Below are 60,948 nucleotides of genomic sequence, written 5' to 3'. Positions count from 1 at the left end.
ACATATTTTTTATGTTTTGCAAATCCTGGGTTATAATTACTTTTTTTTTTTAAAGGAACATTATAATTACTTTTGCAAATAGTTTTAGAATTATTTTAACAGCAAAAAAAAAAAAAAAAAAAAAAGGATTTTAGGATTTTTTTTTTTTTTGGGGGCATGGATTATATTTATATAGATACAGACACATTTGACCAAGTCCCACCACCATGCCATAATATTTGGAGATTGAAATTTCAATAAAGGTATTCTTTCGTTTTGACATTGTCCTAATACAAGGGATAAATGCCTTCATAGATACTACTCACTAAATTGAATGAATATTGTAATAGGTCATTGAAGTGTTTGTTTCTTAATAAAAAAAATTAGAAATTCAAAATTGGTTATTTTTTTATTTTAAATACATACCAAAATAAAAATTATATAAATCATAAATTTCATCGGATGACTTATAGTAAATGAGATTATATTAAAATTAGTAATTTTATTATTTATTCTACTATTAGCAAAAACGGTAAGATTATCATTCTAAGTATTGGATTTTCATAATGAAAAAAGTTTAGGAAATAAATTATAGATTTTAAAATTTTAAAGAATCAAAGTGTGATTTAAAATATTTAAGAAATTAAAAAATTGAACACATTATAATAATAATACACCAGATGTATTGAATAATTACTTGAAAATAATGTACTAGAGACACACGTGTGAGGAAACAAAAAAACATGGAAATCATGGTTGCATTATCTAGAAGCACCTTTAAGTGATCTACCATTCTGATTTCTGACCACTAAAATATTTCACATAAAGCTAACCATTGAAGGTGTGATCTTTTCTACTTTCTGTTTCATCATCAACTTGCCATGACCAACATTTTCTTCTACAGCTTTTTGACCATTTATCACATTTTTAATACTTGTGCTTTTGCAAGCCAATATATATTTTAATTATTAAAGTAGATATGAAACTAATAATTAATTTTTTTTTAATTTACACGCGTATTTTCAGGCTGAAAGTGAAAACATTTAATTAATTTTCTGTTATTATCTGGTTGATTATTTTGTTCTGCAATTCTCTTTTTTTATTATTTTATTTTTGCAATGTACATTGGTAATTTTTTTGGAAGTGATATCAGTTTTGTTTGACCCAAAATAAAAGTCAATTTAACCCTCCCTAACTGCCCAGTTGGTTTTTATGAATGAGGTAGTTGGAAAATTTTAATACAGTGATAACTAATGAAGAAGTCAATGCTTCCATAATTGGACTGACATGATAAAGAAATTATATAAATTAAGAAATAAAATTCATTTTGGTACATTTTTTTTTCTACAAATCTTAATCACATTTAGATATAAAATCTTGTACTAAAAATTTTAAATCTTTACAGCCAAAAATGAAATAAAAATAAAAAGAAAACAAAAGCTATCCTAATTTAATTTGATGGTCCAAGCTGGCACAATTATGGCTAATTGCATCCCTCTCTATATCCTAGCCCTAGTAAGAATATATGCTTCTTTGTGATTAATCTGTGAGGCCAACTACCAATTATGCCAAGGAATGAATTGCCAGACAACTTAAATGTAGCTTATAGCATCCAACTACCAATTCAATGTCAAAATGGCTACAATGCCCCTATCTGCCATTGCACCAAACCCTAGCACCTGAAACAAACTCTTCTAACTTCTTGGACAGGAACATGTAAGCTCTATAGGAAAAGAGGCTTGTCAGGAATTCATCAAATTTGGCATATTTCAAATCCAGGCTCAACCCATAAACAACTTCTGTATTACAAAACAAACACTGTAGTACTGGTTCAGAAAAATTTGGGTGAACTTGGCAAATTCATTGCCTGTATGATCAGTGTATATATATTGATAAAATAATGTACATGGTCACAAGGCTATTAACAAAGGAATGTATCTACCAAAAGAATTGAGAAATCAAGCATTAAATGCTTGACCCACCATGCTATAAGCTGGAAATATGATCAGAACCAACATCTGACCTAATGGTGGAAGTCTCCAGATTAAATGCGAATGACTCTGCTAACTTAATAGCATCCTGAACTCTAAGTCGGGTACCCTGTTGCCCAACAACCGTGGCTGCAATCCTTGCTGCTAGTGTCCCCATTCCTTTCAAATCTGATACCCCGCGTAAAATGCCGTACAAGATACCAGATGCATATGCATCGCCAGCACCACATGTATCCACCGGTACACATGGGGAAGGAGGGATATATACAGCTTCTCCTTTTACACCAATGTAGGAGCCTCTTGGCCCATCAGTAACAGAAACTAGCGGTACAAAGTGACTCAGATACCTTGCAGCTGAAATCGTGCTTTCCTTTGGAGCAAAATCGCATAAAGCTCTTGCTTCATCACTGTTTGCAAATATGACATCTGCATAGTTCTCTACGATTTCCCTGCACCACAAGTGAATAAAAAAGAAGTCACTTTTGTTTGATACTGAATCTAGAAAGAGTGAAAATGGTTCATCATGCTTGTGAAGAAAAGGGAAATAAATAGAAGACATGCTCTCTCCATCCTCAGATCCTCTCCTTTTTTAGGGTTTGAGGCAGTGAACACCACAGACAAGTTACTATTGCTAATAATATCCACAGATTGTGGATTTGAACAAGCTTAGGCAGTGGAAATAGATTGTAATAACAATTTTTTATTGTTGGTTGAGCAACAATTAACATTTACTTCTATGAAAGAAGAGGAAAACAAAAATGGGATCCTAAAGAATTTTTGAAGCTCAACAATATCCAGTAAAGTTGTTCTCCAAAACATTTACAGAGATTTCCAGATATTCCCAAAGGTAGAACAACTTTAAGACTCAGGTCTTCTTCCACCAAAAATACAAACCTAACAAGGCACATGATTAAATTGAAACGTCCAATATGTTCAATAGCCACAAAACAAAGCACATAATTTTTTTTTTAAGTAATTGAACATATAAACTCGAGGATTGCAGCAAATGGCATTACTTTTGAATTTTTGCTAGGTCCTTATGTAGCCCAGAGAGTTAATAAAGTCAAACAGGACATCATCATCCCCATATAATTCAAAACTCAACAAAATGGACAGATTTTTCCCAACAAGTTCACAACAGAAATAAGTACAAATATTACTGTCCAAATCTCACAAAGCAATGGAGGCTATGCACCCTTTAGCAATTGAATCTTGGGGCGAGTCCTAGGCTTCAGCCCTAGGGCCAATGATAAAGGGAGGGCACTAATTCTATGGCAGACTAAACGAACAATTTGCAGGGGAAAGACTAGACCACTACTATTGGTCAGCCTCGTGAGAACTAGGAATAATTTACAGGCAGAAGAAAGGAACAGTTCATAGTGCATTACTTTTGGTCGAGATAACGGGGAAACCTTGAAATAAAAACCTTTCAAAGGATTTCTCCACTATAAAAATTCAATAAAATATCAAACCAAACTTCTATCAAATGTGGTAAAAAGATAATAAGGTGATTCTTTTATAGTCACTTTTCAAGAGTACTTGCATCACACTTTTTCATTCAGCAACTTTTTTCGTGCAAGTTATAGTTCCTCCATAAAACAAGCATAAAATTAAAAACCAAATAAGCTAGGCCATAGTCAAAATAATCTTGTAGCAGCCTTACCAGAAATCATCATAGTGTCTCTCAATGCAGGACACATCTGAAGCTGTGATTGCAATCAGTACACCATTTCTGCGTGCTTCTTGACATGCTCTTGAAATTGTTTTAATCGTATCAGGAAGTTCAAACAAATAACCTTCAATTACCAATATGTTTGTCTTGGAAATTACGCTAGCCAAGCATGGGTCATAATTAACAGTTGAAGATGTACCCTAAAATAGGATTATATTAGCCATTTCATGTACCAAAAGCAAATGCTAAGGCAAATAAGTATAAATTCACCTTCACATAGAAAAGGATATACAATCCATTACAAATTTGACTGGGCAAATTAATACATTGTAAGGGTAAAGTGTTAATGTGGCAATTTGAACATCAGAAAGATAATACTCAAACTTTATGTTTGATAAATTAATGTTATTTAATATTCCCAATTTGAAATCTACATGTCCTTACACTTCAATAGTCCATGAATCATCTGATTTTAAACCACATAGTCATTCATTTTTCAAGGACATATTCAATATACCAATATATAGCCAGTAATTAATTGTCATATTTGACCTTAAAGATGATGCTGCCACAAAGCAACGACATGCAATACAAGCTTGTAAATGTTGTAAACTGAAGTGAAGATAAAAACTAGTAAAATGAAGAGAATCTTGAAATCCAACAAAAACTTATCCTGGTCTTGAATGGTTACCAATTAATTAAGGATTTGCAAACCATCAGTTTGGTCAAAACCAAACCGAAATTTTTATTAAAACTGAAGAAACCAAAGGTTTTTAAGATAAAAACTAAGCCGAACCATGTGTGCAGAACTGAACCAAATTAATCCAGTTCAGGTTTCTGTTTTGACTCGCTGTTGGCTTAATTCCATTCTGTTCTCAATACATAATGGAAACTGAACCAAACAAAAAAAAATGGCCTTTCTATTAAAACCAAAATTGAACTGAACTTCAAAAAAGAAACAAAATCAACAAGTTCAGTTTGGTTTGGTTAGTTTGACTGATTTCTGCTCTGCCCTACAGTTAATTGTGTAAATTTTCCATAGTTTAGCAAACAGAGACAAGTTCACTACAAAAAGGAAGTCAACCTTCAAAAAAACATAGTTTTGAATGATGTAAAAGTACATTTAGCAAACATGAAAGGATGGAACTTGCAAGCAGCCAACACAATTTCTGGAAGCATATTATATAGATTGCACTAAAAGAAAGAAAGTCAAACAGATAACATCAACTAGGTTCTTTTTGGCAAACTAAAGAACCTGTAAATCTCCAAAAAATCAAATGGTAAAAAGATTGATAAAAATTATTTTTCATCCAAAACAGATGTTACCTGATATGCAAGCATGGTTCTCTGAGCATCTGGAGTGGTGAGAACTATCACAGTTCCTGTCGTTCCATCTTTGAGAGGTGCAGAGAGAAAATTCACATTTGCCCGCCGTAATTTTGCCCTATAAAATGTGCCAAAGAGAAGATGTTTAAGTTCCTCTGATCATAACAGCAAATAGTTCAAATTTACATCATATATTGGTATTTATCAATTAAGATCTAACTTTAGAACTTGAGTTACAAAGATAGATAAGATAATGAGCGGACGCCAAAAATTTTAATATGCAGAAACATTCCTAGACCAATCAATAACAGGTAAATTCTGATCCAAATGGACTTGCAGGTAGATGCCATGTTGAAAGGGACAGTAGGTGGAAACTGGCCAGTGGCGTAATGGTTCCTTGCCTCAACTCAAAGTGCTTGGGAGCAGCGAAGTTGTAGGGTCAAAAAATCAGGCAAGCTCTCTTACAGAAAATAAGACTTCTTGTTGAGTGCGACAAGATTTAGCAAGAAGGCAGGCAACCTCTGTTGTGCAGCTCTGGCCAGATTGTACTTCCAATAGACCCCAAAAATGTTAAGAGAAAGAGGGGGGGGGGGGGGTGGGGGGAGAACAAGTAAGTAGAAGATAAAGCACTTAAAAATTGATGCATGCCAAGACTTTAAAAAACTAATCCATGGGGAAATTTTTTGAAGCCCAATGTCAATTTATTCAGTGGTCATCATGTTTTGCCGGAATTCTTTTTTTTTTTTTTTTTTTAAGTAAATGACCAACTTTTGAACTAAACATCCTGAGCCAATACCAAAATGGTTATCGAACCATTTAAAAGGCTACATGAGAATAACTATCATCTTCAAGGCAACTCAACCATCATTGCATATAAAAGAAAATGAATGATAAACTAACCACCAATATCTCGGATTTTTCCTTTGAATGACTTAATTCTGAAAACCCAAGGTCCCAAGAACCAACAACTATAGGCTGAAAGTCATGAAGAATACTGCATGCAATATTATTTCTGTTGTAAATTAATAAGAAGCATACACAATTGATATTAATATGCAACTCAATAATATAACTACTCCTTAATTAAAATGGGATAACATCATTGGTAGGTAATCCAAGATAATTGACCTTTCTCCTTGAAGAACCTAATGAAGAAAATCTCAAAAGCTAAAATCTCGATCGCTTGGGCTTTTATGCAACCAACGTGACAGAAAAAGTAACTGATAAAATTGCACCTAACCTGTAGAAGTCACCTAATGGATCACTCCCCACACTGCCTGCCAGAGCTACATTTAAGGCAGGTCCTGAAATGGACTTGCAACCGAGCCTTGCCAAGGCCACTAGGCTGTTTGAAAGAGATCCACCAGCGGCTGCCTTATAGCTGCAACCATCCATCGCTCGCAAAACTTTACCCCTCTCCTCATGGTTCACAATCTTCCTTGTTCCCTTCTCTAATCCCAATCTCTCCAAAAATTCATCATCAACCATGCCAGAAAAATCTACCTAAAAATGCCAGCAGAGAGATGAAATACCAGCATTAATTGATCTTTCCGTAACATAATAAACTTAAAGCGACTAAAAAAATCAGATAGGCAGTATACTAAAGGAAACTTAAAGCAACCATCAAACCTCAACATTGTAAGATGTCAAAAACTTTTTGGGATAGAATAACAGACACAATTTACAGCATATATCAAGGGCTCAAAGGGTAATAGCTGCTACAAACCCTAGAATGCCACAAAAAGAATACAAAAGAGAGGATTTCCAAACATAAAAGCATGTTCCTCAGTCGTGGGTGAAAACTCAAGCGAATAAAAACTAAAAAAAATTTCATCATAAGAGTGAAATTTGGAAAGTGAACCAGCAAATTCTCCACTTATATTGTAATAAAGCAAGCTCTATTCTAATAAACATAACATCAAACCCAAAATCCACCACCAAATTATTAGTATTTGTTTCCCCTCTTATCTTCTTACGTTTTCGCATTCAGCAAGAAATCTCAAATAATTCATTGAATAGTTTAAGCACTTTCCACCCTAATAAGTAAATGGAGCAAAGACATAATTGAGCAAACCAATTAGCCCAGGACATAGTATATTTAAAATCTCTCTCCCCGTTCTCAACCATAAATTATTTTTTCAGCAAATAAACAGAAATTAGATATTTAAAACAATATAACAGGAAAATTTCCAAAAACAAAAGAAAGAAGAAGATTACCATAGCTTGACCAAGACCAAGAACATCCCATCTCTCAGGCAAAACAGCAGTTGGACTTAAAGCCTCTATCTCTACTTCCTCTTCCTCCTCTTCTTCTGCTTCTTCTTCGTCTTCGCTACCACACTCATCATCATCTACTTGTCCTCTTCTCACATTTTCTTCTCTCGTTCTTTCAAATTCTCCTCCCTCTCCACCACCAACAGCAGCAAAACCACAAACAGAACTAGAGCAAGAACAAACCCTGAAATTCCCATCTAGGCTTCTTTCCATGGAATTAACTCCAGAACTTGCTCTTGGTCTGTAATGACAAGATAGAGAGGTCCTTGTGATGTTGTAGCCATATAGAGAAGAATGAGGATAAAGAGAAAAAACAGGAGCAAAGAGAGGTGAAGATACAAAAAACTTGGTGGTTCGAGAAGGAAGAGAGGAAATAGGAAGTGAGAGAAGAGAGAATGACATCGTTTATAAGTATACGTTGATGGGTTCTTCGTGTTTTATTTTGGGATTCTGGAGGATGGAGATGGGCTAATCTCCATCCACACAAAAATTGAAGGATTCTCTCTCAAGAACTGTCTCTGTGTTTCGCCACGGAGCTACTATTTGCGTATAAACAATGGAGGATATAAACACAATGCCCTATCCATTCCTCATGCAACTTGCTAAACGGTAAATTACAGTTTTTTTTTTTTTTTTTTTTTTTAATCTAACGGTAAATTACAGTAAGTAGGAGACAAATATTTAATTTAAGAGAAAACAATAAATCGGTTCTTAGATTATCGTAAATTAATTCATTTTTTTTCACAGCATCATAATTTAAATACCTCTTAGTTTTTGAAATTATTAGTATTTATTTATTCATTTAACTATAATTTTAATATATTTCTTAATTTAATTTTTAGGGTTCTGATTAAAAATTGAAAACTGACAAAAATAATATGTTTTTTAAATTATACTAATTAGAAGTAAAAATAGAAATCAAATAATATACAAAATGGAAAAACTAGAAAATACTAATTTGATGGGTACTTTTCTAACATTTTTTTTTTTTAAGTCTTTGCTATAAAGAAAATATTAAATTCATTTTGCTTTTGAATAAAAAAAAAAAAACTCAAGAGTCGTCGCAAATAAAATGTAAATAAATAAATAAACATTTATGATATAAATATGTTCATACGTAAAATAAAATTCACTGTCATTGATCCAAGAGTTTTATGATATACAAATATTTTAATTAGTTTGCATTAGTACCCTCTATAAATAAATATATATATAAATTATATTTGATTTAACTTGGATCTATCATAATTTTACTATAGTTAATTAAAATATTTTGTGTATATTCTAAAATTTTCACTATAGTGAATTAAAATGTCTCAAATATCTCGTGCAGAAAATTTACCGTAATAAATTTTATGAGCATTGTGAACAATTTAAACCAATACAATGAAAATTGTATTAATTCCAAATTGAAACATTTAGCACAACTCACATATACATAGCTTGGTGATTGATACGTTTACACCATGAATGCAAAACGAAAGTTTTATGCTTTTACCTTACCGGGATTTTATGGTTTAAATTCAAATTTTCATATAATTCTTACTAATAAAAAAATATTAAAAAATTATAAATATTAAACATTTTATATTTATAAAACTATTTTATTAGGTATTTTAATTTATAAAATTAGATTAATTAGATAATTAAAAATTATAAAGATTAGTCTAAAAATTGACTTATCACTCATCAATATTGCATATATTATTGCAATATGACGTTAGTAAAATCATAATTTTAAAGGCAATATAGCCAAAAAAACAATAATAACTATTTTATAGGGCTTTTTTTTTTCTTTATATTATAAAAATACTATATAAAATTATCATTCAGCTATTTCATACGGTTTTTTTCTTTTGCTCTAAAAAGAAAAATCTTTTCAAAGCATTACAATTTCATCGAGACACTTCAACATAAATTATTTTATTCGAACCTTTAAAGACTCATTACAAAGTACCAGTTGGTCACTATCATTTTTTTTTTTACAATTGGGAAAAAGATTAATGAAAAGTTATACCAAAAGTAAATTTGGGGATGAGTAGTTGGAATTTGGAAAATAATGATGAGTATAACCATTTAGTTATAATAAACGGATATAATTGCAATAAATTTTTAAAAGTTTTCTGATAAAATGATATATTTTAAAGTCGTTGGTAATATTATAACTTTTCAAAAAATTTAGATTTTTTAGCTTTTACTAGTTCGTATTCAAATTTCATTACTAGGTTAGAAATTCGCCCGACACTTTCCTCTCTTTGAGAAATTCTTTAAAAGAATTAATATTAAATATAATTTATGTTTATAATATAAATAAAATTAAATAAAAATAAAATGCTAAAAAAATGATTTTTAAATTTCTAAAAATATTAAAAATAATATATTTAAATTTAGCAAATTATGCTTTTAAAAGATCCAGTGAAGTAATTCATACCTATCTATTTATCTATATATATAAAAAATTAAAACAAAGAGAGATTTAAATTTTTGATTGTTGTTTTTATTTAGTATTTTCTTTGAATAAATCTTTATTTATTTGAAATATTTTATCTTGATTTGACCGTCAAATTATTAATATTCATTAATGATTATGATATTTTACTAAATTTTTCATTGCATGTTACTATTTACTTTTTTTTTTTAGTATATGTTACTATTTACTATTTTGTAGCTTTTAAAATTTAGAAAATGAATTATTACCTTATTGTGAGATATTTATTCAAGTTTGAAAATTTAATATTTATTTAAATTTTATATTTTTATATCTTTGTATTAAAAATCTAGCTTCTCCTATTTTAACATTCTATTTCTATTTTTATTTTTTAAGAGCTTTTGAATTTCCTTTCCTTACTTTTATATGTCATGAATATTAAAAATTCAAAGTTTATTTCGGATTTTTTAAAAGTAATAAATTTCATATAAAAATAATAAATTAAAAAATGAGTTGTAGTTTGGAATAATAGTATTATAGTATAATTTTTCAAATATATCTTAAAATTTTTAGTGTAAGGAATGAATTACAATGTAACACGTGTGAAATAATAATAAGTGTATAAATATTTCTATAATTTCTATAATTGTATAAATATTTTAAATATTTCTATAATTTCATTTTTATAGAAATAAGTGTATTACTAAGACTAGAAAAATAATAATATAAGTATATAAATTAATGAGAAAAACAAAAATTAGGAGCATATATTCTTTAAACAATTTAAAGTAAAAATAATAAAAAAACATTCTTTTTATTTAGTAAAGTGTCTACATACTTTATATCTAATTGTACCTTATATTTAATTTTAAGAATACAATTTCATATATCCAATAATTTTTTTATGAATTTTTATCTTCCTTATATATTAAAAAAGAAAAAGAAAAGATGTGACTCTTCTTGTTTGTTTCAAGTAATAAATAAACTTGGACAACGTATCTGTCTGATCAACCGAGTGATGGTCTACCTTTAGTCCACGTGTACGCTTAAGATTAGGAGTTATCAGTAGAGCATAACAACGATACATGTAGCCAATTATGCTCTCCAATCACAAATCTCTTTCAGAGAAGCTCCTCGCAAGCACTGCTCTTTCCTTCCACAACGTAATAACCAGACTTGTACACAGAAAAATTCAGGTACGACAGATATCGCCATTTCTCTCGGTCTAAATTATATCCTTCAATCTCTACTAGTTTCACTGTAATTTCAATGATTATTCTCCATTTTTTCTCTTCAATTCCCCGTTCATGGCTTATTCATTGTAATCAGGAAGTATCAATTCGAACGTACATTTTAATTGCATCTGTTTTCAGTAATATGCAATTGAAATTGGTTTAGATTTGTGGTCTTGATCTGAGTTTTTCTGAATTTGGTTAGTCGAAAGTTCTATATTTCAATTTTCTGCCTCCAGATTTTTTATGTTGGTGAGAATTTTGTCGTCTGGTGAAAAATTGAAGATAAACCTGAGTTAGATTCATGAATTTGAATATTTAAGGTGTTTGAATTTACCCTGATTTTGTGTTGCTTTGAGTTGTTTCAGTATCAATGGACCAAGCCGAACTGACTACAGAGCAGGTTGGTGATCTGATCACTTTTTCTACCATAAAATATGCAAATGAAAAATATATGTATATATATTTTTTGTACATTTCTTTTGGGAATTTCTCTGGATGTATGATTTTGTAACTGTCTGCTTACCTATATTCATAGAACTAATGTTGGTAGAGGTTTTTTGTGTGAAATGATTATTTTTTGATTTAGTAGTGTTTGTTTCATTTTATAGGTTCTTAAGAGGGACATTCCATGGGAGACTTATATGGTGACAAAACTAATTTCAGGCACTGACCTTCAATTGTTGAGGCGCTACGACAATCGATCTGAAAGTTACAGGGCACAGTTGTTAGATGATGTAATGTTTTAACAATCTTTGTTGATTGTAGAGTTTTATGCAAATTTCCAATGAGAAAAAAGTAGTTTAATTTGCGTGCCAGCCCATATTCTGAACTTTTGTTTGCATATGTATTTGTGTGTGTATGGTCTTGTGTGAGTTGATGCATAGATCACATTTTGGTCATGGAGAAGTCTTGGCTGTAGCTAGGAGAGTGCAAGTTCGTATACTGAGAGTTAGCTATTTCATGCAATGTATATGAGGGTATGATTGTCTTCAAATTTCATTGCTTCGAACCTTTTTCAATAGGAAGATAATAGACTTGTGGCCTTTTCGCAACAAATTTGTTTTATTATATTTTATTTCAAAACTGTGAGATTTGTTGCTGAGTGCTGAAATTGTTAAAGAATGGTAGGATGGGTAAGTAATATAAAATTGTTATCTCCAGAATGGCAATATTACTCTTACCATACTTGATTGAAAAAAGGGGGAATTAACCTAGAATTGGACAGCCAATGCTCTTCCTATCTTGTTTAAATTTTTTTGTTGTGTTGGTTTTCTTCCATTGCTATTTAATTCTTGGAAGTACTTATTTTTTTCTCTCGGTTGCAAACTGTATAATTCAAGTCTCAGTGCCCTAGTGCACTTCTAAGGACACTTACCTGGATTTGCTTCCCAATGTGACAGGATGGTCCAGCTTATGTTCGGGTATTTGTTAGCATCTTACGAGATATATTTAAGGAAGAAACAGTTGAATATGTTCTGGCTTTAATTGATGAAATGCTGACAGGTAATTGAAAGAATTTTTTTTTGACCTTGTGATTGTCTTTTTGATATTACGAATTAACTTCTTGTTGATTTTCATTTGCAGCTAACCCAAAAAGAGCCAGATTATTCCATGATAAGTCTCTTGCAAATGAAGACACTTATGAACCTTTCTTAAGTTGAGTATTTGTTCAAAGCTGTTTTGCTTTTAAGATAAACTTGGTGTTTTACTCATAAAAGCTCCTGAACAGTTAAACATTAGTTTCAATTTTTTTCTTAAAGTAAATATGCTTTTTAAGAACCTTGATTTGGAAAAAGCTATCAGTCGTGCTGCAAAATTGTGAAAACTAAAACAACCTATAATTTGGTCCTCCCTCAGATTGCTCTGGAAAGGTAATTGGTACGTACAAGAAAAGAGCTGCAAGATACTTGCTCTGATAGTGAGGTACTTGATTGCTCTATCTAGTGTTGAGGAGTGAAGTTTAGAGAATAACAAGATTGAATCTTCTATAATAAATCTGCTGCTATTACAGTGCTAGGCCAAAAACCCAAGATGGCTTCATTGCAAATGGAGAAGCCTCAAATTCAAAGAGAAAAATCACTACCATCAATGATGTGTTGAAAGGATTGGTTGAATGGCTTTGTGCCCAGGTTTGTATACAGTTTTGCAAATGATAGTAATTAGCTTTAATTTAAGTTGTACTTCTTGTCATGCTTTGCTCTTGCTGCCCTATGTCATGTAGCTGAAGAAGCCTTCACATCCTAGTCGGGGTGTTCCAACTGCTGTTAGTTGCCTAGCAACATTACTAAAGGAACCTGTAGTTAGGTCTTCATTTGTTCAAGTAGATGGACTGAAGCTGCTGATTCCTTTAATTTCTCCTGCATCTACCCAGCAATCTATCCAGGTAATATATATACTGAAATGCTGGCTTTGATAATATATTCTCTATCAGAATACGTTACTCTAAATATCAGCTGCTGATGAGTTCAGGTAACTTGGGTTGCCATGAGTTACTCATGTTACTTGGCAGACATGACAAATGTATACAAGCTTTGAACATTAAGAACATCTTATATTTACCTTACGATCTAATACTGAATATTAGACAGCTTATTTTTATTGCTGAATATTTGAACATTAAGAACATCTTATATTAACGCACTATCTAATACTGAGTATTTGATAGCTTATTTTTATTACAGCTTCTTTATGAAACATGTCTTTGTGTCTGGCTACTCTCTTACTATGAACCAGCAATTGAATACTTGGCTACTTCTAGAACCTTGCCAAGACTAGTAGAGGTTGTAAAGAGTTCGACAAAAGAGAAGGTGGGTCTTCATTTATTTCATTTAACTTTTCTTTCTAGGTATTCACTCTACCGATTAAAATGTATCAGGTTGCAGCTAATTAGGTCATCAACTTCTCTCAGATTTCTCATTCCTGTAATTATGGTTACTTCTTTTATGGTTCTAAATTGAACAGTCACATGGGCAATCTGCACATGGTGTGCTACAAGCCAGAGTTTGGCCAATATATATGAAGTTGTCTTGTTTATCCCTGTCAATTACTAAATTTTATCATGTTTGTTGTGCTGTTGTTTGCTAGGTTGTCAGGGTAATTGTCTTGACATTTAGGAACTTGCTGTCCAAAGGTACTTTTGGTGCACAGATGGTAGACCTTGGCCTGCCACATATTGTTCAAAGTTTAAAAGCGCAAGCGTGGAGTGATGAGGTAAGAGAAGTAGATGGTCCAACTCTTATTTCTGCAGGCTATATTTTATAATGAAATATAAAAGGAAATAAGGAAGTGCTGGTATTCTAGTACTTTGTGAATATGGTCATACTTATGCCTGTCAATAAAATGCTAGACATGCAATGGTCAACTTTTCAGTTTTTACCTGGTTCACTCACCCTGGCATATATTTATACTTAAGTATAAATTTGGTATGGTGTTGTCATTGTTTTTTTACTTCTTGAAGTTGAAGACTATAAATAGGTATCACATGCTAGACTGCACAACCACTAACTCAGTGGTTTGGATGGGCTAGGTTGTCAAATAACTTTGTTTTTTGGGCTATTTGTATGTGGCTGAATGTGGCCTCTGCATGTTTTTCTTCCCCCCCAAAAAAAAAAAAAATCAAATTTTCTTTTGTTCATCATTTTTGCTGAGCAACTTGAGTTGTATCTCTTAATTAATGATACTATATGTAGTACAGTTGCCTTTTGACATAGACCAAAAGGTTAAAGTTTGGTAGGGGAGGATATTCTTGCAGCGCCGTAGTTGTTTAACTCCTAATTTTTTAGTTGTTTTGTTTCTAATTCATTTTTTTAAGATCACAATTCTCTGACAGAAAGTCTTTCAGCACTCATTTACATTCATGATTTTTAATCATTTCTAAAATTCTGCTATTGCATTTTCAAGTCCAATAGCAAAGATTGGGTTCTGAATCTTTTAGTACCTCTGAGGAGACGTTTGCTTTTGTCACCCTCCTTGAAACCTGGGCTTTGATATCAAATGGCTATTAGTGACTTAAACTGTAACAATGAACTCCTGGACTGCTCTTAAATAGGGTTGCTACAATAACAGTAAACTTAATACTTCCATTGCTTTCACTAGGCTGCCTTTCAATTTCTTTCTTTTTACTATGATTTTTACATGGCTTTTTTTGCCCTGCCTGCTGGGCACTCTTTATCTTAATGTTGCATTTATCCCATTCTTTTACCTTATTGATCTCTCTCCCTTCCCCCCACCCCCTTCCCTTTCTTCATCATCCTCCTCTAAGTATTTAATGTCTTATATGGGCATTTTTGTGATTTTGATCTAAACAGGTGGTTGTCTGCACTATGCTTGGTGCATTTTAGTTTTAGCAAAAGAAATATTGGATCAACATGCTGCACAAAGTTCTGATAACACAGTTTGCTTACATGGGTCCTTCTAAGGAATAAGCGTCTCAATTTCTACATTTTTCCTTTCCTAATTGATTTCATGTAATGTCTTTGAATGTTTGTAGGACTTACTGGAGGCTCTGAACCAACTGGAAGAAGGCCTGAGGGACAACATTAAGAAACTGAGTTCTTTTGATAAGTATAAGCAAGAAGTCCTCCTAGGGCATCTTGACTGGTCTCCTATGCACAAAGATCCAATATTCTGGCGTGAAAACATTAACAATTTTGAAGAGAATGATTTCCAGGTACTCGTCTATCTTTTCACACCTTAACCCAGCACTTTAATGGTCTTCATGAGGCACTTAATAACTGAAGAATACTAAAGTAACTGTTTAGTTGAGCCTAGACAGGACATTAGAAGTGGGGTAGGGGGTAATAGAAGAAAACTAGTAGTTGCATGTGCATACATGCTTGTCTAGGTCAACCAATAAAAACACATAGTAGTCTCATTTGTATACATCCACTACTACTTTTCGGTAGGGTTGAGCAGAATACAGTAAAACCAAGTGAACTGATTGGTTTGCTTCAGTTTTTTAAAAAATTTGGTTCAGTCTCGATTTTGGTTTCAATAAAAAAAAAAAAAAAAACCGAATTTTTTTTCCGGTTGGGTTTATTTTTATTATGTAAGACCAAAAAATCTGAAATCCAAATTGATTTAACCCAAAAATTAAATTAAAACTGGTTCAGTTCCGTTTATAAAAGATTCGGTTTGGTTTTTCTTATATGAAAATTCAGTTTATACAGTTCAACCGAATGCTTAACCCCTACTTTTTGGCATTTACACTTTCTAGCCATTGGCTAGGGATGTCCATGTATGTCACAAAGGTTGAAGAATATTAAGATGTTCTTATCAATCACTTCTGATGTTATACCTTTTAAAAATTTATTTCGACTATCCATCAAAATATTCTTTATCGCAAAGAATTTTTCAGACTATCCTTAAAAAAGTGGCACCTTTGATGGTATATTATTCTTTATTATCTAATAGCACGATAGCTAGAGAGTGCACCATGTGTCCATGTTATGGCCAAAGCTACTAGACATTTTGTTTAAATTTTTGACTTGACAAAATTATCCCTGTAGTTAATGCTCAGTACTGCCTCTAGTATTTTTATTTGCACTTAACCATTTTTAATAAGTCTGTTCCTGTGCAAGTCTTTTTTTCCCCTGAAAGACAGAATAATGCATATAGAATAATCAAAATACTAGGTTCCACTGATACTAGCAATATTATTATTATTAATTCATAAAGTTTCTTACTTGCTTGAGAACTGACAAGTTGTTTTCATTTGTCATTCTAATAATGCCAATCAGTAAATATTCATTGGGAGAGAGGATGCACTTAGAGAAAGGAATAAAAAAAAAATGGTTCAATAGGCAACCTAAGCTTGTTTCTCCACCTGTTGTCCTGCAACCAGGGGTGGAGTTAGACTCAAAATTAAGGGGGAAAAAGAATATTCTTAAAAATTAAGGATGCCAAAATAAATAAATAAAATACAATGAGAACTTTTAAAAAATTTCTTGGGTTTGAGGGGTCCTAGGCTCCCCTCAATTCCCCCTCCCTCAACTCCTGCCTGCAACATAAAAGTTTGATCACAGATCATCTTTTCTGCAGTTTCAACTCTAACTCTGGCCCAGTTTACAAAGCCAGATTCCACTTTCATGAAATTAACATATTTATTCTGGCGCAGATTCTGAGGGTCCTTATAACAATTTTGGACACTTCTAATGACCCGAGAGCTCTGGCTGTTGGTTGCTTTGATCTTTCACAGTTTATCCAGTACCACCCAGCTGGGCGAATTATAGTTACAGACCTCAAGGCAAAGGAACGGGTAATGAAGCTGATGAACCATGAAAATGCTGAAGTTACCAAAAATGCCCTGCTTTGTATTCAAAGGCTTTTCCTAGGCGCAAAGTATGCAAGCTTTTTGCAGGCTTGATTCTATGCATGTGGGTGTGTAATAATAGTGTAACAGTTTTAACTTCATCTGGTGCAGAGCTTCCTTAAAATGGTTAGACCCTGAAATCGGCTCAATGATTAATATCCATAAGAGCTCTTCTTTATTGGACATTTTCAGTTGAGAAATTTTTTAGTCTGTTCTTCCAAATTGTGGAATATAGTTAAAGAGATTCCGAGGTATATTTATTGATTTGTTAATTCCTCTTTTGGGTGTGTATACGCTTTTGATGATTTCCTTTGTTTATCAATAGTGGCATCTAGCAAATGAGTTTAATGGTTCAATTGATTGAGTTATGCCCCTTTTTCAGTGAATAGCATGTTTCATTAGTTTAAGGTTCTTGTGCTTGGTAAATTTATAAAAATATCATATGAAACTACTAAATACATCCTTTTTAATGTTGTTAAATAGTTTAATGGGGTTAATTTCCAAAATTAATCAATATATTTACCAAGAGGGATGGAATCACCATTAGAACAAAATCTCAGAATTAAATGAAAAATATTATTATTTTGTCTTATATTTTACCAAAAAGAAGGATTAATTATAATATAACAAAATCTTGGAGGAAATATTTGTTTAATCTGTCATTTTATTTTATCTTTTTATCAATATTTTTATACTTTTTCAGTCAATACTTGCATATTTAACTATTTTGTCAAAAATTAATTAGTTTGTCTTAATACTTTTTGCAATTTTTGTATTTTTTTTTAACAGAAAAGGTATAAAAAATTGTTCGATATGGAAAAAATTTATATATTTTTAAAATAAAGGACAGACCAGAGATGAAATTGTGATTTTTCCACACCAAATAGTTACTTATTACCTTTTTTATTATATTCTGTTGAGCGTCCGATTTAGTTTTATGTGGGCCTGCAGCATGAAGAGCCGGTAGTGGGCTAAAATTTACATTTTCCAATTAGGATCTGGAAAACAGCCGGAGATAGTTTGTTGATTACAGGGTAACAGAGCCATAAGCAGAGAGAAAGAGAAATGGAAAAAGAAGAGAAAGATAAAGAGAAGGAGAAACTATGCATGCGGTGTAAGCAGATGTACACTTCGTCGTCTAACACCTCCTTTTCTTGTCGCTTCCATCCTTCCTTCTTTGTCTGTCGCCGTCACGATGATCAGAAAAGGTTATTTCTCCTCTTCGACTCTTTTGCATTACCTTTTGCCCTATTTGAATCCGTATTAGGGTCGTGACTCGTTAGTTCAATCCAATTGTTAGTTTATTTATGGTTTGTAATACCTAATTGAGCTGAAATTAAATGCTTCCTTTAGCAGAATTCAATTCAGTTTAATTTGTAATTGAATTCATGTTTTGGAATAATGATAATGATAGTGAACCCCAATGTCAACAAATATTGTTAGGGAAATGTCTTTTTGGATTTTATCATTATATTGTCTCGTTGAATCCTCATTTTTAACTATTTGGCAAAACAAAAGTGAAAAGCGTGATTGGTTGAGCTATAAAAGATGACAATAACAATGTCTCAGATTGTACTTGTGCTGATTTTCACTGCAGGAGTTGATGATGATGGTAATGTAACTAAGACATAGGTAAAGATTTTTTTTTTTTTTTTTCTTTTGGTGGTGGTGGTTATAGTTGTTTTAGCCATGCCAAAAACATGAAGTGTTGATGTTTTTCATATATTGGTAGCATGACTGAAAAGCATGGAGACATGACGGTCTTTTTAATTACCTTCAGAATTGAATTAATAAATAGATATAGGGACATAGGGTCTTGCTGGAGTGATACTAAAATTGTATTATAAAAGCAAGAAATGTGAAAAATATGCAGATGATCCCATTCTGATTCCTCAAGCATCTGGGACATATTGCTAAAAAAAAAAGGTATTTTGGGACATTATTTATAATATTTGAAACTCGTAAAACCTATTTGATTATGTTCTCTATTCTATGTATGCATCTCTGCACACTCATTAGAACTTGGACATATGTGTTTGTTTCATTGTAGTGTTTTTCACAATCATTCACTGCAACACTGCCTTTTAATCTTAAAAACCTCAATTTGTCTTTAAAATATAACATGGGAAGGAATACATAAGCAAATAAGATATTAAAGGCTGAGGGAAGAAAATATATATTAGAAAAAGTGTATGGTAAAATAATACATCTTGAGAAAGTTTGGAGAACGTAGCAAATTTAAGAAAAACATGATAGAAATACATATTTGCCTGATGCTAGAGAGTCTTCCTTTTGCACAGTTTTCTTTCAAGTAAGACTTGCCCAGAGAGGATGGAAGAGATAATAGTTCTTTTTATATCCATTGCAATTGGGTGATCTGGTGATGTATTGAACCACTATATTATGTTAAATAGGTGTTAATTTATATTATTGCAGAAAAATGGCTCCAACTATTGGGAAATATCTAGTTGTATAAAAAATTTGAACTAAAGTTCGATGCAACTTTCTTTTTCCTATTGTATGAATAGATTTTTCTTCTATTAAGGAAAGAGTGGAAGTTAGCATAATATGATCATTGGAAGATAGCGGGAGAGAGAGAAAGAGTATTAATTAGAGAATGCAATATTTTTGTAGTTAATAATTATTTTGGTAAAAATGTGTTCCTTACAAGTTAAATAAAAAATTATTCCTCGGCCAAATGAGCTTAGTCAGATGGGCCTATTCACTCTTTTTCAAGTAAAGGATCTCAAGTTCAAATCTATTATATTCCCCATTCATCAAATATTAGTGAAACTATTAGCCAGAGTAGAATTAAGGAACGGCCTAAGGGGATGGGCTGCCCCCTTGATAGAGCAAAAAAAGAAAAAAAAAAGAACTCTTCTTTTCATATGTTTTTCTGTTCTTTTTGTAACCATTTCCTTATCTTTAATTTGGATTTTTAAGTTATGCCGGAGGATTCATCTATCTCTTTGGTTGGTTGGTTGAAGGTACTATGAATTGGGACCTGATGATCCACCATACGCTGCCAAATTTTATGACTGCTGCGGGGCCGAGCAACCTGAGGCGCCTGGTTGCACCACCAGTTTTCATGTTTCATATGATGATTGATGTAATGTTTCTCCTTATCACTAGATTCTGACTGGATTAATGAAATTTGTATATATTTGGGTACTTCCTCTCCATCTAATTATGACCTCTTAACATACATTTTTCAACTCTCTCCATAAATGCTTCATATGCAATAATTGCTTTAGTTAGAATAATAAATTAGTAATTTCTTCTGCTTTTAGTTAGGCTTGGACCTTAGCTGCTTCTTTATCTTCGCTTGAGATGGCTTGTGTTTTACTTAATGAGTTGGGATTTGCAAGGAACAATCTCCCATGTGTCTAGATTTAGGTGGATTATCATATTTTCCGTTAGTTCATATCACATTTTGAGTGGTAAATCACAATTTTTTATTAGATGAGATTTTGATCCATTGGCTACCTTTGGTATGTAACTGTAGTAGTAGTATCCATGCAACTCCTGAGTTACTTTTAATTGATAGCATTTTGACATTAAGTATTAATGATGTGAAACCTTACCAGATCTTGTATCACAACCATATTCAGAGCAAATTAGACCTTAAGAGTGTATGTGATATTGAGGTGTTTTTGTGGAAAAAAAAATTTGTTGGAAAAAATAGCTTGGAACTGTTGTTTAGTTATTTTTAAAGCTTTCCTATTCAGAATAGGAAAAATTCTCTTTAAAAATAAATATTAATGATTTTTTATTAATATTTTTAACATATTGTCTTTTACAAGCTCAAACAATAATGCCAAACAGATCACAAAAGATATGAAAGTTATACCTTGATCTTATGATAGAGAGACAAAGCAGGCTTTAGGGTTTGAGAAAACAAAACGTTACAAACAGTTGATTAAGTTTAATGCTAATATTGTCTAATGAAGTAGTTCTCCTTCATGTGTGGACTGGATTTTGTATTTGAAATATTGAAGGTGTAATGTATATTCTACTGTGGAAGCAGTTCCATTTTCCTTCTTTAGGCTTCCATAAAGTATCAGAATCATAAACAGCATGTACAAATCTTTACTTTGTCATTTCACTCCTCTGCTTTCAGATACATGTACTACATTATATATATATATATATATATATATATATATATATATATATATGCCTCGCTGATTCCCTGATTCTGCCACAAGATCTGCATTGTAAAAGATAATTTTTTAGGTGATAAATTTGAAGATTTGAGGACTACCCTTATTTAGGGCAGGCATGATTGTAACGAGAGTGAGTACACTTGTGAGATTTGTTGAGGCTGGCAAAAGAATGCTTCCCATTTGAGGCTGGTTGATGGTACATCTTGTCTTTGCTTGGCCTCACCCACCTTTTGTTTCTCTTTGCATTTTTATCCATTTATTATGTCACTCCATGTGCATGACAGTTGTTTGGATTTTTGCTTCTGGGTTTTGGATCCTTATATAAAACTACACCTTTGTCTTAAATAGTATTTTCATTTGACTGTTGAACTTAGTTGTCTCGTTAGTTTTTAATGGTAATAACAGCCATGGATGTGAGCTTTAGGTTGTAGTGATTAGTGATTGCCTATTGTTTAGTGTCTAATTATTATTAAGCTGAGATTTGGTTTCTTTTTGTTTATTTATGAATTATTAAGAGCCGATTATTTTATGGGTTTGATTTCAAACTTGAAAATATTCAATTAATTAAATGAATTTAATAGATCGATTTATTATAAAATTGAATTAATCAAACTGAAATATTATAATTATTATTCTGATTTTAAAAAAATAAAATTACAGAGTGTAATTGATTATTTTCAGGCAAAGTGCAGTATCTAGTAGTCTTAAGAATTGAGCCAAATTAATTAAAATTCGTTAATTCAGTTTAATGATAGAATTTAAACAAAATAATTATTCTCTTTTGGGAATGCCCCTTGTGCCCTTTAATTCACAGCCAGAAAAGAAAAAAGAAAAAAAAAAAAAGTATGAAAGGATAGAATAAAACTGAAAGAAAAGAACTTATTGCCAAGAGGTAAAGGACATATAATTAGATCAAAGTAGAAACATGCCACATGGGAGAACATGTGGACTGTTTGTTCATGTCATTGACTTGCCACGTCATCCATTTAACTCTAAACAATCAAGCCATGGGAATTGGCTATATTTTATCACATTGCACTTCAAATAATCTGTAAAGCAGCCTAATAATGGTTATATTGCACAGTTGGCAATGCAGTAGAAAAATAGAAAACCAACTAAAAATATCAGGTTTTGAACTCGAGATTTAAGTTGGCTTCAGCTTTAGTCAAGCTTAACTCGAATTAAAGTTTTCAAACTCATTGAGTTTCGAGTTATAAATTATATTAAGCTGAGTTTCGAGCTTAATAGATTTGAGTTCGCTCGAACTCGTTTACTACATACCTAGATGTATTAATTGCAGTACTTCCAAAACTAACTATGCTTATTAGATGCATGAAAAGTTGGATTAAAATTATCCAAAGTTCCAAACTAATAACATTAGATTTTGATGTAAATGCAAATGTATAAAGAAAAAAGGAAACACGCATGGCCAGGGAAATCATCATCAACCTTTCACATAACTCGAGTATGGTTGCCAAAGAGTCACGTGTATTGTATATCAATAATTTCTTTTTTCTATCTCTCTATTTTCTTTTCCTTTTCTTATAATTTTTAAATTTTTTTGAAATATACATAAATTCAATTAAAATTAAAGAAAATGTAAAAAAGAAATACCAGTGCATGAACTGACAGAAACCAGGTTGTATATAGTTCAAAAGACCTAAGATCATGGCTTTTTAGAGGTAAAACTACCTATTACTTTAAGGAAGCCATTACCCTTTAAAATTAAGAAAAGAAAATTCTCAGTGAAAAAAAAAAAAAGAATTATCAAAATTTGATAATTATTCATTTTGTTCCTCAACTTTCAATTGGTTCCACGAAATTCTAATTTTGAATTTTCAGTTTCCTATTTTTGGGCAAGGGATATGAATTGAAGCCACGTGTAGTAGGATCACGTGTATTGTATGAGAATTGACCCATTTGTGTGAGAAAGAGTTAAAGCAGATGATGTGACAAAGGCTACAACAACAATATCCATTGTGTGGAGTGTCTTATCCATGCTTCTTCCTCTACCATTTTTAACCTCTTCCTCCCCTCTACATGATTACATCTACTTTGATTTATTCATAAATGAAAATTTTCAATTTTTTTACTAGAGGCAAGAGAGAAAATCATGATTAATATCCTAATATTAAATTTATATAATTAAAAAAATGATAAATTTTGATAATTACAAAACCGTTTTCTTTTTGTGATATATGCTAATATTGATCAATTTCTTATATCATAATTATAATTTTTTTTAGGGACATAGGCTTTTTAATAAATAAATGTTTTTATATTTTTACATAAAATTAAAGATAAATAATATAATATTTAAGATTTGTTCGGCATTGTTAATTAAGCCTTCACTTTTTTAACTAACATTTCATAAACATTAAAAAATGAGATAATATTTTATAATTTATTTTTTTAAACTTCAAATACTAATATAAATAGTATGTCACCGAACACTATAAATAATAAAAATAGTGTTTTGAAAGTTATTGCAGAAGAGGGCGTTAATCGAGGACAAAAATCTCACAGCTCGATTGGAAATTTCCAATAGATGTTTGGAAGAATTAGAATGGACATGGTTGGTTGGTTGTTTTGTTTGACACGTAATTTTCAATATATATAGTAGTGTTTCGGAAATGCATTATACATATACATGTGTATCTCCTACTATACTACTCGTATCAAATGTCTCTGGACCCCACAACCTGAAGACAATGATTTCCATTGGAAGCCAGCACATGGCAGCTTTCATGGCTTCGTAATGGAATATTATAATTATCCATTCCTTTTTTTTTTTTTATTCTTCTAATAAATATTTCACAAATTTTATCATTCAAATTTCAACCGAGCTTTCCTGAAGTTCCTTCCCTGCTTGAGGCTTCTTCCTCTTTTGTTCTTTTTTTTTTATTTCCCCCATCAAAATAAGTTTGTATGTACACAGAATATAGATTTCTTTATCATAATTCACAATATGTTTTTCTGTCATGTATTCATGGGTTGCACCGAATATATAACTTTTACCTCTAAGCTCTAGCCCCTTAAATCCCTTTTTTAAGCTTTTAGCTAAGAAAGTGAAACCCTAACAAAACAGGGCGACGATAAAATCATGTATGAAATAAAGAAACACAAGAAATCTGAATGGAAAATGACTCGAGCAGAAATGATTGTATAGGATTAGGTCAAGCTATCACGATTGCTTTAATCTACCAGATTTTACCCAATACTGTTTTCCTTTCAATTCTGGATTCATTTCAGGGATGGAATCCTTCTAACCTTTTCAAAAGGAAGTGATGTTTCTTATTTACTCCGTCTCGAATAAATGAATTCAAAATGTTAAATTTATTTATAAATAAATTTTTCATATTTGAAAATATATTTAAAATTAAGAGTTTTTTAGCTTTTTGATTTCTAAAATATTCTTGGTATAATAAATGCATATTGTCAGGAGGATTGATAGTAAATTTATAGCATTCATTAAGAAATTCTAATTTTTTAATAGAATTTAGTTTAGTTTTATTTAAATTTATAAAATTAAATTCGTAGAATTTAAATTTTCATTTTTTTTTTCATGCCTAACACAAAAAAAAATATTGAATCTATAAATAAATTTTATAAAAATTTTATGGAATTCATTTATTCCTATGGTTAAGTTCATAAATTTTATTTATATTATATTTATACTAATTAAAATTACCGGAAAAAAACTTAACAAAACTTCAGCAAAACTAAATTCAAGTCAATAGACTTTTTCAAAAACAGCCTATCGTTGAAAATTGTTAAGTTAATATATCAATATAAAAAACAATTCTAAAAGATAAATTTCTTGGGAGAAGAAACTATAATACTCCTTATAAAGTTTTTGCGGTAAATAAACATAATCCATTTTTACAGCACGTGGATTTATATATGTATAAATAAAATAAACTCAGTTTAAAAAACCAAATACTTTATATTAATTATTTACTGTAATGTTTTAATAGTAATAATAACGCCTCCTTATTAACTAAACTAATTATTTTTACATGTAGGTTTTTTTTATTTTTTATTTTGCTAATACTTTTCCTTTCTTTTCTCAGAAACCAAACAAATTGTCTGTTGCAAATGACAACTACAGAGACAAACGAAGAAGATAACGCATGGGAGGGAGTATCGTGAAAGGTGTTACCTGCAGATGCACAATCGCCCCACGAAGAGCACCTTGATTACTCCGTCGCAGTGTATTGATCAAGGCTCTACAGTTCCTTCGATGTCCCTCGATCGTGTTGATCCAGCATCTAGAATTTTCTTGTTCCCGAACCACCTCCGATCAATGCTAAAAGATTTCGGAATTCAGTCAAGTTTTGAAATATTTGGGGATTTTGTTGGCCGAGTGGCGAGTAGCGTCCACGTAATTGGCAGCTTTTAGCCATCATCTTCGTCTTCCTTTGCGACAGTGTTCGGCTCAGTAGCAGCACGATTAGCAATTGCAAGGATCTGAGGATGTATGAGTATGAGTTTTACTTTATTCAATTTTTTAAAAATAAATTTATAAAAAATAAAAAGAAAATTGGTGTTTTTTTCTTTAAAGAAACAATAAATTTATTTTCATTCTTTTAATTTTTAATTATTTATTTAGTGAAAAGTCAGCCAAAAAATACACGTGGTTCCCACATTCATTTCTTTTGGGGTCAATATATATTTTTTTGAGAAAAGAGAGGTTAAAAATATAAATAAGCTGATGTTTATGGGCTATTTTAGATAAATATACATGTATATATTAAAAAAATTCAAAAAAAAAAAAAAAAAAAATCAATTGGATCCACCACTGCCAACACTCGATGCATAAGCATACCAAGCTAACAATTATTTTAGATTTCAAAAACTGTCATAATTTATTATTTGATTATATTTTTCCGTGAAAAAGACATATTTCTATTTGTACCATATAATTTCTTGAAGACCGTTTCAAATTATTAGTCTAAGGAAAAAAAAAAAATCTATCGAAGATTAACCTAACGATTCAACTTGAGTTATAGAATTTCAAGTGCATTAAAATTTTAGTCATTCACTTATAAAAACCAATGGCTAATGAGATTTAGTTTAAAAGGCCAACACTAAGATTCAAGAAGACTCAGTGATTTCAAATTCAATATCTATTTATATTAAATTTTAGAATTCAATTTGCTACTTTCCTTAAAAATAAAAAATTTAAAATTAAACCTAACGAGGATAAGAATAGGCACCAAATAAAGTAATATTAAGTTTATAGGAGAGTGTTGGTTGTTTGGTGTAATTGGCATCATCCACCAATAATTAATATGATCCAAGAGTTGAGATTTAGTTACAACTTCTTTCAAGTTGGGGTTTCACACATATTTTTCATAATTAACAATCAATTATTAGCCACACCTACAAGAGAAAGGAAAGTTTGTTGGTTGCTAGTCACCTTCTCACCATACATAACTTTGTTTCTTACTATTTCCAATTCCCTTTTAACTTAGCTTATTACGCTATGTAGACTACATCCACAATAAATAACCGTAAATTGTGTTTGGTAACGGTCTTTAAAATAGATTTTAACATTTTTGAGCATTATTTTATATAGTATTTGATACACAGAGCATTTAAATTAATTTTTAAAAATCAATGTAGCGTTTTATAAAAAATGAATTTATATAATATTTAGCTTTTAGCGTTCTATGAAAAATTATTTAAACAATTAACAATTAAACGCTATTAAAACAATGCTAATAGTTATCATAATTATTAATTTTGCCGAACAGACTCATGTATTATCATGGATTCTTATTTAATGAGGGTATCATAGGAATTAAGATTAATCTATTTTTACATAATCTACCAATTAATATTTTATATCTATGTATAGCATATTTAAATTGTACGTATGGTTAAAATTAACGGAGGGACAGAACTAGACGTTGGAGTTACTTTAGTTCAATCTTTTTTCTCATAGGTACATTGTGGGACCAGCTTATGTATTAGGCCGCCTTTAAGTAGAGTTTTAGGTGGAAAATCTTACCCAAATATGTAAGGATTGCAACACTACTTTTCATTGCTTTGTAAACCTCTTTTCCTATTAGGCCAAATAAAAAAAAAAAAAAAAGAAAGGATTTAAAAATAAAATTTATGTACCCACGAGAAATTTAATGATTTTATAATATATTAAATTTCATTCTTTGTTTAATATATTATTTTACAATTCAAAATATTAATTTGTATATTTAACTAATTTTTTATATAACTAAATTAATTTGTATAGTCATGATATTTTTTCGACTTATTGAGTCTCCTAATGAATAAAAAAATTATCGAGTATTTCTTTATTTAGGATAATTCCATTTAATATTTATGCACTTGAGAGAAATAATTCAGAAGTTATTTAATTTATTTCGTCAGTTTTGGTTGTAATAAAACTCAATTTATTAAGAGTTACAGTCGTTTCAAGTTGAATATGAGCCGTTTTGGTCCATATGAGAAAATCTTTTGATTGCTTCTAAAACCACAAAAAAAGATGAAATCCCAATGACAAGGAAGAAACAAAACCTGCTAGCCAATCAAAATAAAAAATAACTTTTCTAGATTAGCGAATCCCACAAAATTAGTTTCTAAAGCCACAAATAATTTAGATAAAACAGACAAATAAAATTTATTTGTAAATTTATTTCCATTTGTCTATTTTTATTTGTTAATTTTGGCTTTTACATAGCAGTTCAAGGAGCAATTACATCACTTAAATTACAATGATATACTACTTTATACGAGTAAATTACCATTTTTATCTCATTTATTTATTTTAATCTTTACTTATTTAATTAATCTGATTTAAACGGTTGATAACAATTTCGTGCTCGGCCATTAGATTATGAATGTTGATATTCAAAATTTAGGGTTGTTTCCAATTTAATTTTTTAAATGGCATTTTATCATCAATATAATTTTAAATAATGAAGTTTTATTTGATTTGTTAGTCCTTAACATAGCGAAAAATCCTCAATAATTAAGCAAAATTATCAATTCATCACAAATTAAAAAAATATCAAAATTCTCAAAAGAAAAAATCAAAAATTTCTGTTATTTATTTTATTGGAGTTGTCAACTTTTCCTGAAAAGCAGGGTCAGCTAGGTAAGAACCTCTGCAAAAGCTGGAGATGCCTTTGACAGACAGAGGAAAAAGCTTAAAACCAAATAACATCAACAGTCCAAAAACAAGGGCATTTCTGTACTTTTCCTAATCTATATGAACCTGAAAGAAAAAGGGTAAAATGTTATAATAACTTGGAAGAGAAGAACAAGAGAGAGAAAGAGAATGCAACTGCTTTGTGTTTGTGAGTGTGGCCACTCTACAGACAATAACACCAACCAAAATAATTTGTTTCTGTAAATTCTCTCCTTCTTCAATCTTCAATTTCTACTACCTTTGCTAAACTTTTTTGATTTTTCTCTGTCTCTCTGATCCAAAACAAGAAAGAGAAAAGAAAAGAAAAGAAAGTGAAGGAAAAAGAAACAGCCACATTACATTATCTTACACAATGTCAGTATTTTTAGCATTATAACAAAGAATCCATAAACCCAATTCAACAAAAACTCATATTTTCACTCCTTTTTTTTTTTATTATTTCTGACTTCTATTCTATATTATCATCAAGAACAAGAAAATGTCTTCAAAGACCAAGTAAGTACAGAGTAGCATAGAGGGTTTAATTCTCTTTTTTGTATAGATCTAATATTTTTGTGCAGTTTGTTGTGGTATTGTGAATTTGAAATTTTGAATTCAATTATGGAATTTTGTCCTTAATTTTGCCATTAGTTGGTTGGATCTGTCTTTGTTAGGGCTTTTCTTTTTCGTTTGAATTCATAAGGACATCCCTCTCTCTCTCTCTCTCTCTCTCTCTCTCCAACTGTTATTCTAGTTCTGTACTGTAAACACTTGTATACTTCATGAATTTTGTTTTTTTGATTAAAATGTTGATATGGGCTTACATTTTTGCTTTTCTCAATCCTGATCTTTTGTTCATTCGTAATTTTCTTGTCATGTTTTGGTTTCGTAAATTTGATCTATTTATTTATTTATTTCTCCTAAAAGTTAGAATTTTGATCGGTAGAAATTTGATTTTATTGTGAACTAATAAAATTATTTAGTTTACAAAGTTCCCATATTTGGAATAGATCCACTACTAGTCTGAAATTGCTTCAAAATTTTATGAAATTGTTATGTTTTTGTTATCTTGGATTTTTATCTGATATTGTACTAATAATTCTTTGAAACTTGTATAGATCTGGTTTGTCTGAAACTCCCAGCAAAGCAGCACCAGCAACTCCTAAAGTGAGTAAAGTGAGTAGGGGAATCAGCAAGGCAGAGCATGATTCACCTGCTTCTCTGCATAGTACACGCCTTTCAGTTGAACGTTCCCCACGATCTGTTACTTCAAAGCCTACCATTGATCGCCGGTCTCCGAAGGTCACTCCGCCACCTGAAGTGAGTATTAATCAATGCCCATTAAGTTTGGGTGGGCTTTTAACATCGTATGGTATGTTCAATTCTGTATGTAAACAATGCAGTTTGAATTCCCCAAGAACTTTGGTAATGGAAAGAATGAATCTCTTGGAAGCATTTTGTTGATCGATTTGCTTTCTTGTGAGGAAAATGGAAATTAAAAGCACGGAAATTTCTTCATGATATTTCTTCAAATGGGCAGGAACTATCAGTGCTAAAACTGAGTAACTGGAGTTTCAAAAATGCTTTTGTTCATCTTTTTTCTTGAATTCTTTTGCTGCATTTATTGATTGGATTTTGTTATCAGAAACCACAGACAAGATTGGCAAAGGGATCAGAATTACAGGCTCAATTAAGTCAAGTTCAGGAAGATCTAAAGAAAGCAAAGGAGCAAATAGGTTTGATTGAGAAAGAGAAAGCACAAGCAATTGATGAACTGAAACAAGCACAAAAGGCTGCAGAAGAGGCAAATGAGAAGCTTCAAGAAGCTTTGGTGGCTCAAAAGAGAGCTGAAGAGGATTCTGAGATCGAGAAATTCCGGGCTGTTGAGTTGGAACAAGCTGGGATTGAGGCTGCCAAAAAGAAGGAAGATGAATGGCAGAAAGAGCTCGAGTCTGTGAGAAACCAACACGCTTTAGATGTGGCTGCTCTTCTTTCTGCCACTCAGGAGCTCCAAAGGGTGAAGCAAGAACTGGCCATGACAACTGATGCTAAGAACCAAGCACTGAGCCATGCTGATGATGCAACTAAGATTGCCGAGATTCATGCAGATAAGGTGGAGATTCTCTCAGCTGAATTAACCCGGTTGAAGGCCCTACTTGATTCAAAACATGAAATGGAGGCCAATGAAAGTAACAAGATTGTTATGCAGCTTAAGGAGGAGATAGAGACTTTGAAGCAAGAACTCAAGAGAGCAAAGGGTGTTGAGAATGAGTTGATTGAAAAAGAGGCTTCCATAGAACAGCTAAATGTTGAGTTAGAAGCTGCTAAGATGGCGGAATCTTATGCACGTAATTTAGTAGCAGAGTGGAAATGTAGGATAGAGGAATTAGAAATGCAGGTTGAAGAAGCAAACAAGTTGGAGAGATCTGCATCTGAATCTCTGTGTTCTGTCATGAAACAACTTGAGGGAAACAATGATCTATTGCATGATGCAGAAAGTGAAATTTCCGCCCTTAAAGAGAAGCTTGGGTTGTTGGAAATGACAATCACGAGACAGAAAGGGGATCTTGAAGAATCAGAGTGCTGTCTTAGTGCAGCAAAGGAAGAAACTTCAGAAATGGCAAAAAAGGTTGAGTCTTTGAAGTCTGAATTGGATATAGTTAAGGAGGAGAAAGCTCAGGCTTTAAACAATGAGAAGCTTGCGGCTTCTAGCGTCCAAAGTCTATTAGAAGAGAAAAACAAACTCATAAATGAGTTGGAGAACTCCAGGGAGGAGGAGGAAAAGAGCAAGAAGGCAATGGAAAGCTTAGCTTCAGCCTTACACGAAGTGTCTGCAGAAGCAAGAGAAGCTAAAGAACAGCTGTTATCCACTCAAGTAGAGCATGAAAATTATGAAACCCAGGTAGAAAATCTGAGATTGGTTTTGAAGGAAGCAAATGAGAGATATGAAACCATACTAGACGATGCAAAACATGAGATTGAGGTTCTTAAAAATGACATTGAAGATTCCAAAAATGAATTTCAGAACTCCAAAGATGAGTGGGAGCAAAAAGAACAAAATCTGATAGATTGTGTAAAGCAATCAGAAGAAAAAAATTCTTCTTTGGAAAGAGAAATAGATAGGCTGGTGAATTTGCTCAAGCACACTGAGGAAGAAGCTTGTGCTTCCAGGGAGGAAGAAGCTCTGTTGAAAGATAGCCTAAAGGAAGTTGAAGCTGAGGTGATTTCATTGCAAGAGGGTCTTGGGGAATCACGGGTTGAGAGCATGAAACTAAAAGACAGTTTATTGGACAAGGAAAATGAGTTGCAGAATCTTATCCAAGAAAATGAGGAGCTCCGAACTAGGGAAGCCATTTCTCTGAAGAAGGTGGAGGATTTGTCTAAATTGCTTGAAGAAGCTATAGCCAAGAAGCAAACTGAGGAGAATGGTGAGCTCACTGATAGTGAAAAAGAATATGATTTGCTTCCGAAGGTGGTTGAATTCTCTGAAGAAAATGGGCATGTTAGAGAAGAGAAGCCCAAGGTGGAGCTTCCGCAACAGCAACACGAGGATGTCGGAAAAGAAAATCCAAAGGAACAAAACAATGGCTTCAATAATGACACTGCCCCAATAGAAGCTGCCAAAGTTGAGAATGGAAATGGAAAACCAAAAGAAGATGAGACCAAAGAAAAAGAAGATGAATCTGTAGAAGAATTTAAGATGTGGGAAAGCTGCAAGATTGAAAAGAAAGAATTTTCACCAGAAAGAGAGCATGAACATGAATCCTTTGAGGACGAAGTGGACTCCAAGGCAGAGGGCGGTGAGAGCTTTGATCAGGTAAATGGTTTATCTTCCGTGGAAAATGTGGACGATGGTGCGACCTCACCTTCAAAGCAGCAACAACAGAAGAAGAAGAAGCCTTTGCTCCGCAAATTTGGAAGCCTACTGAAGAAGAAGAGTACTAGCAACCAGAAGTAGAGATAAGACCAGTTATGGCCTGACTTACGTCCAATTAACAGGCAGGCAGGTATATTGGATAATGTCTTGCACCTGAGTGTTTGCTTTATTGTTTTTTTTTTTTTTTTCTGATTTGCAGAATAGGTTTAAAATGAAGAGGCTTGTATTATCTTTAGTTTTCCCTCTCTTTTGATGTGATTACCTTGTTGGGGAGTATAATGTATGTGATGGAGATTCTTTTTTCCCCTTGCCCTTCTTATCTACATTTCATGAAAAGGAGTGGTGACTTTGAAATTGTATTTTAATATGCTTGCATCTATTTTACATGAAAATTCGAAAAAAAAAAAAAGATATTGTTAATTGTTATAAAGACGGTGGATTTAATTGATTCATTCTGAAAAGAGTTCTTTATGGTTTCAGCTTTGAATAAATGAATGCACCATAGAAATTCTGGAATTGATAGTTTATTCCTGTGACATTTTTTATTTTGAGCATGAAGAAGGCATGCAATGTGCATCCATTATTCCCAGAAATTATGAGATCAATCCTGAAATCTTCTTTGTATGTTTCCATGCATTGAGAATGCCTTACATTGCTTAAATATTGGTGACCTATAGATATAAATCTTATTTAATCAGGTATATTTTTTGTGTTTAGCTATATACGTATGATTGTGCTGACTTAATGTTGCCTGGACAGGAACCTCAACGAAATTACCCAGTATTGTTTGTTTGCAGCATGCAAGTGTTGGCTTATGGGAGGGTGCTTGTCTGTATTTTTCCTGTGTTAGTATCTTAGTACATCTTGTATGATATTCCGAGTTTTTTAAGCTTAAAAGATTTTACTGTTAATTAAAGAATAATTTTTCATTTTTGAAGTGAGGTTTTATTACAAGAAAAAAGGACCTAAAGCTACAACAAAAAATGGTATTTTATTTTCATGCAGACTTATATAATGAATTATTCTACTACACGTCATGTGATGCTAAACCATAAGGTTTATTTATACAAATTCATCTGATTCTTTTTTCTTTTTTGAACCTCTCTCTTGCATGAGATTCTTGTCAATTCTGGAGGATCCTTGTTCAACTCATGTGCAAACAGTTTTGGATGGCACATATTCAGTTTTAGTTAATTATTTCAAGGACTAATCTTTTTTCTCTAAAATAAACTGCATTTGGGCACTTAAGAATCTAAATTTATGAGGAACCAAGAGGTTTCTCCAAGGGATGGGGAAGAACTGCTTTAATTTCAAGTTCTTAATAGCTCATGATAATAAAATGCTTTTGGCAAAAGTATAAACAACTGGGTCCAGGGTTATGTCCTACAATGTCTACTATCTTGTTATTCAACAAACATTTTTAACCTTTAAAAGCAAACTCCATCTATTTTTTGGTTAACCAATGTCAATGATTTGAGAGTAAATTACTCTTAGAAATTGTTTATTTATTATGTGAGGTTATGAATTGGGCCACCAAATAGGCAAAATTATTCTTACCATTCCCACTCTTTTGGCCTTTATTTTCCTTTTTGACCAACCACTCCACTTTCACTTTTATGTCAATTTTTAGGTTTAGATAAAATAAAATAAAAAAGTTTATAAATTGAATCTTAACTTGATATATGAGGCGAGCAAAATCGACTAATTTGTGAATTAAATTTCAATTTTAATTCATAAAAAAGTATAAAAACGAGTTTATCAAACATCGGATTTAAAATTACATTACAAAATAATAAGTAAATATATTTTAATTTCAAATTGGTTCATAGACCGAAAATTAATGGGCTCAAAAATTAACAGAAAAAGGAATAAGGGCTGAATCAAGAAGCCTATTATGAAATGATTGGGCCGGTAATCTATTTATTGGATGGATTATTATAAAAAGGTCCTTGAAACATATTTAATATAAAAAATACTTGCCTTAAGTAAATATATCTTCATTTAATCGTTTACTTAGCTATTAAGCAGCTCTATTACTTGTTAGTCGTTAGTCCCACGCGGTCCCACAAATGCGAAAGGAAACTAATATAGATGGTATAAATGATAACAGTACACCCATTTCACTCTTTTCCAAACTACCTGTGGTCTCCTGTTAATCCATTTTCCATTTCCCGCAAAAGAAATCAGAAATATTTTCTCGGCATCCAAACACCAATTTTTCATCATCATGTGGATCGAGATCCTCTGCGGACTAATCGCTTACAAGTTATTCCGGCGCTTTTTCTCCGACGACGACGACGTTTTGGAAATCGAAACCTCTGATACCAGCGCTCTCTTCAACGTCGCTAATAAGTATTAATTAATTCCCGAAATTCTGTTCTATTATTTATAAGAAATGGCTTCCCTGAGAAAATAAATCATCGTAAAAGTATAATTGGCGTTGCCTGTTTAGCTGACCAAATTGATTGGTCATTGTAGTATTAGAGTTCAGTTTCATTATAGATAATCTTAATTTGCTTTTGTCATATATGTGTTTGTTTCTTTTAATTCTTTTCAATTGTTAGACTTGAAAAGCTTTACGAAGGAAAGGTATATGTTGGGCTTCGAATTCCAGATGCTGATACCGGTTCGCGACAGAATGTGGATATGGTGCTTGTTACCAAAGGGTAAATGCCTCCGAAGTTTTGTTGAATGTTTTATTGTGCACTTGCCTGATGAGTATTAATTCAAAACAAGTGATTATATTATTTATTTATTTATTTATTTATTTTTTTTTTTTATTTATTTTTTATTTTTATTTTTTTTGCAGGGAGGCAGTGGTGATATCTGTGAAGAATTTCTCAGGATTTGTATCAATCAGTGGTGATGGTAGCTGGGTTTGTGAAGGTAGCAGTAAACACAAGGCCCAGCGTTATCCTGATCCTGTAAGTCATGTTGCAATGGGATTTGTCGCTTACATTTTTTTCTTGTTTTCGTGGGTGCATTTATTGTCTGTTAGTAGTATGATTGTGCTTGTTTACTTTCTTTGCTAAACTATTTGGATTTTTCTTTATTATATATGGAATAGCTGTTTAATAAGTTTGGGTTATTCTTGAGTCTCATTAATAAAAGAAATTATATAGCAGCACAAATTTATTGGGCATCTATAATGCTGTATTATAGCAGCCATATCTAGTTTGATGCTTGCATTTTCTCTTCCGTTTTCAGTCCCTTAGGAAGCTAACTTTTGATGTTTATGTTCTTCACCCCAAAATCATTTCATGCCTTTGGCTTCTAGATCATTTTGGAATATGTAACGTGCTATGTTTTTGGCAGTTATAACATGATAAAGAATTCAGAATTGTATCCGGCCACCTATTATCTGAAAACTGTTCTACTAATATTTTCAGGTGGAGGAGGCAAAGAAACAATCTTCAGTTCTTGAATCATATCTTGAACAAAGAGGAGTTTCTCTTCCAGAAGGATATTTGTCGTACAAAGTTGTTCTTCCCAATCCAAAGTTCTGGTATGTATTGAACCTTCTTAAAGGATATGCGCATTAAGAACTATGTACATGATGTAATATAAATTGAAAGTTAATTATTAAACAAACATGTGCATAGACACATAAAATGCATGTCTATGTCCTGGAAAAAAGTGGATTCTAGTTTGTGATATACACTTTGTGCTTTCTGGCTCCAGTGTCTTATTTGAATGGTAAATAAATTTTTTTCTTTGGTATCCAACTTAACTTAATACGTCTGGATGCGGTCTGCCTCCTTTGCCATTTACCACTTCTTAGAGGGTTTGGAAAGGAGTTGAATTTTAGCAGTGTACGCCTCAGTTAAGTTTTAGGATTGAATAAATTTTGTAATATTCGAGAGAAAATTGTGGCTCTGCATGTAACTACATTCGGAGTTAATAATGTTCCCTAGTTTTGAGCTTAAATTTTTTTAGAAAAGATCAGGTATTAGGAATTAAAATGAGTTTATAATAACCATGTTTAAGTTTATAAATTATGTTGCATAATAATGATAATAGCTGGTATTGTTCTGAGGAATAGGTAGGACTTGTATTTTGCTCTGTGTAAGGCATGTTTTGGATAATATTTATTCCTTATTGGATTATGAATCTGTATTCTGTTAACATTAGAAAATTCTATTATTCTTCTAGGACTGTTCACTCAAGCTATTTCCCATCTGAGGTCATTACTTATGACCAATGGTTACAGTTGAAACCAGAACCCAAAAGTATGTTTTCTGGTTGGATTAAGGGTGCCTTTCGTGGTGGAAAGAAAGAGATGCAGGAATCTATACATGAGAAGCTTAATTTCATTCTGAGCACTGCTCCAATGTGGGATAGGTTTGTTGCTTTGTGCCTAAGAACTGGATATGAATGTTCTCTGAATGAATTGCCTTTTTTTTCTGTTTATTATGTTGTGTGTTTGGTCAAATAAAGCATTTTTGTTATATTTAGTTATCCTCTCTATATTTTGTATAAACCATCATTACATTGATCTGGTATTACATAATTCAAAAAGAGAAGGATAAGCATTGCTTTTTTCATTCAACTTTGTGAATGTCTTTGAATTTGTCAAATTAATTTCTCATTGGTTTCTAGCCAAAATATTAAAGCACGGACTAGGGAATACAAGAGTTAAAAGAGAAAAAGTAAGAGCTTTTAGGGCTTAGAGGAAAACTGAAGAAATGCTAATACTAATTCAGCCAAGTCTGTTGTAGATATATCTTAAGATGACTGGTCGAGTCATCTGTTGGTCAATGCACTAGAGCGTACTAACATTGGATGTTTCAAATTTTTTCAATCCATTGTCAACTTGTCCTTCTCTATGCTTTCAGATTTCTTTTCTTTAAATTTTTACTGGCTTGTTGATGACAAGTTTCTGCTTCTGGTGATTGCATAATCTCACTTAACCTTTGGCAAAGGTGTGATTGAGTCAGAAATACTGCAATTGTAGAACATAGTATATGTAGGCTAAGTTCTTCTGCCGTTCCCAGTTCAAGTTCTAGAAGTGAAGCAAATTTAAATTATTACTTGTTTGATTATGGTTCGTTCAGTCTTCCCAGCATCATTATATATATCCATACGGTTTTCCCTTTAGAAAACTACTTGATTTGTCTTTAATTGTGTGCAGGTTGGAGCTTAAAGGTAACAAATATGTCTTAGGAGAATTTCTGGAATTTAAAGGAAAGGAAGAAGATATCACAGCTTTGAGAAACATCAAGAGATCAAAAGTGGGTCGTCTTGTTGTCCAAAAGACAAGCATGTTGGGACTGGGTAATTGCTCAAATTTCTTGTTTTAATTTTTATGATCATTTTAATTCTATAGGGAAGGTATTGTGCAAATATGAAACTGTGTTGCAACTTGGAGGTTATGATTCCAAATCACAAAAACTCTGCCCTTGCAAGTGAAGGGACTGTTGTTGCATTATATGACTTCTATTAGAGCCTGCAATGCAAGAAGTCTCCTGTTTTGAAAATTCTTTTAAATGAAAATCTTCAATTTCTGTGAAGGAACCTCAGGCATATTCATAAATTTTCTTTAATTGGAAAGCATTTTTTTTTTTTTTTGAAAGGGTTTTGCTTAAATGAATCATTAATTTATGGTTTTTAACATTTATATTTTACTTTTGACTTATCTATTCAAAATTCCGCGATTAATTGCAGCTAAATCAAAGCTTCAAGTTTTGTACTCTCCTCGAGATTATCGAAGCAAAGGTGCTTCAGGTTCCGAGTGGAAAGAAGTGACAGTAAGGTCAAGCACTGAGGTCTTATTTCAGCCAGAGGACAGCAAAAAAGTCCGCAAATTCAAGCTTTCTTCAATCATCTCCATGACGCTAAGTGCCTGAAGATATTTCTACTGAATGTTTACCTTCATTTCCGAAATCGAAGGAGGTATCTGAAGGCTTGTTATATGTATAGTGTGGGCTGGTGGGGTTATTATAATAATCTAGCTCATATCAGATTAATTTTCTTAAGAGACGAGATTCAAAATATAGCAATTTATTATTTATAATTAGTTTCAATAATACCTGACATCAATCCTTTGCTAGTATCTGTTACAGTGTTACTAAAACAGTGAAGAAAACAAAAAATGAAAGGAAGAAATATGTTTTTCTTCTTCACTTGTAGGAAGTCCACTTATCCTGGACCCAATCCTGATGAGGCCTCAAACAAGAAACATGGTACTCCATATGGTCACCAGTTGTCGGAAAGTAGACAGAGTAACAGCACCCTGTTTTGCCAGTAATCGTGCCAAACCACCATCCATCATTATCAAAAACCTCAACCAACTCATCCACCAAATACCCTCGCTCGTTCACTACTGGCGGAGGGAGTGGCCGGACTTCATCATGCCGGACCTTCTCTACCAGAGGCTTGTTCTCGTTCTTCTCCTCTACCAGATTCTTGTACTCAACTTCATAGAACACTTGTTTGTTGTCATAAATGGGGTTGAGGATAGTTGCTTCATAGAAAGAGCCAACGAAACCTTCTTCCTTGCTGCATACTTCTACCTTCTGATTTTTAAGAAACTTCATTTTTTGCACAGAAAAATAAAATTCTCTGAAGAATGTGATCATATTGGTTTCTTGAACTTGAATTGTATATATAGTAGTAGGTCGGTTCGTTCCTTTCCTAGTTGTATTTGGAATTGAAAGAGGAGGTTTATGTATTTTATTTTTATGGTTGTTAATTCTTAATCTCTCCAAATCCTCGTAGGATTTAGAATTCAATATTACATGCACGATGTCGGTTTCCCTGTCTTTCCTCCTATTAAACGGAATCGTTCATTTTGATAATTGATAATTCTTATTATTTTAGACTACGCAAAATAAGATCATCAGATTAATATATTTATTTAAAAAGCAAATACTGTAATTAAAAAATAAGTACTACTATTCCATGAAATTATTTTCTCCATGTAAAAAAATTGAATCATTTCATACATACTGGTATCCACAGCATTGCAAACATACAGATAAACCGCAATTTGTACAGTTACAAGCCATGTTGACAGCTCTCACAGTCAAGAACAGTTCAGAGATCAAATTAAATCAAATGATTCAATGTAGTTGAAGCTCACTATCAAAATCCACCATCAGTTTATTCAGTTTCTTGTTGCTTATCCTCTGTTGATGTACTCTTGTATCTTCAAAGCTGCACCACAAAAAGCGTTTATATAATCAATAATTGAGTAATGTATACAAAAGTTTATTTTGATAGTTCCTAACAGAAATTCTTTTAAACTAACCTTTGAGGAACCGAAGATTCGGAGGGTGGCACTAGGATGTGTGCAAGCTTAATAGCTTCTTCATTGCAGTTGATGACATTGTTAAAGCATAAATACCTTCCGTATGATGAAATGTCTTCAAAAACACAAATATGCGCATCCACATTGAAACTGAGATCAACTGTAACAAATACTCCATATTCATACATCTCAGCTGCTCCTTTTAAATAAGGGTTTGTGATTGTCAAATCAGGACTCATCAGGAGCCCTGCGTTTATGCTCACCATATTTATTCCCCGGTCCATTGCTAGCGCCCAAGCCGTCTTCTCTGCTAGTGTCTTTGACATTGCATGCCATAGCTGCATAAAAACGAGTCAATCTTGTCAATCCAAATACATCTATCCGATAATTACTTGCAGAATTGCAAGTAATGCAAAAAAAAAGGTGAAATCTTTCTTAAAAATAAAATTTAATAACCTAGATTCAACATTTTCACATAATATATATATATATATATATATTTTTTTTAACAGCAACTCAAGAAACAATATAAATATATATAAACACAGTATGTACCTTGAACTTGCGGCAGAAATTTATGTCACTCCAATTTCTCTCATCCATATCATCAGGAGTCTTATTGTGATTGTTACTCCATATAACTGCTGTAGCAGAGGAGGTGAAGACAACTTTGTTTATGGTTTCTGTTTGTGCACATGCTTCTAAGACATTATGCGCTGCTCTTACCTCTACATCCGCCATAAATTCCTGCACCAAGCATTGTTATTCAAATTATTAAGGCATATCTTGAACACAATTTAAATGAATGTGAGAGAAAGGACACAAAATTACTACAGTATCCATTATCTGACAAGTTTTCATATTAAAGAAGATTTATCTGTCAAAACAAAAGGAATTGTCATTCTAATATCAACCTGCTTCTGGGGGCAGGAAGAGGAATAGGAAAGATTAAAAACACAAAAAGAAAAAGAACAAAAGATTTTATCAAGAAAGTGGATAGCATCTCAATTTTAGTGCTTCAAAAGGCCTCTGTTGCTTGCTAAATGTAAAATAACTTCTCTCTTTTCTTTAATTTCTCTTTTATAATTACTTTGGTATTAACATAACCAAGTAATGTAAGTTTTTTTGAAGGGATCAAACACCCAACACACACACAAATATGCCTTGGACATTTTAGTCTATACCATAACTAAGTATTTAGAATATATGAATAGCTATTTATGAATGAATTAATGACATACATCATAATTGGGCTGATCTGATGGAGGTTCAAAGGAATAGAACAAGCCATAACATCCCTTTAGTGCATCCATTATGCTTTGATAATCAAAAGGGTCAGAGTAGAAAACCCTCAATTTCTTGCTATTGCGGGATAATTCTTCAAAATATTTCAAGTTGCCTGCAAATTCATGCATCCACAACAGTCACACAATAAAATAAGCATCCTATATACATATTAAAAAATGCCAGGGACAAAGAAAAAGATAAAATAATTAGACAACCAATAGATGGAATAAACAATCATTACTGGAAATTGATGAAGCCTACCTGTGGTTTCTTCCATTGAATTTCTCCAACTATTTAGCACATGATGTAAATATTAAAAAAGTGCATGCATGTATATGATTTATATATGTATATATAGATTCTGCCATTTTTTTGCATTACCCCTCAAGCTCATCACTACTATTCTACTCCATGTACAGTATCATGATAATTCCACAAAAAAATATAATAACTTTGCCAACTAATTCCATTAGTTAAAAATTTGATGATCTAAAGAATCTTGGGAAGCTTAAAAATGTCATCAAATTAAAACACATTGGAGAAATTTCAAAGCCCGAATTTGAACATTATAGTGAACATATAAGAAAAATTAGGGCAAAATTAAACAAGTAATTTTATTCCAAGAACGTAAGAAACCCAGAACCAGAAGCAACAAAAGAAAGCAATAAATAGTAAAAAGACAAACCATGATTTTGTACAGCAGCATGAACAGTGTAGCCTCTGTGCAGGAGCCTGAGCACAAGATTTGTGCCTAAACACCCAGAAGCATCCATTACACAAATAGTCTTTGAAGATTCATTGAAAGAAGCAGCTGGAGCCATTATAGCAAAGAAAGAAAATTTTCTTCGTAGGCAAAAACAAGAGAGAAAGCAATTGAAGCAAGAAACAAACTCCACAAATGGAAATGAACGAAAAGCAAAATGTCAATGTCTAAGTGCTTGGAAGAAGGAAACGCATACACCCATATATACAGAGAGAGAGAGCATTGAAGGGGTTGGTTAGTATATAGTTGGGAAGGTGTGGGACAATTAATGCCAAGACAGAAATTAGAGTTCGAAAAAGAAGAGGGGTGGCATTAAAATTTTGGTCGGTTCATGTCTGGCAATTGGTAGTAAGTGAGCGTGTGTATTCTTTTATCATTTATATCGAGAGAGAGAGACAGAGAGTGTATAACTGTGCAAGTGACAATGAAAAACACTTTTTTATATGAAAATATAAAACAAAATGCAAACACTCCATCCCTAACTTACTGGTAGGAAAAAAAATAATAATATAACTAAGTAGTATACATATAATGGGAATTATTTGTGCAAGCTGGACCCGTTGATTAAGGTTGAAGAAAAGCAATTAATAAAGTAGGAGAAGAAGAAGAAGAAGAAGAAAGGAAGGATAAGGTCAAACTCTGTGGTCTTTCAATTCAGCCGTTGACTTTATTATTAAATTAAAAAAAGAAAAAAGAAAGAAAGAAAGAAAGAAGCCAAAAGATTTCTCCGTTTCTTTCACTGAATCATGAGTTTTGTATTCTTTTCCTTATCTTTATGTGTTTGTTCTTCCAAGATTTTCAGGGCCGGCTCTCTGATGGAACAGATCCAATATAAAAGAGTTTCATTAGGAATTGGAATTGTTCCTAAATTGAAATTAAATTGATAGACATGGATATTGATATTGTTTCTGATATAATAAAAATTTGATAAATTTTTTTATTAAAATCAGAAATCATTTAAAACATATTGAAATTAATAAACTTTATGACTAAACCATATTTTTCATCTTGAATTTTTTTGAATTATTTTAATTTCACTCTTAAATGATATTTGTCTTTAGGGTAATTTGAATTGCACCTTTTATTTTAATTATATTCTAATTTTAAAATTGAACTTAATTAATTTGCCTAAAGCCCTAACATAGGAGAACGTAAAAAAAAAAAAAAAAAAAAAAAAAAAAAAAAAAAAAAAACGAGTTTAGCCTTGTATAATAAAGGGTTTTAAGGTGAAAAAAGAATAAAATTTTTTTTGTACGTGATTTAATACGGATAAATTATTGATTTTTTTTAGTTAAAGACTTCAAATCTTTGAATTAGAAAAATAATTTTATCATTGGTGGTTTGAATTTCAAAAATGTATACGTATTATAATAATTAAATCAATATCATTTTTTGATTACATTTTCAAATGATAATGTCACATTCTATTATTTACCTCCAATGGCTATTTCAGCTGTATGTATTGCAAAAAGGTTTGACTACTTGAAAGTTGTAAAATCATTTTCTTAGATTTTATGATTGGTCAATAAATTATTTTTTGAAAACAAATGGAGCCTCAAAGTTTTTAAGGCAACATATTTTACACTCCCTTCATCCCATTTTATTTGTATATTTTGACAAAACATGCATATTAAGAATTCAATCAACAAAAATTATTTTGCATTTTTTTGTGCTTAACTCCTTAAGATATTAATAAAAGTCTTTCATTTAACGAAGATAATAAAAATTATCATGAGAAAAATAATTATTTACATATCAAAATTTAGAAATCTTGCAAATATTTTAGAACATCCAAAAAATGAATAACAAGCAAACAAAATGGGACAGAGGAAGTATATTAATGCTCCGTTTAGCATAAATTAAGTCAAAATGTGAAAGTCATTTGTAAATAAATTTTTTATGTTTGAAAAATATTCAAAATTGATAATTCATTTATTTCTATTTCTAAAACTCCGTTAGTATAATAACTTTAGAATGCTAGGAGCATGAAAAATTTTATCATAAAATTTTATGTTATATAAGTTTATGGAATTTATTTAGAAATTTCATTTTTTTTTATAAAGTTTGGTTTGATTATATTCAAATTCATATTTAAATTTAGAATTTAATTCTTCATTTGAAAATTTTAGATTTATAAATAAATTCCACAAAATTTTATGAAATTCGTTTTTTTCCAAACTGAGTAAAAATCAAAATTTTCCTATCCTAGCTATATTGATGGAATTAAAAATTTTAGTCAATAAAGGCCACTAAGTATATTTTGCCGGCTTAACTAATTAGTAACAACAATTAGATAAGTAGTTGATTTTTATTTGAAATTATTATCAATTATTAGATTGATTTATATTTGAGATTTAGCCCATTAAACTATCTAATCATTCTGTCAAAGAAAAACTATTATTTTTATTGTCAAATACTTTAAAAATAATTATTATCTATTTTTATTTGAGTTTTCACATTTAATATAATGTCGGGTTATACAATAGGGAGCCTAACAACCTTGGTCGAGAGCAATCAAATCTGAAACTTCTTTTTCCTTACATAAGTAAGAAAACCAATCAGACCACCACCGATTTATATCTTTCACATTTACTATAGAATTATCTAGCCCTTCGTTTATTAGCAAAATGTGTTTTTTTGACAGAAAATGCTATATAATTTAACAAGACAAAACATTAAATATGAATTAATGAATTTTGATGAAAATGGAAGGATTAAATAGTTAATTTTCCTATGTATAGACTCATGGTAATCTAATTTGAGGTAGAGAAATTTTGATGGAGAAAGGGAGGTGACATTTTATAAGAGCTTTAAAAGTTCAAGCTGGACCACACGCAATTTGCCAAATTGTTGCAGTTAGCTTCTTTTCTTTTATCACACGAATTAATATATATATATATATATATATATATATATATATATATATATATATATATATGTTTGGCTTAATAATAAAAATATATTTTGATTTCTGCTTTTCTTTAAAAATTATTATAAATTTTTTATTTCGTCAAATTTATTTATTACGTTTTAAATTTTATAGTGAATTTAATTTCAATAAAAATTAAAAACAAATTCAAATTCTATCACATTAATAGATTCAATTTTAATATCACCTTATAACATTAAAATAAGATAAAATTTGTAATACAATTATGAGAGATATATAAAATTGAAGTTTTTTTTTAAAAAAAAATCATTAAGCCAATATATTTGAAGGTGTTTCTAGAAATTTATTTGGTGGTAGATGGAATAAAATCAAGCCTATGAAATTAGTTCGATTGAATTCATATCTATTTAGCCGACAAAATGAAAGGATGGGATTGAGGAGTCTCTGGCTTATGCCATCGCCATTTGCCAGCCACAGCCACCTATTTCAGGCCATCTTTAGTAGTTGGTGCCCAATGGGTCCTGTGAGTTAGGAATGCACATTATTATTTAGTTTAGACCAAAGAAACCGAATTCCTTTACTTCAAAATTTTGCTTGTTAGGCTAAATCACCAAAATTTTTTAGATTTTGGTTTTAATTTTGTCAAGTGATACCTTAGACTTTGTTTTTTACTGTCAATTACGACATTCATTGAGAATCCATTAGTTTATTACTTATTTGGGGTTAGTTAGTTCCGCAACACGTCAATTGCTTATTTAGGATTTAGTTGGTCTCACAACACGCCAGCTTGTATCCACGTAGACCCGGCCACGTTATGGTTTTCGGAACAAGTTTTAGCGACTTCGGTCTCCACTATTGTAGTTGAACAAGTTTTTTGTCAAGGAGGAAAAATATTTGATGAAACATGATCTAGTATGATACCCGATTCATTAGAAGTATAATCATGCATGTATGATTGGAGCAAGGCCGAATTAAGAGCACAAGAGAATATCAAAGAAAATGAAGATTTATATGATCTTTACGATAGGTCGTCAACATGAACATTAACTGGCGGTGGAAATAGCGATTAAGGTAAAAGGGGTGAAATTAGTTTTAAGGTAAATAAAAATTACGTGAGCTTTGATTTCTCTAAACCCCAATAGGATACATAGGCAACTTAATTTTGAAAAAAAAATTAAGTTCAAGCCCTTTTAAAAAAATAATAATAATAAGTTGCAACTTTTTTAAACAAAAAATAAATTAAGTTGAAGACTTTTTTTCTTAAAAAAAAAATTAAGTTCAAGCATTTTTTAATTTTTTTAAGGGGTAATTTTTTTTTTTTTTTTTTTACAAATTATTTCACAAATTTTTAAATTTTAAATTTTGAAGAAAAATGTTCTCTACTTTTTAATTTTACAATTATGCGATTCGCTGGAAAACCGGTTAGAGAACCGGATGGAACCATCGGTTTTAGAACTGTTAAGGAACCGGACCTACAACTGTAACCATTCGGTTCCAAACTGTAACCGGAATCGTCAATTTCCGATTCGGTTTCAGAACCGTGACCACCCTACATCCACGTGGTTATTCTTTAGACCGCTCATCCTTGCTTTTAGAATATCTAAATTAGAAGATTTGCATTGTTGAGACTTGAGAGAGTGAGAATGTTGTAATTGAGAAGTGCAAGTGGTGATAAGGAAAATAGTGTTGGGGATGCCACAAATAAGCTCAAAGGAGGCGGAGGATGAGAAGGAGAAAATTAAGATTTGAAAAATGTGAGAGGAGATTGGGGCAAGAGATTACGTAGAAAGGAGAAAAGATGCCTGATTTTAAATTAAGAAGTTTTTGAATTTGACAATAGAGATTTTGTGGAGCTAGGGGATTAGAGACTTCTTTGATGAGCAACCGAGATAAGGCATTTGTTTCCTAAAATTGGAACTGAGCGCTAGGTAGGAGTAAATTAGGTTTAGGTTAGACTGTTAAATAAATTTTTTCTTTTTTCAAAAGAAAAAATAAATGCTATTCAACCTCTATCATACGAACAAAAATCAGCATACAATGTTATGTTACAAACAGATTGAAAAAAAACTGAAGGATTGAGCTATTCAGAGAATACTCTCCAAATTTCTAGAAATTTACATGGTCAAAATTGCAATGTAACAGTAAGAGCACACTTGTCCAGAACTGTCCTATGGCTGTAATGGAATTGCGGCTATACTTGTGTAAGCTGAACCCTTCACTTTCTTATGTGAGCCATCTCTACCTTTCTTTGATTTCCGTTTCTTGGAATTATTCTTCTCTTTTGACACTTCAGGAGTCTGCTGTTGCTCTTCCTCGGCTTGTTCATCTAAAAGCATGCTGTTATTATCATTTACATTCTTGGATGCATAAGAACTGTCCTTTGGTTCAGCAGTTTGAGCATTTGGCTCGATAACTGACATTCCGTTCAGAGTATAGTCCACCAAAAATGTGCTTCTTACAAGTCGGTCTATCCTGCTGAAGTGCCTCTGAGAATATGGGATAAGACCTTCAAGAAGTTCTCCAATCCCTCTTATCTGAAAGAATAACATCAAAAGATATACACAACATGCACAATTGTAGTTAATGTAGATTGTTCAGGTCAAACTGAAGACCATGTCAATGGTCAACCCAAGCAATTCCTCAGAATGCTTTTTATGATATGACCTTGACTAATAGGAACAAAGGTAAGCTATAGCCAATCACCTCGAGAATCTCAGTTGGAGGAAGAATGTTGAAAACTCGAAAGAGAATATATTGTGCAACATGACAAAGCTTTGGTTTTGTATTCCATTCACGAACATACTCAAAGAGTAGATGAAGTTCTTCCTTGCCAAGCGCATGAAGAGCTTTCTCTACTTGATAGTCAGCTTCCCTCTTCCTGCAGGACATTTGGTTTTGGGCAAATTTTCAAACCCAACCGAATTACTTAATTGAAAAGGTTGTAACAAATCATCTTTTTGTAATTACAATAAAATTTTAACTTAACTTATAATAGCAGGCCAATTTATAATATAGACCAAATTACGCTAGAGAATTCAATCAATTACAGATAATTTATATTCACAACAAAAGAACTCCCCTATCATTTCTTTTAACCTCTCTATCCAAACAAGGTAAAAAAAAATTAATTACTTCAGGAAAACAGTCACACAAACAACTAAAGTTAACCTCTTTGCGTGTTGGTTTATTCGGTTAGTTCAGTTGTCAAAGCAAAAACTGAAGTTTGAAATTTTCAGTACTTTTTCAAACTGAACTGAATTAACTGAACCAACTGATTAAACTGAACCTAATGCTCACCCCTAAATGCATCTATGTTTGAGTTATATCCTTTCTTACCTGCAAAGATCAGCAAATAACTCAAGAAGTTTATGAGGTCTGCGAAGTTCAAATGCTATTTGGATAGCTTTAGTGTAATCAGCATCTAACACAGCATTTTCCAATTCTTGACCTTTTAAAACGCCTTCCTCCTGCACATTTAACAGGGTAGCCATATCCAACAAAATTGTATTATTAATAAACTGAACATGGAAAACATAATTAACAAAAATAAAGAACTCTTGTTTGGGAGATATCCAACATCAATAACATATCAATTCCTTGTTCAACCAATGAGGCAAAGCAAAATGATAAGCTGACGAAAAAATATAGGCTAACAGTTTATTATTAATGGCTACAGGCAATATAAGACAAGGCAGTAGGCACCAACAGATTTGAAGATCATCACCTCTTTACGGAAAGCTTCCTCTTTATCAGAAGCAGTTGAGTCATACCACAGATTGACAACCGCATCCCCGCCACCTGTTGCAAACATTTCTGTCTTTTTCCCAACAGCTAGGGCCCAAACCTGCAAACAAAAATTACATAAGCAATAAAGAGCACAACAAAAGTATTCAATAGTTTAAAGACCAACTCTATGAATTCATTGTGCAAGAAAAACAGAAAAGATCTTCAAACATCCATTTTAAAAAATGTAAAACATCAATTTTCTTTTGATAAAAAGTGATAAAAAAATTTAAATCATTTCAAACTTTTACGTACATGCAAAGTCCTTGGATTGGGAATCTACATGTTTAAGATGAGCAGACAAGACAACCATCCAATTGTTAAAGACTTCTGAATTCAGCCTTTGCCTAAAAGTTTTGATTTAACAATTTGCATCATCCTATTTTACTTTATCTGCCAACTGGGAACATTAGAACATTAGTATTTATTCATTTACTTCTTATTGATGATTTCTCTTAAACACCCATCTAGAGGAAGCTAGCAGGTGCAATGATATAAATCATTCAGTGCACTTATTCCTTAATTTCTGATTAAGCAGTGAGGTGAAAAGTGGATCTAAGCAATAGGTACCAACTATCTGGCAAATTAGCATAATGTCCAGACTTCCCCAAGCCCCCCACCCTTTTCATCCATCTCCCACAGCTAATTTCAGATTCGTTATTATAATCCAGAAAGAAAAAATTTTAAGGAAAAGTCAAAGGTATCAAATTCATTCAAGAGAACCAAATTACTGTTCCTTTAGTTGTACACTGTTGAAGAAAGTTCACAGTAGGACATTACTCTATGAAACAGGATAAGTTTCAGAGTCAACTACGCATTTAGAAGTAGATAGTGTTAAACCTAGGATAAATTTCAGAACTATTCAAACAAATATAAAAAATACTCAGGTTAATATTTGAAAAATATTTAGTAAAAGAAGGCTTATCACCTTGTCCTCGTGTTGATCATATGTGGCAATGCATTCATTTGTTTTTAGAGTCCATAGCTTTACCAAACCATCAGCACCTGAAGTAAATAATCAAGTGAATTAAATATTATTGCAAAGACAATGCAAATACAAATAAAGTCCAATAAGGTAAAGCAAGATTCATTACCACATGAAATAAATTGTGTGCCTCGGGTAAGAAATGATGCTCTTAATACACTTGATGTGTGCCCTTCAAATGTTTTTAAGCAAGACCCATCTGCTATTGCCCATATCTTTATGGTTTTATCCCCAGATGCTGTAATGACACATTGATCAACTGGTGAAAACTCTACAGACCAAATTCCTCTTTTATGCCCTTTAAGTGCAACAACAAATACGAGATCTGGAAGCCTCCATACACAAGCAGTCCGGTCCTGAATGAACAAACAAATCATATTTATAAATTAACGAAAAAAGAAAAACTAGAGAGCCACGAGCAGTGATTGTATGTGCTACGGACCTGTGAACCACTACAAACCAAACTATCATTTGGTGCAACAGCCAGAGAATTTATGTCCTTGTCATGAGCTGCTACAACTGCTTTTGCTTTCAAATTAACGAGATGATCCACATCGTCTGAGACACCATCCAAACTCCATACCTTGATAGTATGATCACTGCAAAAGGATGAATATAAGTTATTCTCGAAATATTTTATCCAAGAAAAAATCAGATAGGAAAAAAAAGGTTTTAGAAGAATTAGAAAGAGAGACTAAGAGGGACAGAGACAGAGAGACATAAGTATGCTCTAATTTTTAATCCCAAAGCAGTGTTATATTCACACACCATACAAATTAAAAAAAGTAGCATTCACATGAAGCAAATTATAAAGCTTCATGTTTCATGAAAGAAACATTTAGAGTGGGGATGAGAAACAGAATACCCAATGTTTAAAACTAAACACTAATTTTGATCCCATAAAGCAAAAGCTAATTTCAAAAGAAAGGCTAACAGTCTCATGCATGAATGAAACAGTGATCATTGGTTTACACAAACATAGGTAATCAAAACCATGGCTTCAAATTCAAAAAATAGCTATTATTAAATTACTGCCTATGTGTACAGGCTTTTTTTGATTGGGTAAATGTTTGTTACATGCATGAAAAGCATCTTTTTTTTTTCTTCTTCTTCTTCTTACTGGCAGATCTAGGTTTCTTTTTCCTCAATATTCCCCTACTCTATTTAGTAGTAATAGGTCAGGTCTTCAATCTTCAAATTCTTTTGTGCTGGTAACCAAAAGTTGATTGATAATAATGAATACAATGCATACGTGGATTCAGCATCTTCCTTTGATGTATATATGCATTTTAGTTAGTGAATATCTTAATTTTCATTAACTCTTTTTTTCAATAGAAATTTCAGTCAACTCCTTGGATCTATATTCAGTTGTTGCATATTGCAACTTTCACAAAGTTAGACAAACGCAAAGCAGCCGGTTTCAACCATTGTGTCTGCAACAATGGCATCATTTGAATTATTTGTGACTTAAATCTATGATCATAACTTTCTAAACAACTGGTTTCTAAGTTCCCGATATTGCTCCTGAGAAGCATTATGCAAAAATACTACAGGGTTAACTGGTAAATGCAGTTGATAGGAAAAGTGTTCACCTGCTACCACTAACAAAGAAATTCTTCCACTTCTTTGAAAATGCAACAGCTCCAACACCTCCCATGTGACCTGTGCCAACACCAATGCAATTTCTGCTTTCTGAATCCCACAACCTTACCTATATTGACAACAGAATCAGAGATGGGAACCAATTTCACCAAAACTTACAGAATAAACAGATAAGAGTTGCAAAAGTATACTGTTAGGAAACAGCTCAATCAAAATTAGCCCATTATAGCACTTTTCTCAAAGCATTATAAAAAAAAAAAAAAAAAAAAAAAAAAAAAATTGCAGGTGGGCTGTTTCCATCCACATTATCAACAGAAAAAAGGACTGGAAACTTACAGTATTGTCCTTACTTCCTGTTACTATAAGCGTCCTTCCAGATTTTGACACACAAGTGTCGAGGCACAATACAATTTCAGAATGACCCGCCAAAACATAGGAGCACGACATAGAATCCAGGTCATATACTCGAATCTGCATTGCAAAAATTGAGACATATATTAGGAATCACAACTTGAGAAAGAAATTCAAAAATCTATAGCATCTCTTGTGGATCTATTTGAGTATTCTCCAAATCATTCTGGTTAGATACAATTTAAGTTGACTTCTTCCAGATATTAGGAATCACAACTTGAGAAAGAAATTCAAAAATTTATAGCATGTCTCGTGGATCAATTTGAGTATTCTCCATATCATTCTGGTTAGATACAATTTAAGTTGACTTCTTCCAGATATAGCCTTTTCCTCAATAAATCAGCACATAAAATGATTTAGGGAATTAGGTTAAAGAAATCGCCAAACATGCTACCTGTTCAAGATTTGTAGCAACAGCAAGAAAATTTTCCTCCTCACCCAAAAACCTCATATCAAGAATCTCCTCATTATACCCAATAAGTCTTTTGTGCAATGCTAACTTGAACTTCTCTTCAGGGTGTTCAACTGGTAAGTAAAATAGAAATTGCTGATCAGCAGTCACACAAAGCAATCCTTGATCTAAAGGAAGGATAGCAGCAGCTGTGAAGCCTCTTTTTGCCTCATCAGTGTCTGACATGACAGTAACATCCGAAGACTTTTGTTCATAAAGGCAAACTGCACTGTCAAACAGACAAATTATAGGACTTAAGTCAAGAACTCACTCAAGTCTAAAGATAGCAAGTAATGTGAAACATATGAATAAATAACAAGGCCAACCAATCTCCAATGCTTGTTACTAATATAGATTTCATACAAATTACTTGAAATAATCTTTGTATTACCGTTCAGAATTCCATATCCGTACAATCCCACGTTCACCGACTGTAATGAAATGAATTGCAGATGATTCATTTTTATTTTTCTCACTCTGCTGATTGTGTGATCCCAGAAATGAGGAAAATTGAGTCCGCGAAGGAATTACACACAGCGCTTCCAGCATCTCATAAGCAGGAATCATCTTCTTGCAGACATTGGCATGAAGGTCCCACAAGATCACCACCTAAAATCATTAAAACCTCAATATTAAGAGAACAACTTCCCCATGCCAATAATGGCATCTACTGGTAGTATCCAGTTGCAGCAGACTAGGGGGAAATTCCCTAATTCAAAATTATGAAACTAGAGCAAGATTAATTTTTTTTTTTTTTTATCCACTCAGATCAAGCTCCACTCACTTGACTTCTTTTATTTTGAAGAGATCTGAGTTCTGTATCAAAGTATCTGTTATACAATTGTTCCACACCATTATTAATTTATTAGGAGAAAGATGCAGGCATGTTTAGCTTTTGACAAGTATATTCCACATCTTTGGGATGGCATCAACCAGAATGTTACCTTATCTCTTCCAACACTGAGTAATGTCCATCCATCTTCAGATACTGCCAAAGAGGTCACTGTTGAAAAATGTTTTTCCAATGTTGCTATGCACTTCTTGGCTAGAAGATCCCAAACTCGTACAGTGGTATCATCACTTCCAGAGAAAAGCTATTAAATTAAAAACACCTTGAAAGATAAATAAATGACCGAGAAAAGGGGATCAATACAACTAGCAGTTCAATAAAACACAATCATTTTCTGGAGTTATCAGCAATGTGTAGTGAATGTTGTCAGCACCTCTAAAAATTAACTCTTTGTTCTAGACAATCACCCTGTTTATATCATATTTAAGGGACCTAACAAGAGCAATTACTACAGTTCATATATTCAACCAAATCAAATTGAACAGGAATTAATACAAGCTGCCCAACCTATTGAGCATCAATTATAATTACAAAATATCGAAAGATACCAAAAAAGTATCTTATGGATAATCTAAAATGGATCATCAACAATTTTGTAGAGAAAAACTATAGAAAGATACCAAAATACCTAGGCTTAACCCATTGAGCATCGATTGGCCAGAAGATATATACATCCAAGAATATTAAGTATCTTATTATCAATTATAATTACCACATTTTCTTGGTTTCTTCACTCTTTTTTCCCTCAAGAAACACATCCCTAAGCACAAGTATTGGCTACTGTTATCCAAACCAAAATAGCTTAACTCTCTTATTTCTCTCACAAGCCTTCATGGCTGAGCTTTTCAGCAGGTTTACTCTTTCAGCAAGATCTCATTTCCGCAATGTAATTGTTCATAAATGCGTATTCAGCACTTTCTTCTCTAGCAAGATATTGCAGGGAATTTTTATATTATCGCAAGCTGATTCTAGTACATAATCCATTTCAGGATTGTGTGTCCAAACAATCCAGTTGTAAGTTCTACTACTTTCTCCTGATAGTATACTTCAAAATCAATATTCATTTTGACAAGCTCATTCAAAAAAAAGTACTTGCAAGATAAAATGTAATGAGTCCAATATAGAATAGTAAGAATCATAATAAGAGTGTAAGAAACCTTTCAGCTTGAAGCTTTGAAACTTACAAGCATTCTGTTTGTATCAGGATGAAACGTGATACTTGTCACAACCCCTTTATGGCCTTTGAAGTAATGAGTGCAGAATCCACCATCAACATCCCAAACAAGGACTTTCCTATCAGCTCCTGCAGTTGCAAGTAATCCTCCAGACCCATGGCAAGCCATTCCCATTACGGGACCATCGTGCCCCTGTTCAATGTACATATTTGTTCAAATATCAGTTCTCTTTATGTCAAAGCGTCTAATTTTACTTACTTTTGTCATTATCAAAACTTCCATTTCCTCACTCACATATTGCAGGCATTTCATCAATTAACCTATCCAATATGAAAATCACAGAATGATCTATTCCTACTTTGCCACTTAATTAACCGCAAATTAATCCTTACAATTTTTAGCTCAAAATAAGGAAAATTTCCTCTTCCCAACTTATAATAACGATTTTAAACATTAAAAAAAAAAAATCCAACTGATATTTCTTTGTTTCTACCCAATCTCTAGCAGTTTCATTGACAAGACCAACTTCAATTCCCACTAAAGCTTACCTTCCATGAGCGCACACATTTCATAGTGGTCAAATCCCATACTCTAATTTGCCTGCTGTGGCCGGCAGAAAACAGCAATTTATCATCAGGACCAAGTGCCAGGGCCGTGACAGCCTCCGTGTCACCTTCGATACTGCCCCTTATTGAAGCATTGGCCGAATCCACGATCTTAATGGCTTCTCCACAAGCGCAGGCAATGAAGGAGCCATCAGATGCCACCACGAACGGTCCTCCGGTGTAGAATTGCTGCAACGACGGCACGCTCCGGTAACTCTTCTTGATTTGCATCGACGACATTAAGACTATTCTATTTTGGATACAGAATTGAGTATAGGGATTTGTAGATAGTGATAATTCTTAATGGACTTGAGAGAGAGAGGGAAGAGAGCTAGGGTTTTTGATGGACTGATAAATTGATTTTAGGGTTTAAGCTTGGTAGGAATTGTGTACGGACGATTGTATTTGAGGTTATTACAGCTTCATCCGTAATTTAAGATTGTTCCCACGTGTAAGATCGACGGTCATGATATGATTAATAATTTGAGACGAGCGAAGGAAGTAGGAAGAAAGGACAAGGTATCAGAGAACGCCTTTTGGATATAGAAACTACAGGTCGTTCGGTTGGGGTGGAAGACAAACCAAAAAACTTGAACGACAAGCGTGTTAATGCGACCGAGGCTGCTAATTTAAGGATGGCTGGGGGTCGGTACCCACTTAAAATGCAGTATCCGAATCCGAACTTGATAATAAATTAAATATCTAAATCTATTTAGAATTTTATGTGAATATGTCCGAAGCCTAATTATCAGGAGTAAGCATTAAATGGTTTAAACCTTAAAATCAAACCAATCTGCACCAATTCTTCAATTTTAAATGATTCATCATTTTAAACGGTTGAATTGGTTTGTAGTAATTTAATAAACCGCTTTTAAAACAGTTTGGTTCGATTTTTATTTAATTATACAATTTAAAACGGAATCAAACTCTGTCAATAACAAATTCCAAACATGTAGTTTATTTTACCTTAACAAAATAAATTCACCTTGGAAATACATTCCGTGAACGTGACAACTTTTTTTTGGTTTCATTTCTTATATTTTTAATGTTGTCTTGTATTGAAATAACTTTATTTATTTTATGAATAAGTTATTATTGGTAGGTCATGAACATTAATTACTTACATATAATTTTATTATTTTTATAAATTTAAATTGCAGAAATTGATATTTTATATGTTACAATTTATGTTATCAAATAAATTAGTACTTTTTTGTTAGTCATGAAATTTTTTATTATATTATATTTTATATATATATATATATATATATATATATATATATGAATTCATTATGTTGTTTAATTATAATTAAAATAATTACTAAATTATTTTAATAGTGTCAAATGCAACCATTGCGATTTGGTTTAATTTGATTTCATTGATTATATAGTTTGATTTAGATTGAAAAATATATAAACCATAATTTATAGTTTGATTGGAAAATTATCCAAACTGTGCTTATCCCTTACCAATTATAATTACCCGTTTAAATATCTTAGCATTAAAAATATTTTTATTTTCATTTTTCAAAAATAAAAAGTAAAGTAAAATTATAAATTTATTATTTTGACTTAATAAAAGATATAATAAAAATATTAAATATAATTATAGCATTAATTATAATAAAAATGAGTATATATATAATTTTTCTTTTAAAAAATAATTATTTTAAATAGTTTCTGAACATTTATTAAACGGATAATAGGTAACGGATACCAAGTCTTTAAATTCATATAGAACTGAACATATTATTGATAGTAAAAATACTTCATGAACCTATTTCAAACTTATTTATTCCCTATTTGAATTCACTATAATAGAAACGAATTGGATCGGGTACTTACCGAGTCAAATAAATTTACCATGCCTGCTTATCTGATTGGCATGGGCGCTCGCCCTTCTTTTTTAATTGTCACAAGCCTTATTGAAACTTCACTTTTCACTTGTAAAGGATGCATATTAATATCAATGATTTATATCCGCATAATATATAAATTTGACTTTAAACTTTAACTGATTTTCTTTGTCACTTTCTAATTCCAAGAGGTTCAATACTTATTTTACACTTTTATATTTTATTTTGGCAAAAATATAAAGTAACAAATCTAGTTAAGGATTTCATTATAATTAATATCTGTTTGCATTTAATAAATATTAAATTTTTTTATTAAATAGTTTTCATTATATAAAAAAACTTATGAAGTTATAATAAAGCTATTAATAAACAGTATTGTTTAGGTTGTTTGTACTTTTTATCAGTCAGCTGGGGTGCTAAATTCTAATGATGCTGATGCTGATGCTGAACTCCTTGCTATCTTCACAGCCGTTGAGTTGTTTTGGAATTTATATTTTAAAACATTTCTTTTGATTGTGGAATCTGACTCTAGAAATGATTTATGTTGGATTTTTCATAAAAATAAGAAACCATGGAAGTGGTGGGAAAAGTTCAATAAGTTCAAACAAATTGTTTTGCAAATTAATGAAATAAAATTTGTTCATGTTCAAAGAAGTCAAAATCATTTTGCAGATGCACTGGCGAAGAAAGTTGTCGGTGTTGATTTCTCATTTTTGGCTTGGTTTTAATTGACATGATATTTGGATTTATGTTGCGATGTTTGGGTTTATATTGATTTTTACTTTCTATTCGCTCTCTTCTAGTTTTCATCTATTATCTTAAAAGAAGTTCACTAGTTTTCTCTATATATAGGTTTTTTTAATCAATTTTGAGCATTAGATTTTTGGGTGTATTGGGAAAGCTTGCTAGTTTTGGTTTAATTTCGCTCGGTTTTGATAAGTTTTTTTTTTTCCTTTTTATTATTAATCTAATAAAACTGATGATTGGTGACAAAAAAAAAAAGAGTCATTATAAAAATTAATTAAATAATATAATTACATTAATAAATAGAATTAAAATATTAATTTAAATTCACTAAAATTTATTTCATTAAAATTGAATATTCTTATATCTCATTTAATTTGAATATATGAAAATTAAAAAAAAATCAATAACTAATTATATATATCAGTTGAATTACAATACTTTACCTATAATAATTAATTGTGCTAATTAATTATTTCAATTCATTACTCGAGAATTTCAAAAAGAGAGTATAATTTTACCTTTCATCATTTCATCAAAATTACAAGAGTAAAATATTTAAATTAAAGCAACACAAATATAAATTATAATTATTTTCTCAAAAATTAAATTCAATTGAATTAAAAAATAGAAAATTATACAATTTGCACATTGCACGGACAGTAATAATGGAGAATATATTGAGGAATAAATTGAGCAATATTCCCATTTCATATAAAAATTTTGTTTATAGAAAATTAGTAATAATGGAGAATATATTTCAAGGAGAGATAATTTATTAAGTACGGCAACAAGCCTATGGGATAATCCCCATCAATCAAATAAACAATAAACATGCAAGAATATGTTATCACGTTCTTATTCCTTGAGACGAAACGAAATCAAGAATATTTTGACTCAATGGACTGTGTTTTTAGAGATCCACCCAAGACGACAACTCCTGAACGACCGCGTCTTTCTCTACTACCAGCAGTGCGTCATTGTGTCACGAATTGTACAAAGTGTACAATGGGGTAAACTTCATTTTTTGGTGTGCAAACTTGGAGGGTTTGTAGGTAGGACGATGTCCTACGAGGTGCCCTGACGTGACTGCTGAGTTAATATTACCAGCAGTCACTGCTCTCAACCAAAAAATGACTGATTAACAGATGACACAACCGTGTGTCACAGAAGAATTAAATAGACTGGAGGTGTGTTAAATAGTCCCACGGGGGAGTGGACCACATATTAAAGGGTCCCAGTGGAGGAAAAGTCAATTGGACGTGTACCATATGTTGTTATCCAAATGGAAAGCAGATTACGTGTTTTCCATTTAAAAAAGGCGGGAGTTATGAAAGGGGAATATTCCCTTTTATAAGTCACGTGGGAGGAATCAGTTGGAGTGTATTTTTCATAAAGAGAGTGTAAGGTGTGAAGAAGAGTAACTTCCATAGACAGTCTTGTTAAATGGAAGTTTACCAGAAATTACCCATCTCGCTGAGGAACGAAGTCGAGAGGATACTCTTGAGACGCGTCTTGGAAGAGAAAGACGCGGTCGTTCAGGAGTTGTCGTCTTGGGTGGATCTCTACGAACACTCATTTCGTCAGTACGACGAACCAGTCTCCCTGGGTGATGTAGAGAATATCATCAGCAGGGTCGTTAAGTTAGTTACTGGACAGGGTATCTCTTGGAGGATATCAATTAACCCCAGAAACAGAGATTATTTCATATGGGCCAGGCATCTGGGTTTCTATTGGTGTAATCATATATCTAGGAGGAGACTCCTGGTCTCTGCTTCTGGGTTAATTGAAGGGGACGACAGGTGGAATGCAGATACAGAGTTATCTGTAGTACGCAGGGGTTGCCATGTATCTGAGGGTTTTCTGCAGAAGGTGGAGAGGGAGAAGACAGATGATGCTGTACATAAGATCATATGTCTTCGGAGAATTAAATAATTTATGTATTTAATTGGGTTGTCAGTCGTATACCGTTTGTACACTTTGTACAATTCGTGACACAATGACGCACTGCTGGTAGTAGATAAATATTTAAGTACGGACAACGCCCCTCCATAATGATGTTGGGCCTAACCTCAGCCCAACTATTAATTGGGCCTTAAATTTAAATTCAAGGCCCAGAAGGCAGGTTAATATAGAATAATTCTTTTTTCAGTTTAATATATGACGTACTAGTCTCCGAGTCCGCAAGCTCCCCCCTCGACCTATGATTTTCCTATTGTCGTACGACTGACCTCACCTGATAATTTCCTTTTAAATAGAAATTTCATTTCTTTGAATTTATTTCTATAAATACATAAATACAAATACGTATACCAACGGTATACGACTGACAACCCAATTAAATACATAAATTATTTAATTCTCCGAAGACATATGATCTTATGTACAGCATCATCTGTCTTCTGCCTCTCCACCTTCTGCAGAAAACCCTGAGATACATGGCAACCCCTGCGTACTACAGATAACTCTGTATCTGCATTCCACCTGTCGTCTCCTTCAATTAACCCAGAAGCAGAGACCAGGAGTCTCCTCCTAGATATATGATTACACCAATAGAAACCCAGATGCCTGGCCCATATGAAATAATCTCTGTTTCTGGGGTTAATTGATATCCTCCAAGAGATACCCTGTCCAGTAACTAACTTAACGACCCTGCTGATGATATTCTCTACATCACCCAGGGGGACTGGTTCGTCGTACTTCTTCTGTGACACACGGTTGTGTCATCTGTTAATCAGTCATTTTTTGGTTGAGAGCAGTGACTGCTGGGTTAGGCCCAACATCATTATGGAGGGGCGTTGTCCGTACTTAAATATTTATCTACTACCAGCAGTGCGTCATTGTGTCACGAATTGTACAAAGTGTACAATGGGGTAAACTTCATTTTTTGGTGTTCAAATTTGGAGGGTTTGTAGGTAGGACGATGTCCTACGAGGTGCCCTGACGTGACTGCTGAGTTAATATTACCAGCAGTCACTGCTCTCAACCAAAAAATGACTGATTAACAGATGACACAACCGTGTGTCACAGAAGAATTAAATAGACTGGAGGTGTGTTAAATAGTCCCACGGGGGAGTGGACCACATATTAAAGGGTCCCAGTGGAGGAAAAGTCAATTGGACGTGTACCATATGTTGTTATCCAAATGGAAAGCAGATTACGTGTTTTCCATTTAAAAAAGGCGGGAGTTATGAAAGGGGAATATTCCCTTTTATAAGTCACGTGGGAGGAATCAGTTGGAGTGTATCTCCTCATAAAGAGAGTGTAAGGTGTGAGAAGAAGAGTAACTTCCATAGGAAGTCTTGTTAAATGGAAGTTTACCAGAAATTACCCTTCTCGCTGAGGAACGAAGTCGAGAGGATACTCTTGAGACGCGTCTTGGAAGAGAAAGACGCTGTCGTTCAGGAGTTGTCGTCTTGGGTGGATCTCTACGAACACTCATTTCGTCAGTACGACGAACCAGTCCCCCTGGGTGATGTAGAGAATATCATCAGCAGGGTCGTTAAGTTAGTTACTGGACAGGGTATCTCTTGGAGGATATCAATTAACCCCAGAAACAGAGATTATTTCATATGGGCCAGGCATCTGGGTTTCTATTGGTGTAATCATATATCTAGGAGGAGACTCCTGGTCTCTGCTTCTGGGTTAATTGAAGGGGACGACAGGTGGAATGCAGATACAGAGTTATCTGTAGTACGCAGGGGTTGCCATGTATCTGAGGGTTTTCTGCAGAAGGTGGAGAGGGAGAAGACAGATGATGCTGTACATAAGATCATATGTCTTCGGAGAATTAAATAATTTATGTATTTAATTGGGTTGTCAGTCGTATACCGTTGGTATACGTATTTGTATTTATGTATTTATAGAAATAAATTCAAAGAAATGA

The 60,948-nt window shown here is 32.3% G+C and overlaps 8 protein-coding genes and 1 long non-coding RNA gene across 10 annotated transcripts; 4 read left to right on the top strand and 5 right to left on the bottom strand.

Moving 5' to 3' along the window:
• Positions 1-1,819: 1,819 nt before the first annotated feature.
• Positions 1,820-7,802, bottom strand: NARA5 (pfkB-like carbohydrate kinase family protein). Its single transcript, XM_012214851.4, has 5 exons — positions 7,186-7,802; positions 6,209-6,471; positions 4,969-5,086; positions 3,634-3,842; positions 1,820-2,419 (listed from the first exon to the last, which is right to left on the bottom strand). The coding sequence occupies exons 1-5, from the start codon at positions 7,642-7,644 to the stop codon at positions 1,966-1,968; spliced, it is 1,503 nt and encodes a 500-aa protein (XP_012070241.1). The 5' UTR covers positions 7,645-7,802; the 3' UTR covers positions 1,820-1,965.
• A 2,944-nt stretch (positions 7,803-10,746) lies between these two features.
• LOC105632467 (vacuolar ATP synthase subunit H family protein) lies at positions 10,747-17,571 on the top strand. The gene is made up of 12 exons (XM_012214849.4): positions 10,747-10,866; positions 11,271-11,305; positions 11,514-11,639; positions 12,306-12,408; positions 12,490-12,562; positions 12,763-12,828; positions 12,917-13,034; positions 13,127-13,288; positions 13,587-13,712; positions 13,990-14,115; positions 15,395-15,574; positions 17,021-17,571. Exons 2-12 carry the CDS (start codon positions 11,276-11,278, stop codon positions 17,267-17,269), a joined length of 1,359 nt encoding a protein of 452 aa, XP_012070239.1. The 5' UTR covers positions 10,747-10,866; positions 11,271-11,275; the 3' UTR covers positions 17,270-17,571.
• A 586-nt stretch (positions 17,572-18,157) lies between these two features.
• Positions 18,158-20,422, top strand: LOC105632466 (F-box only protein). Its single transcript, XM_012214848.4, has 2 exons — positions 18,158-18,423; positions 20,203-20,422. Exons 1-2 carry the CDS (start codon positions 18,281-18,283, stop codon positions 20,321-20,323), a joined length of 264 nt encoding a protein of 87 aa, XP_012070238.1. The 5' UTR covers positions 18,158-18,280; the 3' UTR covers positions 20,324-20,422.
• Positions 20,423-21,041: 619 nt separating this feature from the next.
• Positions 21,042-26,068, bottom strand: LOC149498566 (uncharacterized). The gene is made up of 2 exons (XR_016319438.1): positions 25,544-26,068; positions 21,042-21,425 (listed from the first exon to the last, which is right to left on the bottom strand). It is a non-coding gene; the product is annotated as an uncharacterized LOC149498566 (long non-coding RNA).
• Positions 26,069-28,626: 2,558 nt separating this feature from the next.
• LOC105632464 (WEB family protein At3g02930, chloroplastic) lies at positions 28,627-33,348 on the top strand. 2 transcript variants are annotated; one of them, XM_037636740.2, is made up of 4 exons: positions 28,627-29,050; positions 29,653-29,854; positions 30,180-32,537; positions 33,171-33,348. In XM_037636740.2, the coding sequence occupies exons 1-3, from the start codon at positions 29,034-29,036 to the stop codon at positions 32,490-32,492; spliced, it is 2,532 nt and encodes an 843-aa protein (XP_037492668.1). In that variant the 5' UTR covers positions 28,627-29,033; the 3' UTR covers positions 32,493-32,537; positions 33,171-33,348. The 2 variants fall into 2 exon arrangements, with proteins under 2 accessions (XP_037492668.1, XP_012070237.1); XM_012214847.4 differs by having other exon boundaries at positions 28,628-29,050; positions 30,180-32,541.
• A 1,174-nt stretch (positions 33,349-34,522) lies between these two features.
• LOC105632462 (plasma protein) lies at positions 34,523-38,463 on the top strand. The gene is made up of 7 exons (XM_012214845.4): positions 34,523-34,763; positions 34,976-35,077; positions 35,221-35,335; positions 35,801-35,916; positions 36,564-36,752; positions 37,543-37,685; positions 38,076-38,463. The coding sequence occupies exons 1-7, from the start codon at positions 34,639-34,641 to the stop codon at positions 38,255-38,257; spliced, it is 972 nt and encodes a 323-aa protein (XP_012070235.1). The 5' UTR covers positions 34,523-34,638; the 3' UTR covers positions 38,258-38,463.
• Positions 38,464-38,530: 67 nt separating this feature from the next.
• LOC105632463 (Plant Tudor-like protein) lies at positions 38,531-38,947 on the bottom strand. The gene has a single exon (XM_012214846.2). It carries the CDS (start codon positions 38,945-38,947, stop codon positions 38,531-38,533), a length of 417 nt encoding a protein of 138 aa, XP_012070236.2.
• Positions 38,948-39,307: 360 nt separating this feature from the next.
• LOC105632461 (cinnamoyl-CoA reductase-like SNL6) lies at positions 39,308-42,201 on the bottom strand. The gene is made up of 5 exons (XM_012214844.4): positions 41,633-42,201; positions 40,902-41,059; positions 40,216-40,407; positions 39,661-39,998; positions 39,308-39,566 (listed from the first exon to the last, which is right to left on the bottom strand). Exons 1-5 carry the CDS (start codon positions 41,766-41,768, stop codon positions 39,473-39,475), a joined length of 918 nt encoding a protein of 305 aa, XP_012070234.1. The 5' UTR covers positions 41,769-42,201; the 3' UTR covers positions 39,308-39,472.
• Positions 42,202-46,592: 4,391 nt separating this feature from the next.
• TOZ (Transducin family protein / WD-40 repeat family protein) lies at positions 46,593-54,870 on the bottom strand. The gene is made up of 14 exons (XM_012214843.4): positions 54,406-54,870; positions 53,867-54,049; positions 52,777-52,926; positions 52,224-52,441; positions 51,776-52,061; positions 51,307-51,441; positions 50,961-51,079; positions 49,811-49,967; positions 49,478-49,724; positions 49,312-49,388; positions 48,325-48,444; positions 47,937-48,067; positions 47,304-47,478; positions 46,593-47,134 (listed from the first exon to the last, which is right to left on the bottom strand). Exons 1-14 carry the CDS (start codon positions 54,700-54,702, stop codon positions 46,769-46,771), a joined length of 2,661 nt encoding a protein of 886 aa, XP_012070233.1. The 5' UTR covers positions 54,703-54,870; the 3' UTR covers positions 46,593-46,768.
• Positions 54,871-60,948: the final 6,078 nt, after the last annotated feature.

This window comes from Jatropha curcas, chromosome 2 (assembly GCF_041381405.1).
Source record: "Jatropha curcas cultivar XTBG-Jc1 chromosome 2, XTBG_Jcur_1.0, whole genome shotgun sequence".
Taxonomy (NCBI): domain Eukaryota; kingdom Viridiplantae; phylum Streptophyta; class Magnoliopsida; order Malpighiales; family Euphorbiaceae; genus Jatropha; species Jatropha curcas.
Note: the sequence above shows the minus strand (reverse complement) of the source record. Positions and strands in the feature narration are given on the sequence as shown.

What these genes read in the sequence shown, in the direction of transcription:
- LOC105632467 (XM_012214849.4), top strand. Translation starts at nt 11,276, where the DNA reads ATGGACCAAGCCGAACTGACTACAGAGCAG. An exon ending in CTACCCAGCAATCTATCCAG is followed by an intron (nt 13,289 to 13,586) that starts GTAATATATATA and finishes TTTTTATTACAG; the next exon opens with CTTCTTTATGAAACATGTCT. An exon ending in AGAGTTCGACAAAAGAGAAG is followed by an intron (nt 13,713 to 13,989) that starts GTGGGTCTTCAT and finishes GTTGTTTGCTAG; the next exon opens with GTTGTCAGGGTAATTGTCTT.
- TOZ (XM_012214843.4), bottom strand. Translation starts at nt 54,702, where the DNA reads ATGTCGTCGATGCAAATCAAGAAGAGTTACCGGAGCGTGCCGTCGTTG. An exon ending in CACACAATTTATTTCATGTG is followed by an intron (nt 49,389 to 49,477) that starts GTAATGAATCTT and finishes TATTTACTTCAG; the next exon opens with GTGCTGATGGTTTGGTAAAG. An exon ending in AGGAAGCTTTCCGTAAAGAG is followed by an intron (nt 48,068 to 48,324) that starts GTGATGATCTTC and finishes TTAAATGTGCAG; the next exon opens with GAGGAAGGCGTTTTAAAAGG.
- LOC105632464 (XM_037636740.2), top strand. An exon ending in AGGTCACTCCGCCACCTGAA is followed by an intron (nt 29,855 to 30,179) that starts GTGAGTATTAAT and finishes TTTTGTTATCAG; the next exon opens with AAACCACAGACAAGATTGGC.
- LOC105632466 (XM_012214848.4), top strand. Translation starts at nt 18,281, where the DNA reads ATGGAAAAAGAAGAGAAAGATAAAGAGAAGGAGAAACTATGCATGCGG. An exon ending in CGTCACGATGATCAGAAAAG is followed by an intron (nt 18,424 to 20,202) that starts GTTATTTCTCCT and finishes GGTTGGTTGAAG; the next exon opens with GTACTATGAATTGGGACCTG.
- LOC105632463 (XM_012214846.2), bottom strand. Translation starts at nt 38,947, where the DNA reads ATGAAGTTTCTTAAAAATCAGAAGGTAGAAGTATGCAGCAAGGAAGAA.
- NARA5 (XM_012214851.4), bottom strand. Translation starts at nt 7,644, where the DNA reads ATGTCATTCTCTCTTCTCTCACTTCCTATTTCCTCTCTTCCTTCTCGA. An exon ending in GAACCATGCTTGCATATCAG is followed by an intron (nt 3,843 to 4,968) that starts GTAACATCTGTT and finishes ATCCTATTTTAG; the next exon opens with GGTACATCTTCAACTGTTAA. An exon ending in AGACACTATGATGATTTCTG is followed by an intron (nt 2,420 to 3,633) that starts GTAAGGCTGCTA and finishes CTTGTGGTGCAG; the next exon opens with GGAAATCGTAGAGAACTATG.
- LOC105632461 (XM_012214844.4), bottom strand. Translation starts at nt 41,768, where the DNA reads ATGGCTCCAGCTGCTTCTTTCAATGAATCTTCAAAGACTATTTGTGTA. An exon ending in TGCTGCTGTACAAAATCATG is followed by an intron (nt 41,060 to 41,632) that starts GTTTGTCTTTTT and finishes ATGAATTTGCAG; the next exon opens with GCAACTTGAAATATTTTGAA. An exon ending in GAATCTTCGGTTCCTCAAAG is followed by an intron (nt 39,567 to 39,660) that starts GTTAGTTTAAAA and finishes TTTGTGGTGCAG; the next exon opens with CTTTGAAGATACAAGAGTAC.
- LOC105632462 (XM_012214845.4), top strand. Translation starts at nt 34,639, where the DNA reads ATGTGGATCGAGATCCTCTGCGGACTAATCGCTTACAAGTTATTCCGG. An exon ending in CTCTTCAACGTCGCTAATAA is followed by an intron (nt 34,764 to 34,975) that starts GTATTAATTAAT and finishes TTCAATTGTTAG; the next exon opens with ACTTGAAAAGCTTTACGAAG. An exon ending in GACAAGCATGTTGGGACTGG is followed by an intron (nt 37,686 to 38,075) that starts GTAATTGCTCAA and finishes GATTAATTGCAG; the next exon opens with CTAAATCAAAGCTTCAAGTT.